Raw genomic sequence first — 72089 nt, forward strand, 5'->3', positions numbered from 1 at the left:
CTGTGCCCTTCTGCATTCCATCCACATCTTCCTCATCAAAATAGATGGAGCTTTGATGTGATGGGTGGTGCTCCTTCTTAGACCATGAGGACAGGAGGCTATCAAGGGATGGTGTAGCAGCTAGAATCAGCCTGGGTTTTGTATGCACCTGAATTGCCTATTTCCTATTTATGTGAGAGGAAAAAAATTCTATCTTCTATTTAGAGTCTTGCGGCAGCCAAACTTTATCCTTAAGAAAGCAAATTCTACCCTTGAAAAAGATAAACAAACAGAAAAGCATAAGAAGATTAATGCGCTAGGATGTTCTCTGCAGAGTTAGTCACAATTGTGAAAAGGAGAAAGAACATAAATAATGAGAATGGTTATATGAATGTAACTCCTCCATTGCACAGAATAAAATGTCTACACTACCTGTGTAAGCCATTTTGAAAGTGAATTAATATTATGGGGAAATGCTTACAACAATGTTATTAGGGGGAAAAGGGCTATAAAATCTTACACAATTTGACTCTGTTTTGGAAAAATAAATCTACATATTTAGCCATAGAAAAACAGCAAACAAATATATATCACAATTTTAGCAACAATTATCTCTGATAGGTCAGATTATGAGTAACAGGTGTCTTTTTTTCACATACCTTCTACTTTGTTGCCCAAATGCCAATTTTATGACCAGAAAAACAAATTATGAAAAAATACCGCCAAAAAAACAAGGACCATATTATATGACTCAAATTTTATGACCAAATTAATATGATAAGTATCCCTACTATGTTACTTGACAATTGTCTAGCCTGACAAATACCTGTAGTAGTCTGGGCAGAGTAATAAATGCTAAAAAGTTTGATTTTAAAAAAATATTATTTAACAAGTTATTTCAAAAATAAACAGGGATTTTTCTAACCCACTGACAACTTAATCTCCATAATAGAGAGATTCCCCTGAATAAATTGGGGATGGGAGGTGTCAGATTGCTTAGGGTTCAGTCTATAAAGCCAGATTTAAAGAGGCACAATTAAACAACTGATAGTAACTTTTTTTTTTTTTTTGAGACAGAGTCTCACTCTGTCACCCTTCATAGAGAACCTCATAGTCACAGCAACCTCAAATTCTTGGGCTCAAGCTATCCTCTTGCCTCTGCCTCTTGAGTAGATGGGACTACAGCTCAACACGACGCCCAGCTAAACAACTGATAGAATTTAGAAGGGAAGCATATTCCTAACAGGTGCACCGCAAGGAGTATCAAAGGGGACAAAAGTCATGACCCACCCCAAGTTCTCAAAATCTTCTTTTTCTCCTCATTATATTTAGGAAATATTAAGCTAAACCTTTGGCCTCAACTCTCTCTCTAGAATTTTTTCTTCATGTAGATCAACCTAATATCTTTCCCAGGTAGCATACAGTTCTGCTCTTTGGGGATTAGGAAGCGGACATAGAGAAAAAAAGGACTAATACATTAAAAGATTATCTCTAGCAAATGGGGAAGGAAGGATAGCTGGTAAGCACTCAGTGCTTCTAAATTGTATCCCCTCAAATAAAGACCAACTCCACTCCAAAATAATTAATTGGACCTCTTTGATATTTTACGGATTAAGAGTTTGAGTTGGTGGTTGTTTCTGACTACGTGGATCCAAATTGTAAAGTTGGTCAACACAAGTTGTTCCAGAACAATGCAACACAGAACACCTGCTCTTGAAACATCTTCTAGGATATCAACATTTAATAACACCCACATGTAAATCAAAGTTTCTAAGGGAAAAAGAACTAGTAACATTACTGAACTGTTATGTCATAAAGAAGTCAGTAACTTAGAATTCCCAAATCACATTATTTTTGAAGCTAAAAAGAGATCTATGCTATTAAATTATTAATAGTTTTTTTCACTGTAAAACTATACAAAGAATTATGGCTCAGATAATAAAGACATCACTTCTCTGACATTAATAACATTCTCAGGATTATAAAAAGCAATGCGTGCTTCTTGTTAAAATGAGATTTAAAGACATTGCAGGAAATATTGGTATTTTTATAACTTTCAGAAGCACTTTACAATGAATTTTGTTTGTTTGACTTTATATAATGATACTAATTATGGGTAAGTTTTTGAAAAACTACACTTTTCTACCACATGATACACAATGATAATGATACTAGGTGGGAAGAATAAACTCTTCGAAGAACACCTGGGTCTGCTTATCGTGTCCTTATGTTGCCACTGTATGTCAAAACTTGACGTTACCCTTACCAGTGACAAACTGTTTTTAATAAAATGGTCGCTACTGCCTCTGAGTGGCGAGTTATTTTCAGAGCTTAAATTTCATTAATTTCAAATCCTCTCAGCTCAACAGGAGAGAACTTTGAAACTGACGGGGTATCTATCATTTCAAGTTTATTTTTGAACATAAGATTATAGTTTAAGAGCATGAAGGGTATTATTTAATTTAGAGAAAAAGTACAAAAAGCACATAAACGTACGCAGTTGACAGACTTTGTTCATAAAACCTGTGTCCCACAAAGAAGCAGAGGGCTCCGAGTTTCTCTGCATATTTCAGCCAAGGAAGGTTTCAAGACAGGAAACTCTCTCAGCAGCGCCCTCCCCACCAGCACCGAGAAACATGCGGCCCCCGGGCTTATGAGCTCCTCAGTCACAAAATACCTCTGTGGAAAGAAAAGCATTACTTTAAATCATTGAAGTGTTCCAATTAGGATTTATTGTTTGCTCATATAATTATTTCTAATCATAGAGCGGCAGCACAATTTAATTAGTCAGAAGTAAGGTTCTGAATGATGGCCTGATGTCTGATCTAAGCAAGTGACATTGTGAGTCACTGTTCCATCAAATTGCACATACTTACTGAAAGTCATCAGCCAAGAATACAGGTGGCCCAAATCAGACCCAACTCAATGATTGTATTGCATGTTGGAGTATATGATGGGTTAAAAGTGCATCTACTTTCTTCTTCATTAAGAAATGAACCAAAAGCACAAAGAAAATAAATATAAATGGAAACTCCATTTTTGAGTAAAATAGGGAATGCTAAAAACCCAAATCGTGATAGTGCTGAGAGGGAAACTTGGGAAGAGCTGGAAAGGCACAGACGTCCACAAAGTGACGTAACATCTGAGATGTGAGTCAATGACCCTTGACTGCACGCGTGAGCTGGGGGAGGAGGGTTGTGAAGAAGCCCCTCGAGTCCCAGGGGACACCACACCACAGGAAAGAACAGTGATGAATAAATGAGACGTCCCACCTGGCTATTTAGACAAACACAACCACAATGGACCCAAAGAAATCTGAAACAAATAATGAAGAGAAAAGAAGAAATAATAAAATCAGGGGACTGAAAAATAAATCTTCATCTAATTCGATCAAAAGAGTAGAAAGTGCACATAAATAAAATAAGGATGAGGACGGAGAAATAACCTAACTCGGGGACATTTAAAAATTTTATAGAACACTTTACTCAAATCTGAGCAAATAACTTTGAGAATTTCTATGTAATTAATGATCTCAGAAAATAAGAATTACCAAAAGGGGTTGCAGGAAAGATCGGGCTTCTGAATGAATTATCATGGAAAAAAAACAAAGAATGCCGAAAGAAAAGACAGGGGTGGGGGGAGAGAGAAATAACTTAATCACCTTTTAAGGATGGGATTGTTCCAATGTTACTTAAACTGTTTGAGAGAAGAGCACAAAGAGCAAACCTTCCTATAAATTGGAGCTATATATAACACCCAAATGTGACAAAGAGAGCCCACAATAAAGGAAATTACAGTAACTTTAATTTACATTTCAATGTAATAAAATATTGGCTGGATGATCCCATCAGCACTTTAAAAGCAATAACAAATGTATGATGACCTGATGAGATTCATGTTGGGGTGGAAGTTTCACCATCAGGAAATCCAATATAATTTACCACCTTGATAAATCATAAAAAATTAATATGGTCATCTTCATTACTTCTGAAATTTAGTATCTACCTTATAATAAAGAATAGACACTTATTTTCACATGACGTTTTATGCAACTTTATAATTCTCTGCAGGATATACATACATACATTTTTACATCATTATGTTTAGTTAATTATAAATATATGTATTAAATATATGCTTTTTTTTCCTTGAAGTCACTGTGAAGAAGAGAAAGTCTTTTTCTCAGAATAGACAATTCCAAATATTTCATAGCCAAGCATACAGAGATTATTGCAGAAAGGAGTCCATGACACAAACAAAACCACGTTGAGTTCTCTCACCTGGAATTGTGAGTTACTCTTGGACAGCGGATCTCCAAGCGGTGGAGGGTCATCAGTATGGCTTTGGGTTTCTGATTGCAGATCTAACCACACCTTTGAATAGAGACTCCAGGGGAATACATTTAGAAAATTATGAGAGTTCTGGTCCTACTCAATAGGTGAGATACGAAAAGAATTCAGAATCGAGTCAAATAATTAATCATTGACTCCAAATGAGTATTGAGGATATAGGAGACTGATCCTCAAATCTGATTGCAGAATTAAATAATGTTTAATCTGAAGAGGCCTAGGAGACCATAACATTTGATAGGCATGGACCAAAAGTCCCTCATGGATTCTTGGATTACTTGGTCACTATAAAAAGGGGAAGGGGGCTCTACTGCTCCCTCTTCTCTCCGGGGAACTGACACAAAATTACTCATGTCGAGACCAATAGATAAGGTAATGGTTTATTTATTTTGTGTATGTGTGTTTATTTTATTTGGTGGTGGTGAGAAAAATACCCTTCTACTGTGTTCCACCAGATCTTATTCCCCAATCAAGATTTCTGTTGTATGTGGTCTTATTAAGAATAGAAATAAGAACAATCTTTGCACATTGGGTAAGCAATGTTAATACTGTTAATGCTTAAGGGAATTTGCTTCTTAACAGATGAGTTATTCCAATATAAAAGGGCATTTGGGTAATTGATTTAAACTTGAATTTTTAAGACAAAAGGAATAAGAGACATTGATTAAGGTCATAAAGAGTATGAGAACATTTAAGAGAAGATTCTCCATATGGACAGCTTTAATGCATCTGATTTATCAGAAAGTCTAAGATTTGGGAAGGTTTGTGCATTGATCACATGTTTGAACCACTGCAAAGAAAATTGAATATATTAAATTTAAAGGTGAAGCTGCAATATTTGTGGGAATTTTATTAGGTTATAAAAGCTCCCTTAAATTTGCTAGAAATTTGCTAGATTTACAAATGGGCGACAGGATTTGTCATCTAATTTTTAAAGCTTAAGGAAGAATTCAGTTTAAGTACAAATTTAGAAACCAAATTCTTCCTTAAGCTTTAAAAATTTATAATTTATTAAAGTTACAAATTTCAATGAAGTCAATTTTGACTTACTAAAGTCAAATTTTACTTTTGAATATGCAGGTTAAAGCTGAGTAATGTTATTTGAGCACCAACTCCCTGCTCAGTGACACTAACACACTCTGACATGGAAATCACAAGCACCCAGGACCCTTCACCTGTGGAGCCCAGGGCTGTCTCCAGCTCTGTGGACAGAAGCCTGCCTAGGAGCAAGGCCAGTACAGAAGGTGGAACCAAGAGATGAAGAAAGACAACCTTTTATAAACCTCATATCCCACCGGGCCTGAAATCTGACCTACCCTGAACTTTCCTCCAGCGATCTCTTTTTCCCTCCCAGCATTTTAGTTGACAGGTGATGCTAGGGCAACAAATATTTAAACTTATGCTTCAGTCTATACAGACATAAATCACTCACGGTCCACTTTTAACGTGATCAGAAAGGAATCAAGCAAGTTAAAGCACTTTCTATTAATGGAACTCCTACAAATCAGAAAGGAAAAAGATGCAACACCCAATAGGAAAATGGAGACTTGGGAGACTGAGGCGGGTGGACTGCCTGAGCTCACAGGTTCGAGACCAGCCTGAGCCAGAGCGAGACTGCATCTGGAAAAATAGCCGGCCATTGCGGCAGCCGCCTGTAGTCCCAGCTACTGAAGCAAGAGAATCACTTGAGCCCAAGAGTTTGAAGTTGCTGTGAGCTATGACACCACAGCACTCTGCCGAGGGTGACAGAGTGAGACTCTGTCTCAAAAAATAAAACAAACAAAATGATACGAACATGCAATTCACAGAAGAAAACTGATTCCTCACTAGAGTCAGAGGAAAGCAAATTTAAAAAACCCTGAGATACTATTTTCACCCATCAGATTGTCAGAAATTTGAAAATTTGATAAACTGATTTGTTGGTGAGGGCGTGAAAAGAACAATAATCCTCATGCGCTCTTACGCCCTTGCAGCAGGACCATGGCTTGTGTGTTCTTCTAGAGAGTGATCTGGCGGGATCTTGTGAAGCTGAGCACCCACACCCTCCTGCACAGCTTTTCTGCTCCTGAGTCTGTACGCCAGAAAAATTCTCCCAATTGCCCAAGGGGCCATGTCCTAATGGGATAAATATAGCATCGGGGTTTCCAGGGGTCAGAGACAATGAAAGTGCCCATCGCACTGGGATCAGGTGAGTGACATGTTGTGGGGTGCGGCGCGCAGGAAGGAAGGCAGGAACGAGCTGCACCCAGGGCAACAAGGACAGATCTCAAAGCCGGGGTGCTTATCACAAAGAAAGCAACGAAGGGGTCTAGTGCACAATACCCTTTCAGTACAATTTTTAAAAATCAGAAAGCAATCCTATATGTTTTCCATGGAGACTCATGTAAAGAAACTTCCTGAGAGTCACACATGGCAAATGCACAAAACGCAAGAAAGGGAATGAGACTGGGAACCAGGAGTGAAAAGAGAGGAAAAGAAAATAAAAGTTAAAAGGAAGGGTTAAGCATAGAATGGTGGTGATGCCCAGAAATTAGAAGCATGACCAGCTTAATTCTACAGGGCTAAACGATCTTCAGGATCATACTGTGGAACTGAAAGACAAATGAAAAAAAAAAAAAAAGCAACCAGGAGAAATAGCTAATGTTTCTCCCAAAGAAAATGTGGGCATGGAAGCTCAACAGAATGACTGGTAGCCACGACAATTTACCATGGATGGAAACCATGTAGCAAAATGAAAGTTTGTGAAATAATATTCTGTGGCCTGACCGTGAGGTTGTGTGTGTGTGTGTGGGGGGGGACACAGAATTACATGGCCGCAGCCACAGTAAAAAGGATAAAAAACCATGAAAACCCAGGAAAGAGAAACACTTGTGTGATGAGGGGGGTGTAATGTATAAAATTTTCTTTAACAAAAAAGCCATTAAAATGCTTTTGAAAGTAAGACTTTAACAATATATTGTATAAATTGATACAAGAACCACATCACAATTGGCCTTCCTACCAGCCAAATGTTGATTTTCACTCCCTTGCTTGTTTGCGTTTAAAATTACAGCAGCTGGGCTTCTAGCACAAGCCCCCAGACCAGCCCTCTCAAGAACTGAAGACCCAAAAGCCGAAAAGGACCTCAGAAGAGACGTGAAGGGATTTGACAGAATGTCTACATTTGCTCTCGGTAGGCACCATTACACGATTTTATAATTAAAAGTAAAACTAACTCAGCATGTGAGATGCAGAATAGTCGGATCAGAGCCTGGCGGGGAGGAGGCCCACAGAAATGTCTGGTTTCTTCCCCAGCCTTCCCAGGATCCCCCCATGATACCCTACGCCATTCCTCACCTGAAGCACCTGCCCGGGGCATCACTGCCAGACTCTCCCACCTTTGCTAACACGGTCAAGTTTTTGTTGGAAGCACTGGTCATTCTGGTTCTCGTGAGTAGACGGTGGTGCAGACTGTTTCCATCTGGGGATGAAGCTGTGGGTGGGAACAGAGCATCAGCAGCGGCAGCAGCAGCCACCTGGGCTCGAGCAGATCAATCCTGATGGAGCTGTGTGGGACCTGCTGCTATTTCCACCACAACCAGCATGCCCGACACAGGTCCCCCAGGCCTGCCCTGCCTGTTCTGGGACCCTTGGCTTCTTGATATTGGCAATTTAAGATGCACCTGACCATCACCATGTGAGGACATTCTTGTAAAGAACAAAAAACACCTGATCGTGGAAGAGAGGAATCCAGAACTTTCCCACCAGCAAAAGCCAAATGTGCCTGCCAGCAGCCTCTCCCAGTCCGCCCAGGCTAATATCAAGAAGCCAAGGGTCCCACAAGCCTCTCATCCATAAAATAGGAGGAGCATCAATCATCTCTGACAAGGCGGTGCCTGTGACTCAAAGGGGTAGGACTCCAGCCCCATATGCCAGAGGTGGTGGGTTCAAACTCAGCCCTGGCCAAAAACTGCAAAAAAAAAAAAAAAACTGGTGGCGCCTGTGGCTCAAGGAGTAGGGCGCTGGTCCCATATGCTGGGGGTGGCGGGTTCAAACTTAGCCCTGGCCAAAAACCTCAAAAAAAAAAAAAATCATCTCTGACAATTAAACACAAAGAAATTTGTAATATTTACCTCCAAAGGAATGTTTTCTTTAAAAATTGGAAGTCCCTAGGAATTATTCTAACAGGCATTTCAGTATTTTCCATACTTGGCCCCAAATCTACACTAGATGAGGCTTGTCTAAGAAGAATAAGTCTGGGCTAAAGATACTTAGAGTGGCCTAAGATTTGGGGGTGTCTTTCACCTGATTTACATTAATGCAGAACTTTTAAAAATTTAGTGCAAATTCTTTCAAATACAGGTAAAGTAACAAAACAAGAAAATGAAAGAACTCATCAAAAGCAAATGATGGAAACTTATCCACATTTAAATCAATCATTGCATAATCAACACTCAAAATAAAAGCACTTCCATTTATGGTCACAAGGTGGCAATAGTGCCCTGCTCAATACAGATGAAGCCTGCGCCCTGGGAGTCTGCATACTTGTCATTACTGTGAGAGTGTACATTGCAGATAAGTGATTTTTTACCTGTGTAAGTCAAGATATTTTCAATGAAATTGAATTAATTGAATGAATATTTACTGAATGCTACTCCACAGGGCTCGGAAGGAATCTTGGTTTTGGTATAGACCTTCCAGGTTATTGTGACACATAGTTTAGGCTTCCAGATAAGTCTCTGGCACAGTCTACAGCTGTATTGGCTTGAACTGCTCCAATAAGCCACAGTCTTGGAATTTCCCCAGATGTGTATGGTTTAAAATTGGCTTCTTTGTGACAAATTACCACACATGGTAGGTGTGGAGTGGCCTGGGCACCAGCCTTGTTCTTTTCTACTCTGTGCCTATGATGATAGGACTGCAGGTGACCTGGCTGGAACCACTGAAAGTGACCTGGCTTTGACCCAGACTTCCCACCATCACATCACCCCTCTGCGCAGTCCCTGACCCATCAGAATGGATATCACTTTCCCTCTGGCATGCAAGGGGCATGACACTCTAAGACTCGCTTTGGGACCACCAGCCCCCAGCCCCTCTGGGTGGTAGCGGCCTACCTACTCCCCTTACCTGGCCCATGCTCTTGCTCTGTCTGCTCTCAGAATGCTTGTTGGCTGGGGACACTGGCTTAGGCCACCTGCCATTTAAGCCAAGCCTAACTCTGATTGTGCTTTTAAAAGTGCGTTTTTTTTATTTACTTATTTATTTGGAGGCAGTGTCATTCTATTGCCCTGGGTAGAGTGCCATGGCATCACAGCTCACAGCAACCACAAACACATGGGCTCCAGCAATCCTCCTGCCTTAGCCTCCCAAGTAGCTGGGACTACAGGCACCTGCCAGGATGCCTGGCTAGTTTTTCTATTTTTTTAGTAGTGATGGGGTCTCCCTTTTGCTCAGGCTAGTCTGGAACTCCTGAGCTCAAGCAATCTACCCATCTCAGACCACCAGGGTGATAGGATTACAGGTGTGAGCCACCACTGTGCTGGCCAAAAACGTGCATTTCAATGTAATTTAAGTCCATTTGAATAAATACCAGAATATAGTATCATTAGGAGTATGTACTTATTTTACATTTTTTGTGTAGATGTTTTTCATTTGTCCAAACATATTCTTACATTCTTCTGTCCAGCTCAAATAATATATAATTCACTCTGCACTCACATTCTCAGCAAGCTGGGTTACTCTACTGAGACCATGTTCTTTTAACTACCTCATGCTACTTACATTAAAAACCATTATACCCCTCTTCAGCTCTTGGGAGCCACACTGTCTAGGTTGGTAATCCTAACTTAGAAATTTACCGGCACGATGCCTTCAGACATATTACCTAACCTCCTAACCTGTTTCATCTGAAATAAAAAAATTAATAAATAGTAATTGAACACTTGACTATAGGAATGAATGAATCAATAACAATTATTGAGAAGAAAAAAATAAGCTGCTTCTTTCTGTTCCAATATGGCTCATTGGAATCTGAAGGGGAATAGGATTGGGAGATAGGACTCAGCAGCAATCAGAGGGCTGTGTGCGATTCTCTGAGTCCATAGCATAGCACGTGGCACATTGCCAGACACAAAACAAGTGCTCTGTGAGTGTTCACCAGCCACGTTCTTACTGGTGTGTGTGTCTGGCAGTAGTTTTCCCATTTGCCTTAAGCATGTCTCCTTATTGTGACACTTTGACATCTGGGGCCTGAGGCTGCCCATCTCAGAGCTAGCCAGTTTCTACAGAAAGTAAAAGACTTACCTGCAAATGCATCTTTCATAAGCAAACCACCCAATCCAGAAGCCACACCCCCTCCTCTGTCCTTCTCTCAATGCACCCTCATGCTCTGGCCACTATTCCCCTGCCCTAATCACTCCAGGGCCAGGTACCATACAACTACCTATGGTCCCTACACCCCTGAGTCCACTGAAATTATTCAAATCAGTCAGTCCTGAACATGCTGGCTTTGCCTTGCCTCTTAATTCCCATGGAAACCACCATACAGGCTCTCGCTTGCATTTTCCCCTGGCTCCTCCTGCTGTCTGACCGAGCCTGGTGCATCCTAGAGAGATGACCCTCTGCTGGGGACTATGAACAGCAAACTATCATTCCAATGGCAGTTGGCAGTCCTCTTCTGATTGGCGGGCCTCGCCATACCTGAATAATAATAAAAATCTACATATTAAAACACCATTTTAACAATGTCCAACACAGCTTGAAACATCAATATTTTCAGTGTTATTGGAAAAAAATTCTACCCATTGATACTACTATACCCATTGGCTATGACCACATGCCAATTATAATGCATGGAATTATTATTTAATATCTACTATGAGCTAAACACCCTATTGTGTGATTTTGGGAACGCAATAATTTTATAAAGTAATCTGGAGTCTTCATGATTTCACTCCCCTTAGCGAAATCAAGTATGCATTCAACATAAATAACATGGATTATAGGACAAACCGTGATCATTGCCAAGAAAATCATGTGAGGGCGGGAAAAAGAGAGATTAGTTCTAGGAAGAGAGGTCCATTGTTGATGGAATCCAACATTTTTATTTTCTCTGGTGTTCTGTATTTCTTCATTCTATACAACTAGGCCTTTTCAATATTGATTTGGAGATTTTAAAGACTTTAAAATCACCTTTTTTTTTTTTTTTTTTTTGGTGCAGTTTTTTGGCCGGGGCTGGGTTTGAACCTGCCACCTCCAGCATATGGGACTGGCGCCCTACTCCTTTGAGCCACAGGCACCGCCCTAAAATCACCTTTTCAAAAAGTAGTATTTCTTGATTAATTCAAGTAAACCATTGGCAATTGACAAGTTTTCTGTGCTCCAACAGAACAAATTATGAGTCTTTACTGCACACGATTCCTCCTAAGAGAGAAACGAAACATCAGAATGTGTTTATACTTGGAAAACTCAATTATATATGTGGGTAACTTATATTTGGTTGCCAACTAACTTGGCCTAGTGACAACCTTGTAGGCTGCACATGTTTTCTTGGCATAAAGCTTAACTAGGAATGAAAATTAACAAAGTAATTTAGAAATTTTTTTTTTTTTTTTTGCCGAGGCTGGGTTTGAACCCGCCACCTCCAGCATATGGGGCCAGCGCCCTACTCCTTTGAGCCACAGGCGCTGCCCTAGAAATATTTTTATCCTGCTATTAATAATATAAAATTTGACTGCCTCTAGGATTATCACTTGTTCAGTTATGGATGACTTTTATGGTAAATAAAGTATTACACAAACAAAAATTTACGCAAGAGCCTCTCCATGCGACAAAGGAGAATCATCTGACAAAAAATTACTACAGTGATTTTTAATATAGAATTTCTAGGTGGTTCTACTAAGGCTTCTTCGTGAGAAGGCCTCTGCTGCCATGTGGCAGTTGCTACCTTCACCTCTTCCACGTCAAAACAGCCTGATTAAAGTCAGTGTTTCTTGTCCCTGGCCCCGTCCCGTCATGCATTCCTGGGCCTTTTGATATAGAATCCTTGTACAAATTAGAAAAGGGGCACCTTCCTCACAGCTCTTAACTGCTGCCTTTAGGAAATTGACAAACATGAACACAAGAATGTTCAAACAACGATGGCAGCTCCTCAAGGGCGCACACCAACTGAACAAACATATGACGAGGCCCTGGTTGCACCAATGAAACAGAAATGTACCTTCCTTGTCTGTCTCAATCAATACTGAGTGTCTGTGTCCTTGGCTGTTTGACAAAAATGCAAGTGCTTTGCAATTAATAATATAGAACCAAAGTTTACATTTTGTATTAGTAAGATTTCATGCTATTCTGATTATAATCCCACATCTTGTCACTTGCATTCTGATAATCTTTCTGAACCAGAGCAGAGAGGATGAAGTTTATGCTGGCAGAGTGGAAACATCCCTAGCTCGTGACCTCTAATTGGTAGCCTGGGCTTGGCATGCTGAATTTTGTTTTTATATCCCTTTTCCTGGTCCTTCTAACTACACATACATTTTATTTATGTACAAATAAATAAAAGAAAAGGTGAAAAAGTAGAGCACACCTACATTTTTTTGGAGTGCAGAATAATTTGAGAGCATTTCTGTGGGTGTCAGTGGAAGTTAACTCACCAAATCAAATTAATGAGGCAAATGATAATGTCTATTAATGCAAGAAATCAAATATGGTTTATGTAAGTTTATTCTTCGGTACCTCTGTACTAGTCCATTTGATGGTGTGGTATCGGAATACTTTGACACTGAGTGTTTTATAAGGAAAAGAGGTTTATTTAACTCACAGTTCTGGAGCCTGGGAAGTTCAAGATTTGGCAGCAGCCCCTGGTTTCCAGGGGGTCTTGTGCTGCGTCTAAATGTGGTAGAGAAAGAGAAGGGGAATGGACATCCAAGTAAGTGGAAAAAGGGTCAACTTCACCCATGACAACCTGCTCTCCCAGGAACTAATCCATTTATTTGGGAACTCACCTGTCTCAGGAAAAAGGCACCACTCCATCCTAATGACCTAATCCCCACTTAAGGCACTAACCCCTAACACTGCCACATTGTGAACGAGCCTCAATATAAGTTTCCATGGGGACAAACCATAGTCAAACTATAATATTCTTTGCAGAATCAAAGTAATTAGGTTTATAATAGTACATTCAATTAATATTCATATGTTTTCAAAAAATGAGTTTTGAGATATTTTATAATCCTGAATCTCATACATACAATATGTGTTTATTATGCCTTGCCCTCACCAAATACAAGCACACACACACATACGCACACATATACACACACACATACATACACTATTCACTTGATGGGAGTTGAGGGTGTCAAAATGTGGGTATCCCTGTGAACATGTTTGCCCTGGGGACATCATCTGCATTTGTTTCTGCGAAAAGAAGCGAGAATTACAGCATATGTGTTTCCCGTGCCTGCATAACAAATTACCACAACTTAGTGACTTAAAATGAATCAATGTATTATCTTATAGTTTTGGAGGCTAGAAGTCCAAACGGGTCTGACAGGAGCCAAATCAAGACGTAGGCAAGGCCAGCTCTCCCAGCGGCTCTAGGGAAGAATCTGGTTACCATAGTTTGCTCTGTATAAAGTGCTCCTGCATTTAATGTACACCCATGTTTGGGGCCCAAACTTCCAGGAAAAAAACTTCCCTTCTAATTTTTTAATTTAAAATTTTATTTGTTCATATTTAGATACTTGATTTTTGTATTATAAAGGAATTTTCATATTTTCAACACTGAGTTACACTTTTAATGCATATGCATAAATAAAAGAATTTAAAACATTTATGTAGGTATGTAATTAGTATTACCCATGTATAATGCTTATCCTTATTTTTCCCTCAAAAAGTTGGACTAAAAGTTATGCATTATACATGGCAAAATAAGGACTTGCCTTTTCTACGTCTTGGGCCGCACCTGCATTCCTTAGTTCCCGACTTCGTCCTCACATCACCTTCTTCCTCCTCTGCAGTCAAATCTCCCTCTGCCTCCCTCTAAAAGTTCACTTCCATTAGGAACCACCAGATAATCCCAAATAGTCTCCCCATCTCCAGATCCTTAACTTAATCACTTCTGCAAAATCCCTTTTGCCACATAAAGTAACATTCACAGATTCTGGGGATTTGGACCTGGATACTTCTGCGTTCCCCTATTCAGCCGGCCACATGTGGTGAGGTCCTGAAGAGTCAGGAATGCACGAATAGGACGGCCTGGACTCGACTTACTAGTTGTGCAAGTGACTTACCCACTTTTGGCCTCCGTTTCCTCATTTGTTAAATGAGGATAATAATAGTACTTTCCTTACGGGTTTGTTGTAAGAATTAAATGATTAATATATGTAAAAATCTTAGAATGTGAATTGTACACACACACACAAAAATCTTATATCCTCAGACATTTTGAGAGCTCATCTGATTATTATCTTACCAAATTATCTAAAAGATAGCATAGCCCATAGACAGACACACACAGCCCATTCTCACATTGTCCTTTCCTCACTTTCTCTTTTCTTACCTAGGGTCCAGGCCCAAGGCCAATGGGCTCTGGCCCTGCTTGGCATTTTGCAAGCCCCATGTTTAAGATACTCAGGACCCTACACTTTTCACGGTGGCAACGCCTCCCCTGAACGTCAGGAACCTTCTTGGTTCAGTTCTTACCCACTATACAAACAGTCCTGTTGCTATGGCCATTGACAACTGAGAGGGAGATCTTAAACCAGTGGTTCTCAACCTTCCTAATGCCTCCGAATGCCGCGACCCTTTAATACAGTTCCTCATGTTGTGGTGACCCTCAACCATAAAATTATTTTTGTTGCTACTTCATAACTGTAATTTTGCTACTGCTCTGAATCGTAATGTAAATATCTGATAGGCAGGATGTATTTTCATTGTTACAAAGGGGTCGCAACCCACAGGTTGAGAACCGCTGTTAAACCATTCATTTCCCCCTCTTGCGTGTCATGCTGTCCCCGTCCTTCCCCCACCCACCCCACCCTCCTCCCCTTACCCCCCGCTACAGTGGAAGTTCCCTGAAGGCCCCACTAGAAGCAGATGCTGACACTAGGTTTCTTGTACAGTCTGAAGAACTGTGAGCCAATTAAATGTCTTTTCTCCATGAATGACCTGGCCTCAAGTATTTCTTTATAGCAACGCAAAATGGAGCATGATAGCCCAAGCAGGCTCAGGCCTTCCTTCTCCCACGGCTTCTCCCTCTCTGCACCAAACAGAGACACGTTGTCCTTTTTTCCTTCAGTATCTTTCCCAGGACAGACCTCTACCTCCCAGTCACTCCCAGCTCCCGAGTTTTCTACCCTGCAGCAAGTGACCTCATGGGATCTTCATGAGACTGTGACCCAGAGGTAACTCAACTGCAACTACAGAGCTGTCGACTTAAGGAGGTACAGTTCTTACCTTTGTGTAAAAGCTGAGGTCCTAGCACTTATTTCTTAATAAATTGTAAAATATCACTCATCATTGCCTCTTTCTGGGCCCACTCCTCCTCCTAACGCCACTGGGGAACAGGAAAACCTGTCATAGCCTTGTGTAACAGCTGAGGGGACAGAGGAAGATGCTCGTTTATTTCATTATACACCTTTCTGTAGGATTCCTGTGGAAGTAACCTAGGTACAGAAACTTAAAATTTTAATTTTAGCACGGTAGAGGCTAGAGATGTGCCAGCCTGCAGCCTGGCTGAACGGTGCCCTACATATGAAATTCTGGGGGTGATAAAGGGCAGCATATTTTCAAACTTAATCAAAACTTCCCAGAATGCAATTATACTTTTTGCCTCTTTCCTAAATAACACAACAATAAAAGAAAAATATTCCTCATGAAGCAGACTTCAATTTCCTCACGAGATATCTCCACTTAAATGCAACCTGCAAATATTTATGAAGTCAAATTATGCATTAAACCACTTCAGGCTAGCCCAGACTTTCATGGGTGTGGCTGAAAGCAAACTCTGGCCCTCATCGGTGTGGTAGAAACTGGTGAGTCACCATCTTAGGAGGTGATGTGCTCACTAATTATGTATCTTGGGGATCTGATCCCAACCTGATGTTCATTCCTTAGGTTTCATTCCTGTGGCTGGGTTTTGCAGGGCAACATTTATTTAATGATGCTTATATCTTTATGCTTTTGCACTTGGGGAACATTTTTGTGGTGTCTGCAGGGCCCTTTTAGAGCTTGTTCATTCAGCATAGCAATGTGCAATGTAATTGAAACCTGGCTCTCTGGTGTACATCAACTCCTTTCTTCAAAAATGGGAGAACTGTTTTCTCATAAGAAAACTCCAGGAATCAATTCATATCTCTATGGTCACAAACCAGGCCAATATTTGCTAAGTGTCTAGCACTGCACTGCTTGATAGGAGCGGCTCCAGACATTGTCGACAGGCTGTTTGGAAATCTTCCACTACACAAGGATGGACACATATGAATTCCCAGAGCTGTGGGCCATCACTACTAAGATTTAATTATTTTTGTGGCTGCAAAATGTCTTAATAGAAATTATTCCATTAATACTTCTTCCCAGCAGGTGTTTCAGACTGATGAGACAGCTGCTCAAGAGGCAGAACATGTTAATTAGGATTCTTTTTTTAATATTAGATTAAAGGCAGTCAAAACTAAAATTTAGCTTCCAACTTTTCAATGTATTGGAACCAGTTTAGTGTCCCTGTGAAGACTTCCTTTCAAGCCTCACTTGTTCAGAACCAATTTAAGACAATAAAAATTAGGAAAGGAGATTGACTTGAAAAGGAGACTTAGAGTGAAAAAAATACTTGCAGGCTCTGGCCACATGCAGTTCAATGATTGGTGGCTTTACCTGTAATATAATATGCGAGAAAGGTTGGGAGGAGAGAGGAAAAGCAAAAATTATTTACAGCTGAATGGGCAATTTTAATAAAACCAAATCTACGCAGCATGTGGGTTGTATTTATACTTTGCCTTTATTGGTTATTAATTCCCAGGGCAGCATTTAGTAAAATATTTGCCACATAAATTTTATTGTCCTGAATTTTAGGGCATAAATGATTGTCTAGAATTATGAAAAACAGGCCTCAGGGAGTGCACATTACAGCCAGGGACAAAGATGTGTACGTACTCAACACTGACCCAACAGGCTAAGAGCAGCACCAAACGTGTGGATAATGTGGTAAGGGCCGCAGTCCAGGATCAAAGCTTTCATTCTTTTCTTCAGTCAATTAATGTTCCTTCAGAATCTACTCTGGTTCAGGGACTGTTTTAGGACGAGATGACAGATCCTAACCCTTATACAGTGAAAGAGGGAGGTGGGGGAGCACAGTGGATGGGCCAAGGGAGGATGATGGATGATGCAAATAAATAACTAAACCAGAGAAGACTAAGTACCTGCAGGGGGTTGGTTGGTGGGACCCAAAAAAGTTGGGCCCATATCCTAGCCCCCAGAACCTATGAACATGACCTTATTTTTAAAAGGGGGTCTTTTAGGATATAACCAAATTAAGGATCGTGAGATGTGTTCATCCTGGATTATCTTGGTGAGCCCTAAATCTAATGACGCATGTCCTCATAAGAGGCAGAAAGAAGGCACACAAAAAAAGAGAAGGTGATTTGATGGAGAGGCAGAGATCAGAGCTACCAGAAGCTGCAAAAGGCAAGGAAGGGTCCTCTCCTTGGAGCCTCAGAGGAAGAGCAGCCCTGATAACACCCTGATTGTGGACTTCCAGAATCCAGGACTATGAGAGAATAACTTGCTGTTGCTCTAAGCCATGAAGTTTATGGGCATTGATTGCAACAGCGCCGGGAAACTAATACCAGGTTTAAAGGAAATAAAAAAAGATGAGGGACACAGTGTGCTGGCAGGTGTCATACAGTCACAAGGAGTGTTCTTGGTAAGAAAGAGATGAGCAGAAGCCACATCCAGGGTCTCCCTCACAGGGGACATACAGGGGTTATCTGCCCTTGTTACCAGCTCCAGTTTGGGCCAGGAGCAAACTCCTATTCTGGTTGGTGGTGGCTTCTCTTCTCACTCCTTATTGATAGGAAGTCTCTTCCCTGCATGGGACCCTGCTGTGTTGTTCTCCTGGGGCCACTCCTGCGCTCCCAGCCTCCACCCCCATCCCTCCTGCACACAAATAGACACAGAGCCCAACCCTCACGAGTCAGAGAGCCTCGTCAATTCAGTGAAGTATTGGTCCAGCGATGGACACGTGACAAAGGCCAGGTGGATCAAAAGTCATGACTGAGAATTTTCTTCTGGAACTCTCAGGAAAGACTCCCTCATCCTACTAGGGGGCTGAGGCAGTGGATTGTGGTTCCCTGATGGTCTTTTTAACCAGTCACTTGCCTCTTATCCCTTTTAGTTTAAATCAGTTCTCAGTGTCTCTTGCTTGTAAATGTAACATGAAAGGGCACTAATAGTTTGTGGCCCCATCCTGTAACCTAGACCAGACCACACAGAAGCCCACAGGATTTTTTTTTTTTTTTTTTTTTTTTTTTGCCATTTTTGGCCAGGGCTGGTTCGAACCCTCCACCTCCAGTATATGGGGCTGGCACCCTACTCCTTTGAGCCACAGGTGCCGCCCCCACAGGATTTTTTTGTTTGATTAGCATGGACAAAGTCAACAGGCAGATGTATTTCTCCAAAGGGTCTCCTCTGCCCTCTTGAGGGGCCCCATCCTGCTTCCTTCCTAGCCTGCCAAAGGAGTAAGGTGGTCCTACTTACTGTTACAGCTGTGAGGGGAAGAAAGAAGCAGAGCCAAAGAAAAAGAGAAAAGAATCAAAACCAAGAGAACTTCAAAGAGACACTGAACAGTTTTTGACTTTCCTGTGTATCTCCTTGAAAATTCAGTTCCTCATCCGGTGCCCCAGTTTTGCACTTGGACTTAATTCCTATCAGTGCTGCACCTGTATCAGCCTCAATTATTTGCTGCAAGAACAAAATTAACTCCGCTGATGCACCTGTATCAGCCTCAATTATTTGCTGCAAGAACAAAACTAACTCCGGCTGATTCAAGCTGAGGATGAGTTAGCAGAAGGCTCAGAAAACACACAAGAACAAAGAAAGGATGAACTCGTAGATGTCAACCAAAATCAGGCCACGGAAACAATGGGGTCTAAAAGGCTCCACTGCCATCATGGCCAAAGACTGTACATCGCTCTGCCTGGGATCAGAGCAGTGCTGCCCACCTCTCTGGACCTTAAAGAAGTGGGCTTGTCCTGCGAGTGAGCATCAAAACTCCAGGTGAGAAGACCCGACTGGCCGAGTCTGAGTTGTGAGCCCAAGTAAGGAGTAATGGGAATGGTATGTCTTCCAGGAGAACTCTGCCTCCTATGTGGAAATGTCCTAAACACGAATTAATTTGTAAATACTTACTGTATCTTCTCTTGGGATGAATCATCGGTGAAGACAAAAAGGCTTGGCGAGTCCCCCATAGTAACTTAGATTGTGTTACAAGGGTGCCCTCTAGTGAAAGCCTTATGACAAGGTGAAAAACAGCTGTTTACTCTCCCAGTAAAAAGTCCTGCTAAAACTGAGTTCTGCTTAACTGTGAAGTAGATCATGGCACAAAGCAACAGAAAACTCGAAAATGCAACTGCAAGCCTGTGAGAGGTATGCAAAAGGACTAGGACTGACAAAGGATGTTATCTTAGATCAGTCCCAGTCGGCGCCTGCAGGAGGATGGCCCTCAACAAGACAGGAAGAGTCCTCACCAGAACCCAACATACTGGTACCTTGATCTGGGACTTCCAGCCTTCAGAACTGCAAGAAATAAATTGCTGCAGTTTAAGCCACCTACTCTCAGTATTCTGTTACAGCAGCCCAAACCACAATTTCTTACCCTTTGGTGTCGAGAAAGGAAGCCTCTTCCATGCTCCTGTCTCTTGCTGTGCATTTGTTGAACAAACCATTTGTAAAAGCACCTACTCTAGGTGTTGGAAGATGGGGTTGCTTTAATAAGGCCTCAAGTCCCCTGCAGTGGGGATTTTAACCTGAAACTTAAATGACAAGGAGTCTGGAGTCAAAGTGTGCACTAGGCAGACAGAGCAAGTGGGGCATGCTTGAAGAGCAGACATGAAGCTAGTGTGGAGCACAGTTGTTCAGGTCACAGGTGGTTTAGGACCTCATTAAAGGTTGGATCACCCTGTCGTGCACCCCATTCCAGGGGCAGGATGTTGGAGGGGTTTACAGCAAAGACTCTAGCCTCACAGAGTTCTAGTGCTAACTGTGCCACTTCCTCACTGTGCATTCCAGGATGAGGCTCTTGACCTGTCTGTGCCTAAATCTCCTCCTTTATGAAATGGGATAATCACAGCACCTACCCCAGAAAGGGCATGGAGAGGGGAAGGAAAGAAAGGAACAGACTCCAGCCCACAGCTCAGAGCCGACTCCAGGAAGGTAGAGGGTATGGAGTAATTTCAGGGATTTCTGAATACGTAACACAAAATGAAATTTAGGAGTTTTTAATTAACAGAAAATGAGGCCTGTGCTTGTGGCTCTGTTCTCTTGTTTTTTATTTCCTCTTTCTCTGGGGAAGAAGAAATGGGCCTTTCTCCCAGCACCTCTTCAGTAACTGGATTGGCCCAGCAGACTGTTGGGGGAGTTCAGAAAGACTGAGGCACCTTCCCAAGCCCCTCAGAGCTGCATGTGGGGCCTGCAGCTCAGGCAGCAGCTCAACTTGCCTTTGAAAACCAAGGTGTTTCCATCTGTCTAAGTCTTCTCCCTCCCGACCCAAATCCCACATCCTCAGCTCTACTTCTGCTTATGAACAAATATGTTTGCAAGTTCCCAAATATTACCATTTCTATTCACAGTTAGCAATGTCCAGATAACACTTGCCCAAAAGTGCAGAATATCATTAACAAGGTTATGGACAAACAACTGCAATGCAACTGACTTTAAATATACCTATATATTCATACCTTATTTTATTGCACTTTGCTTTATTATGCATCACAAATAATTGCATTTTTTACAAATGAAAGGTTTGTAGCAACTTTGCATCGAACAAGTCTATTGGCATGACTTTTCCAATACCACATGCTCATGTTGTGTCTCTGTGTTACATTCTGGCAGCTTTTGCAATATTTTGAATTTTTTTTTTTTTTTTTTTTGTAGAGACAGAGTCTCACCTTATCACCCTCGGTAGAGTGCCATGGCATCACACAGCTCACAGCAACCTCCAACTCCTGGGCTCAAGTGATTCTCCTGCCTCAGCCTCCCGAGTAGCTGGGACTACAGGCACCCGCCACAACGTCCAGCTATTTTTTGGTTTGCAGTTCAGCTGGGGCCGGGCTTGAACCCGCCACCCTCGGTATATGGGGCCGGCGCCCCACCAACCGAGCCACAGGCACCGCCCATATTTTGAAATTTTTATCATTATTATATCTGTTATGGTGATCTTTGGTGTTAACCATTGTAATTGTTTGGAAGTTCCATGGACCATGCCTATATAAGACAGGGAACCTAATAAATATGTGTGTTCTAACTACTTCACCCTCCCATTCCAACATCTCTCACCCCCCTCGTGGGCCTCCCTATTCCCTGAGGCACAACCATATTGGAATTAGACCAACTGGTAACCCTAGAATGACCTCTGGAAGTGCTCAAGAGAAAGGAAGAGGCACACATCTCTCACTTTAAATCAAAACTAGAAATGACTAAGCTTAATGAGAAAGGTATTTCAAAAGTGGAAATAGGCTAAAAGTTAGCCAAGTTGTGAATGCAAAGGAAAAGTTTTTGAAGGGAATTCAAAGTGTTACTCCAGTGAACACATAAATGTTATGAAAGCAAAATAGCATTGTTGCTTATGTGGAGAAAATTTTAGTGTTCTACAAGATCAAACCAGCCACAATACTACCTTAAGCCAAAGCCTAATCCAGAGCAAGGCCCTAACTCTTCAACTCTGCAAAGACTGAGAGAGTTGAAGAAGCTGCAGAAGAAAAGTTTAAAGCTAGTAGAGGTTGGTTCATGAGGTTTAAGAAAAGAAACCATCTCTATAACATAACAGTGAAAGGTGAAGCAGCAGGTGCTGATGTAGAAGCCACAGTCAGTTATCCAGAATACCTAGCTAAGACCATTGATGAAGGCACATATGCCACACAGCAAATTCTCCACGTAGACCAAACAGCCTTCTTTTGGAAGGAGATGCTGTCTGGGACATTCATAGCTAGAGAAAAGTCAATACCTGACTCTAAAACTTTAAAGAACAGGCTGACTTGTTTGTTATGGGATAATGCAGCTGGTGACCTTAAGTTGAAGCCAATGTTCATTTACCATCCTGAAAAACATAGGACCCTTAAGAATTATGCTAAATCTACTCTGCCCGTGTTCTATAAATGAAACAAAAAAGCCTGGAGGACAGCACATCTGGTTCACAGCATGGTTTAGTGAATATTTTAAGTCCATTGTTGAGACTTACTCTTAGGGAAAAAAAGATGGCTTTCAAAATATGAATGCTCATTAGCAATACTCCTGGGCACCCAAGAGCTCTGGTGGAAATGTACAAGGAGACGAATGTTGTTTTTATACTTGCAAACACAATATCCATTCTGCAGCCCATCAAGAAGTAATTTCAAATTTCAAATTTTTTATTTAAGAAATACATTTTGTAAGGCAATGGCTTCCATAGATAGTGATTCCTCTGATAGATCTGGACAAAGTATATTGAAAACCTTCTGGAAAGGATTCACCATTTAGATGCCATTGAGAACATTCATGATTTCTGGAAGGATGTCAAAATACATATATCAATATTCATGATGACTTCGATGAGTTCAAGACTTAAATGGAGGAAGTAACTGTAGGCTTGGTGTCAACAGCAAAAGAACTAGATTGAGAAATGGAAGCTGAAGATGAGACTTAGTTGCTGCAAGCTCATGATCACATTTAAACAAATGAGGAACTGCCTCTTATAGATGAGCAAAGAAAGTAGCTTCTTATGATGGAATCTACTCCTGGTGAAGATGCTGTGAACATTGTTGAAATAACAAGAAAGGGTATTTAAAACCTTACATAAACTTGGTTGATAGAGCTGCCAGAGTTTGAGAGAATTTATTCTAAAGAAGTTCTACTGTAGCTACAATGCATGCTAGAGAGAAATTTAATCTGTTGTGAGAGGAAGAATCAATTGATGCAGCAAACTTCACCGTTGTCTTATTTTTAAAAATTGCAGCAGCTACCACAACCTTCAGCAACCACCACCCTGCTCAGTCTGCAGCCATCAACATTGAGGCAACAACCCCTCACCAGCAAAAAGATTATGATTTGGTTAAATCTAAGATGACCATGAGTGAGCATTTTTTAGCAATAAAGTATTTGTAATTAAGACATATACTTTTTTTAGACATAATTCAATTGCACACTTAATAAAGTTCAGAATAGTATAAATGTAAGTTTTATATGCACTGAGAAACCAAAACATTTCATGTGATTTTATTTATTGAAATACTCACTTTTTTATGATGGTCTGGGACAAAATCCACAATATTTCCAAGGTATACTTGTATGTTTAAAAAAAAGTTTTCATCATCAGGAAACTCTCAATTTAAAAAATGAGACATTATGTATTTTAGGAAATAGAGTATAATTATCATTAAGTCTGATTAACTTGATAAATCGAGTTAAGCTAATTCGTAGTTTCTCCTTATTGCACATAATTTCTTGAATGTTAGGATTTATTTGATTATTTGTTGCACATAATTTTCCTTTTAGGTATAGAAACATAAAACAAATGGGACAAGGGGTACAAATCTTAGAAAGATAGATTTTTTTAACTGCTTCATTGATTTTACTAAAAATTGTTTCAAAGAAAACTTTTGTTCTCATGTATTTATACTGTGGGTCTGAAGGACCAGTTGTATTACTATATAATATCAATATAATATAAAATATACAACAATAAAATATATCACACATTTATAGTTCTCAATAATAATCAAATGCTTTCATATACATAATCTCCTAGAACCTTTTGTTTCAGTAGGTAAGGCAACAGAGGATCAAATAATCTGACTTATTCAAAGTTTCATAAATGTAAATTTAAAAGCTGAAATAAAAATCTGGGCCTCCCCCACCCAGTCCACTGGTATTTCCATCCCATCATATTGTAAATTGAATTTCTACGTTGAGGAGTTAGAGAGTAGGTGACATTTGGAGAGTACATTATTTTACAAGTCAATTTGTAAGGTACTCATTCAGATTTCTCAATATTCTTTATAATTTTAATGCACTTATATTCTCACTTATGTATTATGTTAAGGAAATTTAGATAACATTAAAAAAGTGGAACGGAAATATCAAAACTGCTCCCTACTGTGCTTTTCAAGGCAGCTCAGTAGTTTCATTTAAATAAGATTTTCATTTTTTTTAACTCTTATTATAGAAAGAAGTATCAAAATTATGTTATTCATTCCATTTTCTAAGATTAGATCTTATTCTGGGGAAGACAGAGAAAATGGGAATGACAATATATTGGCGCTTTAAAGACAAAAGAAAAATCAATTTAGAAGTCTTAATCTTTGTCCATTTCCAACTCTACATTTCTGTCCCTTTTGCCGAGCAAAACACCTCAAATCATCCGAAACTCATTCCCACAAGATTTGTCTGTAGGCCTGAATTCATCTTTCTTTCTCTCCTAAGTATTCAGGTCTTCAAAAGAGCCAGCTAAATCAGCATTTATATTCTTATATAACAACTGTCATGGAGAAGGAGGTTCATTCAAATAACCTTATTAATTAACTGAAGTACACAGACCTCAGATTTTTTCCTAAACATTTGTATAAACCTGACCCCAAAATTCAGCAAATGAGCAACTGAGAATTGGTCCATTACAACTATAATTGTAAATTATAATATGCCCAGTCTCCATCTGCCAGTTACGAATGCTTACTACATCATTACGTGCCAACTGTGGACCTCAGTTATGGAAAAAGTTCTTAGAAGAATGTCTGGACTTCAGCATCTTTTGAAGAGTTAGTAGAATGGATTTATCATAGGGGTGAAGCAATAAATACAGAATGTGTATGTACCACATATGCAATGCCTTATTCAATCATAGGTGTACGATATTTGTTGAGTAAATATATAATGAATGAATATTTCAAAGGAATTTGGGAATCCAAATACAGCCAGAAGAACCCAAGCCTTTCTCCAGTAACCTGGCCAACCAATCCAATCTTCCTGCTATATTGACTGGCAATCTCAAGTCACCCTACATTCCTTCCTGATTGCTCTGTAACAGGAACCACACCGTCTTTGAAGGAGAGAAGAAACAATCAAGAAAAAGGAGTGAGAAACCCTTAGAGCCTAGTGTTCCTTTTTAACCTGGTGTTTTGGTTTCCAGTGTTTGGGCTCATTAAATAAAAAAATAAATGTTTCCAATTGTCAAAACACTTTGCATTTTCACTTATTCCAGATGCAAACAACTTTCAAGACAAAATGGTAAGAAGGCATGTGGTGAACAGGGCCTAGTTACCAAAGGAGGTCACAGAAAAATTAAAAAGCAAGCACTAAAGATGAATAGCAGTCCATACTGTCCAGAGGGATGAGCTATGCAACCCAAGGAAAAATTAAAACCAAATTGCACACACTAATCAGCTTTGCATAACACATCTGATTCATTTGCATACAATGCAATTATCCTGATGGGTGCTGAATGCAACACATTCAGCTGGGTTACTGCATCTCCAGGGAAGCTGTGCATTGGCTGTGTTCTCTTACAACTTCGATGGTAAGTAAACAATCACTCCCAGCCCCTTTAGACTTTGAACATTTGAAATAAAATCAATGCAGATCTTTGTATGGGTAACACAGCATTTAGGCTTCCTTAGAAGGGCAAGCAACAGGCTGATCCTGAGTCAGTCCTCCACCTTTGGAACATTCATCTGATTTTTGTTTTAGAAAGCCACATTTGTTATACACTATATAAAGAATTCTTCTTCATCATTTTCTTCGCCATGGACTTCCAGATGAAGGGGACATTTTGAGATTGCCTTTTTTGTGTCAATAGCCCTTTGACCAGCAAGTGACAAAGAATAGATGCTTTCCTTAAGGTCTCTGTTGTTTTTGGAGGGATCCACTTCTAAGGAAGCAGCTGGCAGTGGCTGGCTAGTCTGCAACCCCCTTGGAAATATGGTCAGAAAAGATTGCCTGGGTTCGGAACTGATGACAGTGAAGCCAGTGTCAACATTAGTCTCTTCCTCAAGCTTCTGAAAGCTGTTTTCCCAGCTGAAGACCTTCTTGGTGGCCCCAGATTTCAGATGCAGAGAAGGCAGATGTGGCTGGGCACTGGAGGGTGAGGTGCTGGCCTGAAATGACCAGCTAGGGCTTTTCCACAAAGTGCCATTAGGGCTGACAGAGACTGGGCTCCCACTGTGGTCAGGAAGCTCCAAAGAACGCACCTGGAGCCTCCTGGCCCGGCTCCTCTGGCTCCTTGGTTGTGGGGTCTTCTTTGCCGGGACAGGAGGCAGCCTGGAGCCCTGCACAAGCATATTAGCTCCCAAGGTGCCGTTCAGGAGAGAAAGCTCTTCATTCCTAACACCAGCTCCTGAGCTCAACTGGACCTATGGAACAAAGAAAGGAAGGAAGAACAAGTGAACCATGTTTTCCATTAAGTGCCTCATTCACCCTCTGCCAGGCCGAGCTTACAGCAGACTTTCAGTAAAGGTGGTTGACATGAATAGAAGTGATAAGAACAATCCAAGTATGAGGTGTCTAATGAGCATCACTTCCCATCCCTCTTAGGCTCCCTAAATTAAGATTTGGGGGATCAAATGGCCACACTAGATTTCTGGTAGATCAGATTATTAAACAATGCAAAGATGTTAATGCAAAGATTTGAAGTTCAGTTGGTGTTGTAAGCAATATACTAACAACTATGCAAAAGGAAATCAAAGAATCACAAAATGTGGTTATAGTCAAGAGAAGAATTGAAATAAGAATTCAGTCTCCAACGCTGGGAGTCCTTCTTTTAGACCATGCTAATAACAGTATACATCTTGGGCCATTCTAAAATGTATGAGCACTCCAGGCACAATAATAATTTGCACCATTTTAAAATCAATAGTCTCGAAATTGTTGGGGCACCATTTATTTAAGGTAGAGGTCTGGTGTTGTGCGTGAAAACCAAAAAGCAGACTACTTATGAGCAAGCTCTGGTGTTTTGATACCTAGCAAGTTTACTTAGGTTCCAAATTTACAGCAGGTTAAGCAAAACTCCCGTGCAGCAGATGACTGTCCTCTCCCTGCACAGATTGGACGTCACTGAACCATTTTCCAGACTTGGGCTTTTGGAAGCCTTACATTTTATCCCATGCACAACACTCTCCCCAAAAGCATTTCTGGAAAAGACAATTGTCTCCATCTCTTTGAAATTGGTATTCAGGATCCATCCCTGCTTGGCCCAGGGATTTTGATTAATCAAATATCAAAATGAATGTTTCAAAAGAACTTTAAATATATATTACTGATTGAAAGAGGCCAATCTGAGAAAGCTACATACTAACTATATGACATTCTGGAAAGGGCAAAACTATGGCGACAGTAAAAAGATCAGTAATTGCTCTGGTTTGTAGGGAGGGAGGAATGAATAGGCAGAGCAGCAGTGGATTTACATTTGTCAAAACCCAGGAAATGCACCACATCAACACGAATTCTAATGTAATCAACAGACTCTAGGTGACAACGATGTGTCAATGTGGGTTCATCACTTATAACCAATGTACCACTCTGGTGTTGATAATTGGGGAGGCTGTGTGTGCAGGGTTGGGGGTTCCTGGGAAGTCTCTGTACTTTCTGCTTGATTTTGCTGTAAACCAAACACTGCTTTAAAAAACAGATATTTGCACCAGATTGTTCATTGCAGCTCAATTCATAATTGCCAAGTCATGGAAGAAGTCCAAGTGTCGAACCCATGAATAGATTAATAAAATTGTGGTATATGTATACCGTGGAATACTATGCAGCCTTAAAAAAGATGGAGACTTTACCTCTTTTATGTTTACATGGATAGAGCTGGAAAATATTCTCCTTAGTAAAGTATCTCAAGAATGGAAGAAAAAAATAACCAATGTACTCAATACTTTTATGAAACCAATTTATAATTACTCACACTTTCTTATGAAAAATAGATCACAACTATAGCCCAGGATGAAGGAGAGATGTAGAGGGGGATGGGAGGGGAGGGAGGAGGTTCAACAGAGGGAGGGTAAATGATGGGAACACACCTATAGAGCATATTGTAAGGGTACAAGTCAAATCTACCAAGTATAGAACATAAATGTCTTAACATAATAATTAAGTAAATGAGGTGAAAGCTATATAAATTAGTTTGGTGTAACCATTCCAAATTATATTTAAAAAAGAATCAACACATTGTACCCCACAAAAGCATAAATGTATTGATGATCTATGTGTATATGACTTAATAAAAGGAAAAAAAAAGAGGAGGGAGGGAAACCGTAGATATTTATCTTACAAGGTTAAGAAGGCATAAACCAGGACACCAGGGAAGCAGATCTAGAAATGAGTAAATCACTGCACACACTGACATGGTCTTTGTGTATGTGACGCACATGTATGCTCTTTCAATTTTCTCTCTGATGGAAATGGTGAGGTGACTATCACCAAATAGCAAAAACAAACAAATAAAAAAAAAAAAAAAGGACTTCCATTGATTCTTTTAGAATAGAAGTTGGCAGACGTTTTCTCTGAAGCACCATATAGTAAATCTGAGGCTTTGCGGGCCATGTGGTCCTTGTCCCAACTATTCTCAATTCTACAAAGCAGCCGCAGACTATACAAAAATGAATGACGTGGCTGTATTTCAATAAAACTCTATTTATGAACACTGAAATTTGAGTCTCATATAATTTTCATGTGTTGTAATTTTTTTTCAACCACTTAAAATGGAAAACTATTCTTGGCTCCCCAGCTATAGCTGGGCAAGCCCTACTCCAGGGTCAATGATTCTCATTCTCCCTCCCTCCTCCTTCCGCTCCTCCTCCCCTCTCCCTCTTTCCCCCTTCTCTCTCTCCTCTCCCCTCAAGAATAAGAAGGCTTTTTCCAAACAACAGCCTACCTGGAAGCCCAAAATATGAAACGATGCAATTGGAGCAGCTCCGGCTGAAGGTCAGGGGTAGCCCCTGTCTTCTGGGTCACTCTTAGCCCCTCACCTTCTCCCAAAGTGACTGCAGACCCCTCTTCCCAGGTCCCTTTCGCTTCTCAGAACCCAGTTTGAAATCACCACTCTAAATTCTCTAAATTCTACCTCTGGACAAAGCCATTTCACTAGAGAGCTAAGCTACCCAAACCCCCTGTCCCCATAACAGATGTGCTTCTGCTGTGCCTCACCTGAACAGCTGCCTAGCTCATGCTGAGGACCACTTCTGCCCATGTCAGAAACTCTCTCTGGAGGGGCACTGTCTTAAAGGCACCACAAGACATGCCCTTTGTGCAAATTCACAGGAGAAGTGTGTGTTCCAAACTTTGCTACATAGTGGAACCACCTGGGGACCATTAAAAAACTGCAATGCCTGGCTCCCACCCCCACATGTTAGGATTTCATTGGACCAGGATGAAATCCAGGCACTGGCAATTTTTAAATCTTCCTGTGATTCTTCAGAGAGGGGAATGTCAACTTTTTTTAAAGAGAAGGCTAAGATCCTTAGACCATATGGCAAAAGTGAGTGCAACATTATTAACATAGAAATGCATTTGTGTGCAGTTGGAATGAAGAATTTCCAGGAGAAACATAATGCTGAGTGATTGAGATAAGTCCCTTGAGGGGGAATCAAGTTGCCAAAATATAAATTGAAAAGCATTCGTAGGCCTGCTCATCATTTTGAACTCCTCTTTCTAAGAAATATTTGTAAAATGTTATAAATTGAGAGTTAGGTTTCTCCAGTTCAAGGAACATTAGCAAGTGTCATTGTTAACAGGAAGATTATCACTCATTACGACTCTAACCTCTCAACAAACAAGAGAAAATATGTCATTGAAAAATGATTAAGCTGTTAAGGGGGGGACTCACATTATGAAGGGAAAATAGTACTGTTTCTTACTAAAAGTGATTCCAAGAAGATAGCAAAAGAGGATTTCTTCAATACTGGAAAAAAAAATGATTGCCTGGAAACAGATTTTGTGGATTCTAAGAAAGCCCAAACAGTGCCAGACTCATTTAAGAATTGATACCAGTCTTTTCCAACTAACTGATCCTTTCAAAGGTACTTACTTTAATCAACTGGCCCAAACCACTGATGCCAACCTACTATTCTATGAGTAGAAACCTCCCAAGTTAATGCCTCCTTCACAGCAATGTGAGCCAAGATACTGAGTAAGAGTGTAGAAGGGGTGTGTGTGTGTGTGTGTGTGTGTGTGTGTGTGTGTGTGTGTGTGTGTGTGTGTGTCTGGCTGCCTGGGGATGTCAGGAAGGCAATGGAGAATGAGAGGGAAGGGAAATGAGGGAAAAGAAGGGAGTGAATAGAATCTCAGGCAGTGCATCTGAAAGACTCAGAAATGAGGAAAAAGAGCCCTCAAGATATGCTGGAGAGGATGAAAAAACATTACTTACCTCCAGAAAGACCGTGTTCTCTTCTTCTAAATGGCTAATAAAGAACAAAAGAATGAACATACTAAATACCTGTTGATAAAATGAGATGAAACATGTGCTTACTTGTGGCAAACTGCCTTCTGGAATATATACCTGTTTTAAAGAGATACATTTAGCTCCCGAAAACAAGTAGTCAATCAACAAATATTTCAGACGCAACTGTCTGCTCAGGACTTTACTGGAAATAAACATTTCCAATAAATCACTGAAAAGAGAGGGAGGGTCATAAAGTCCCATGTTATATGACACATGAATGAGAAAATATATGATCAGTTACTTGTTAACAAAGATGCAGGTGTTAAATGTTCCAGTTGGGGATGGAAGTGAATGTGCTCTTGAGCTTCACAGGAGGTTTCGAAAAGGACGTGCAATTTTATCACAGACTTACAGTTGGAGAATTGAAGAATAAGAGAAAGACATCCTGGGTGAAGAATATGTGGGCACATATATACCTATAGTGGAATATTACTCTGCCACAGTAATGGATGAAATTCTAACATGATAAAGGTCACAACGTGGGTGAACCTGGAACACAACGCTCGGCAGAAATAAACCACAAAAAGACAAATATTATTGTGCAGTTCCATTTACACAAGTACACATAACAGGCAAGTTCATAGAGACAGAAAGTAGAGTAGAGGGCTGGAGGGAGGGGGAGAATAGTGAGTGTGGTTTAATGAGTGCAGAGTTTTTGGATGGGACGATGAAAAGGTTCTGGAAGTCGATAATGGCCATCCTCGCTCAGGATGGTAGATATGCTTAATACCACTGAATTGTAGAAGTTGGTCACATGGTAAGTTGAATATGACGTATCTTTCACCACAATTTTAGAAAAGAAAGAAGGCTTCCTTAATTTTTTTTAAAAGATTTAAATTACAAAGTTTTGTCTCATATGTATTTTAACACAATGAAAAATTAAAACCAAAGTGCGGGAGTGAACTTGGGGTTCAGAGCGAGGTAAATGGACTAAAGCCCCTTAGTCCATTTACCTTGCTCTGAAGAAAATACCCGAGGCTGGGTAATTGTAGAGAAAAGAGGTTTATTTGGCTCGCAGTTCTGCAGACTGTACAAGCAGCATGGTGCTAGCACCTGCTTCTGGTGAGGGCCTCAGGGAGCTCCCAACCAAGGCAGGGAGGCGGAAGAAGGGACATGTCACACAGCTAGAGGGAGCAAGAGCGGGTGGTACCCACGTTCTTTTAACCAACCAGCTCTTACATGAACTAACAGAGTGAAAACTCATTCCTCAGTGGCTACCCCAGGGAGGGCACCAAGCCCTTCATGGGGGATCTGCCCCCATGACACAAACACCTCCCACCTCCAACACCAGGGACCAAATTCCAACATGTTCTCTAGAAGGCACAAACATCCAAACTGTAATTGGGCCTGATTATGAAGGACCTTGAAAGCCCAACAAGGGCGTTTTAACCTTATTTGCTCGCCTTTTGCTGTTGATCTGAGAAGGAACATGAATTTGGCAGTCATTTAAAAATGTATCCTGATAGCAACGCACAGGATGAAACAGGAGGCCCGGAGCCCCGGCCAAGAGTTAAAATGCTGAAATAATAATGCACATTTGAAGTTTTGTGGTCTTAAAGAAGGAAGGAGGGAAGAAAAAAATGACTCCAAAGGAAAACTAGAACAGCTGAGGACTGATTGGTTGTGGGGGTTCTGAAAATAAGAGGATTTAAAAATGAAACTGTGTTTCAAGACCTGGGCAAATGGGGGAAGAATGAGCAAAAATGGAGAAGTTGGAGGTGAGAAGGGCTGGCTGGAAATGACGACTTTGGTTTTGCTCAGATTGAATGTGATATGAGGCTGAGACATTGTGCTTACGGAATAGGAAATAGGCTGAACCCTCAAAAGAGAGGAGATGAAGTGCAGGATTAATTTAAACAAAAGAGATAGCCAAACTATAAAGTGAGTTTTAACTCTTAATCTTAGGGGAACCTTCAGGGTAGGGCAGTGGTTCCTCACTGGGGGCAATTCCCCCTGACACCCCCCCTGCCCAGAGAGCATTCAGCAATGTCTGGAAACATTGACTTTACTGACACAAGGCGGGCAGAAGGGACGTGTCACACAGCGAGAGGGAGCAAGGTGGGGAGCAAGTCATTGACACAGTGACTTACTGTGTCACAGCTATGGGAATGGTGTTATTGGCATCCAACAGGTGGAGACCAGCGATGCCACTGAACACCCTACAATGCACAGGACTTGTCCCCACGACAAAGAATTGTCTGGTCCAAAATGTCAATAGTGCAAGGTCAATTTAGGATGGGAAGAAACAGTTGAGTGTTTGGTGAGGAGGGAACACAAAAGGCATAGTCAGAGAGAAGGTACCCCCTCATTAACAGAATCAGGTTACGGACGTCCACAGTGGAGACTTCCCGGAAGGCAGGGTGGCCAGCATGCACCAGGGCCACCGATGCCTTGTCTTCAAGCACTGCTGGCCTCCACGAGAGCAGTCGCACCAGTCGCTGCAGGGAGTCAGACTGCAGGAGGACAGAGGAAAGCTGGCAACCCACGGGGGCGGGAATGCAGACAGCTCAGCTGAGAGGCTCCGCAAAGAAGGCAGGCAAGACACTGGCGCTGAGCGTCAAGGCAAGTTTGCCTTTGAAGGAGATGCTGACATGGGCCTCTGGCAACAGACCAAAGACTGAAAAATACCGCAAGCTTGTCAAGTAAGCAAATAAATGGGAGAGCAAGATCCTGGAAGAGGAGAAGCCCACAGAGGATCCAGCCAGTGGGCTGGGAGGTGTGCATGCATCCTGCTAAGTCAATTTGAGGAGAAGCCCCCCAAATACTTGCCAAGCTTTTCAAAAATAGAAGTTGGAAAATTGTTTCTAATTGTTTCCACTGGCCCCATATACCAAGGATGGGAGGTTCGAACCTGGCCCCAGCCAGCTAAAACAGCAGTGGCAACTGTAACAAAGATAGCCAGGTATTGTGGAGGCGCCTGTAGGCCCAGCTGCTCAGGAGGCTGAGGCAAGAGAATCGCTTAAGCCCAAAAGTTGGAGATTGCTGTGAGCTCTGACGCCATGGCTCTCTACTGAAGGCTACAGAGTGAGACTCTGTCTCGAAAAAAAAAGAAAGAACTATTTGTTGTTAATATTGCAATTAAAAAAAAATAAAAAACTCTGCTTGCAACTTTGTCCAGTAGGTTATTCTTATTAAAAATCTTGCTAAAATATGGAGGAAAAAAAGTGGCTCAAAAAAAATTGTTATTAAACTTGAAAAGAGAAAAAAAGCACCAAGTTTGGTTACAAAATTAGAGATAGAAGATTATCAAAGATGGTCTGACATCTTGTTTTGAAGGATTTGTCATTGGTACTGCATTTCTTAAAATTCTAATGAAAATCAACACTGGACATTAAAATGTTTTCTAAACAAAACAAAAATTTGTGTAAAAGCATAAACTCTGGAGGTAGAAAGACCTGAGTTTGAGCACTGACTTTGTCCCTTGCTTCCTGTGTGACCATGGGCAAGTTATTTAAACTTTCTAAGCTTCAGTTCCTGATCTATAAAATGGAGATATTTATAATGAAACAATACAAGTTGGTGCCTGACATCTAAGTGTTCACTAACTGTTGTACATATCATGTTATTACATCAACTCTCTTCTTTCCATAAGTAGAGTACAAAAAGCTATACACGGTGACTTACAAGATTAACACTGGTGTCAAATGTTTTTGGAATATTTTCAGCAATCTGACTTTCAAAGTTATAGAACAAAACCAGTCTCCATATCAGAAGGGTACAGATCTCGTACTCCTGAAAAGTAATATTTAAATTGCTTCATCCATCTGCCAGATCCACTAAAATTGATCCTAAGTATCCTTTAACTATCTCCCAAAATTGAATTGAATTCCACCTTTAAGAGATGAAGTTTTGCCACCAGCGAAGCTATACACAGTGCAGCTATAGTAGCTTTAAGTCACAAGAGACTTTAGGAATGACCTAGGTCAGTACCATCTAATACAGTAGTCACCTACCACATGAGCCTATTAATTATTAAATTATTAAATTAATAATTATTAAATTAATAATTCTGTTCTTCAGTCTCACTAGCCACATTTATAGTGCTCAATAGCCGCATGTGGCAATGGCCACCCCACTGAACCATGCAGATGTGAAATGTTTTCATCATCACAGAAGGTTCTACGGGACAGTGCTAGTCGGGAGAAATGGGTCTCAATAACAGGGAAGAAAGAAGCGTGTGTGTGTGTGTGTGTGTGTGTGTGAGAAACTGGAACAGGTGACTTTCTCCCACAAGTCTGTGTCTTGGAGAGTTGTATAGATTCTAGTTCTGGTGGTGACTGCAAAGAATTCACAAGTAAGGCTCAAACACTACAGGGAGGATAGGCAGGCCTGACTTACAGCTAATTCCAATGAAAAAATTAGGAGAAGCCACCAGAATGGGTGGCTGTCAACCAAGATCTGTTGTGAAGACTGGAAGCCCCGAACAGTACTGATGTTGGGCTTATGGGCTAATGTTACTCCTGTGTCCTGCCCAGGTATCCCAAGAGCAGGTCATCACCCCTGGGGAGTGGAGGAGATATGTCTGAACTTCCCCATTTGAGGCAACTTGGGAAGCAGCCCCTGAAAGTGGGGCCTCAGAGGGAACCGTCTTCTTTCAGTCTAAGAGTTTGGCCTGGAGCACCTCCTGTAGATGCGGATAGAGAAGGTGCAGAGGAGACCCAGGCAGGACTCAGAGGTCATGTCTTGCCTGGAGCTCTGAGAATAGCAACTTGGAAAGGTGCATGTAAGTTATTCTTCTTGTGCAGAATTCTTCAGGGTTTTCCCCTTTTTATCCTCAAATCTTCAGAGAGATCTTATTGGAAATTACAGCCTGGTCTCAGTAGTATTGTGGGAACTTTCCCATAAGCCCAGGGTGGTGACGGCAGCAGTTGCCAGGGGAGGACACAGGGCCTATGGCAGGAGGCAAGCCCTCCAGGGTCAATGTCAACACACCAGCAAACAGTGGCCTGGTGAGGAGACCACTGTGGAACCTGCGGGACCTGCTCTAGCCCACCTGAGGAGCCCCTCTGAGGGACGTTATCCCCCCAAGCAACCATGATCTTCTTCCCTGTCCAGCTTTCAGGTCCTCTCAGGGGCTTTTCTTCCCTGTCCCTCCTCCTCAAGTGTGGACACTTTTCCAGGTCCTGTCTTGACCTCTTCTCTCTCTACACTCTCTTTCTTGGTAATGTTAATCCTTCCCACAACTTCAGCTCCTTTATTCACCATTTATCACCCTGACTTATGTCACCAGCCCTCACTGCCTCCTGAGTTCCAGCCCTCAGGGACCAGGTAGTCTGTCTGGGCCTAAATGACCTGCAGACACCTTGAACCCAGTGTGTCCTGATCATTCTCACCTCCCTCCACTTCACCATCAATTCATTGCCAGATTCTATCAAATCTACCTTGGAAATTTAACTCCCCATTTCCATTGTGGTTTCCCTATTTCAAAACATTGCTGCCTTTGACTGGACAGTTTAAGTCACCTCTGAAGTGGTTTTTCAAGCCCCCATGCAATCTGTCCTTGACTTGACAGTACCAGCATCATTGTCCTAAATTGTTTATTACAGGTATGAACACATCTGCCTCTTCTCTAAAAACCTTAACAAATGGCTCTCTTTAAAGGGTGGTGCCCTTGGCTCAAAGAAGTAGGGCGCTGGCCCCATATACCACAGGTGATGGGTTCAAACCCAGCCCTGTCCAAAAACTGGAAAAAAAAAAAAAAAAACCAAATGGCTCTCTTTAAATCCCATTTTCTGTCCTCCTGCCCCATTTTCAAAAAACCAAAAATTGTTCTAAGAGCATTTGAATTCTCTAGCCCTATGCTCAGCTGATTAGGTCATCCTCTGAGTCACCCCTCCCCCATGTACCCTTCCCAGAAACCCTTGGCATCACTCCTCAGGAAAGCTTTCCCCACCATGCCCAGTGGGTCTAGCACCCCATGCACTCAGGTCCCCTGCACACACAAGCCTCGATCCCGGCCCTGTGGAAGAGCTGGCTGTGGAGAGGTTCATTGTGGTTATGGTTCTTCCTTGAACAGGCATTTATTTTCTTACTTTCGGTGGGCATCGGTTACTTTATACCACTTTGTATTTGTCAGAGAAGACACTCTAATCTTCATGGGGACCTTCAACATCCCCTGAGAGTCCCACAGAACAACAATCCAACTTCACACAGAATCTAGAATAGAGAGTGAAGACCCAGGACTAGACGATCCATACAATCCTATCCCTTGAAAGTAATAATTGATTTAGAGAAGAGAATCTGATCCAAGCTGGTCAAAGTGAAGTCAGAGATGTTATTGGGCCATTGTTGGGTGAGCCTCTCAATGCCCACATGATGGTTGTGGTCCTCAGAGTTGCTGGCAGCCAGCCAGCGTCCCCATGGGGATGGCTGTCTGAGGACAGGGCCAAAAGAAGGTCAGCAGAACTGCCCGTAGGGTCTTGAGCCTACAGTTTAAGACTTGGCCTACTTACTTACTAGAAGGTTTGGGCTGGATTTCTTATCCTGAAACATTCACTCCATTCTTAGAGTTGAGTACTTATACAGTCGCTACAACAAGTTGTCATTCATGACATCTTACAGTCAAGCCTTCGTACACTTTCCTCAGGCCCTTTTGTGATATGAAGCCAGAAGCCATATTTTCCAGAAGACAATCTCCTGTTTTGTTTGCAAAAGCTTACACTTATTGATAGAAAGGAGACTAAGGAGCGGTGACCAAAGCGTGTTTCAGAGTGAAGAAATGGAAGCCCTTGAGGCTTGGAGACTCTCAAAAGATTAGGAAGGGGTGGCATCTCCAAGGAGGCCACTGAGAATCAGGAATTAACGCTCTGCTCCCACTTGGGCGGTGGCCAGACTCATAAAACAATCCAGACAGGAAGAGGGCTATTTTCCAACCACTCCTGGGTTTTCCCTTTATCCAAAAAAACTCATCTTCTACACTTCCCCAAATGGGAATCAACTTTCCAAAGTAACTAAAACCATAAGCGGTGACTCCAAAGTACAAAGGTCAGGATGGTTAAGGAACGGCATGATTGACCTGTGACCTTGCTGCACACACATATGGTAATTTTTGTTTGACGGTGATGTTGATTTTTAGTTCTGGAGAGTCACTAAGACTGGAGGAGAAACTTTACGTGCCTTGGAAATTACGGAGTTATATCATAGGCAATATCATAGGGAGTTATATCATCTCTATCCACTATGTGACCAAGAAGGCAAATAACTTAGAAATAATTTAATATGATTCATATTTTATTAGCCAAGAAGTGAAAATGATGACAACAAAATTAACTAAGGAGAAAGACAACGGACCTTGCAGCCTGTTACTACTTTATCCAATAGGCTATAAGGGGGTTTCTGATCATTTCTCAAGGACAGAAGCCACAGAATATTTTTCTGTAAATATCATATTCACACTTGTCTGCATATTTGTATACACACACACACCCATAGTGCCCTGGAATGCTGCAGTGGTTAACCACAGGACTTTGAAGATTGATACATGCTTCCTAGCTATGCCTTGGGCAAGTAACCAAACCCCTCCACACCTCAGTTTTCCCATCTGAAAAATGGGAAAAATAGTAGATTTTTAGGTTTTTATAATTATTAAATAAAATTATCAATTTAAAATTCTTATTATAGAGCATAGTATGAACAAATAATAACTAAACTTGAGTTATGGGTGCTCACTTAACTATGTACTTTTTAACTGTTAGGATGTTTAGAAGGGACAACAATCTATACTACAGGAAGATACCAACACTGTACGACTTCCTTTGTGATAATGAAGAGACTGAGGCCCATGGCCATGCCTAGTTAAGTGGCAAAGCTCAACCGCCACACCAGACATGGTAAGAGACAACACTTGGTAGCTATTGTGATCAAACACACACACACACAATGTTTGGTTCCAATAGCATGGATACAAAAGAAGGTTTTCATTTCAAGATTGTCTTTTGGAAGGTCTCTAACTAACTTGATTTGGGATAAAATTTGACAGTGATACAAGGTATTTAAACATTAAGTCAACAGGACTCCAAACTTACCATCCCCAATATAACTACATCTTGAACTTCCTTAGGTCAGTCTGAAAGAGATTTTGATCCTCCTGAGCCCAGAGTGGGCAAGGGATTTGCACATAGTTGAACAGCACAGGAAAAGGCCAGCCTGAGAAAGGGCACTGTCAGATCCTACTACAAAGTACTTGTGTCAGCTCCAAGGTCACTGAGCCTGAACTTTCTTACCTGTCAGATGAGAAGATTTTATTAGATCAGTGACTCTCAACCCTGCTACATATGAGAATCATCTAAGGAGCTTTGAAAAAAATATCTAGCTCTGGATATTCCCCGAGATACACCTCTTGGTTGGCCTGGGGTGGGAATCTTTGAAGCTTTGAGGGTTTCTAATACACAATCCAGTCTGAAGATGTCAAATTACACAGCTCCACATACATCTACGACATCACAGGGAGGAAGCGAAATACCTGAAGCAGAATCTTGTTGCCATCGTAGTCCTGAGTCTGCCACCTGGTGCTGCTGATGGGGACGCAGGGATTGGGGAGAAGGGGCACCAGCTGGCCGATCTCCTGAACTTTAAACTGCAGCACCGAAGACTCTTTGGGGTCCACGGACATTCCCAGGGGCAGCTGCTTCAGGGCCAGCTGCACAACTAAGTTCTCGGTGGCATAGAGCACGAAGAAACAAAAATCACTCCTTTGCAAGGTGGCCTCTCTCTGCAGAATCATCTCGTAGAGTCTGACGGCATCCTCGTAGTTATCAAACCCGCAGTAGAGCGTCACCCTGAGGACCTCGGCCCCGCGGTGCGCCTGCCTCACGCCCCAGACCGGCGTCTGGCTGTCCAGGCTGTACAACTCCTGGTCGGCCAGAAGGCAGGGACGCAGCCTCGCCTGGGCGTCCCGGCCGGGGTAGCGCTGCCAGGGCGCGCGCCGGAGGGAATCCAGGGCGCGGAGTAGCCTCTCCTCCCCGAAGCTCTCCCGCAGGAAGAGCAGCACCGACACCCCGGGGCAGCGGGACCGCCTGGGCTGGGCCTTGTCGTAGGATTTCACTGGCCTGACCCTCTCAGACACCAGGAAGAGACGCACCTCTGGGCAAATGCAATCCAAGAGCTGATCCACAGTCCGCTGCAAGAGCGAGCCGTGCCCGGAGTTGGCGAGGAGATGGACGGTCATGGCCAGAGGCCCCTGTGTCTCTTCCATGGTGGGACACGCCCGAGGACCAAAGAGAAAGCGAGCGTGACAGGCCCACCCTGCAGGCCTCTGAAATGAATGCAGGAGAAAACTGTCAGCTGAGGCGGCTACGGCAGAGCTGGGCAGAGCTGGGCAGAGCAGGGCAGAGCAGGGCCCTTGCCCGGACTGGCCGTGCTCCCGGCTACTGCAGAGCAGGGCAGAGCAGGGCAGAGCAGGGCAGAGTCGGGCAGACCTGGGCAGAGCTGGGCCCTTCCCCGGACTGGCCGTGCTCCTGGCTACTGCAGAGCTGTGCAGAGCTGGGCCTTTCCCCAGACTGGCCGTGCTCCTGGCTACTGCAGAGCTGTGCAGAGCTGGGCCCTTCCCCAGACTGGCCGTGCTCCTGGCTACTGCAGAGCTGTGCAGAGCAGGGCAGAGCTGGGCCCTTCCCTGGACTGGCCGTGCTCCCGCCTGCCCGTGCACTTTTCCGGACGGAAGCTCGCTCAAGTTCAGGCTCAGCAGCCTCGGCTGCACACAGTGGCAGGGTGGCGTCATGCGGCCTGCGCATAAAGTCAACAGTTGTGTTTGGCCATTTCAGGCGTTTCCCAGGGTTCCTGTTTGACCTAAAAACCTATAATTCTGAGAAACACCCTTGTGGGTGGTTCTTACAGACACTCAGTAGAAAGGAAACGAGTCTGCTCTGTTAGGCTGATAGCGATCTGTGCCGCTGAAAAGACGTCCAGTTTACTGACCCACAATGGGCTCTGATTTCCTACTTAGGTTTTTTGGTGTTTACAGCAGCCCACCAGGCCACCTGAATACAATGACTTCTTTAAAACAATTCTCAAAACTTGTCCCCTTGCCAGGTTTTTTTACCCTTTGTTTCATTTTGTTTTTGAACATCTTATGGGAGAGCATGAAGAGAAGCTATTTTACCTAAATAATTCTGACTTCACTGTAAATTATTTGCTCTACTGAAAAGCCTGAGTGTGTTAAGGAGACCTGGAGAAAGTAAGTCGTCCTCTACTCACATGAATTCTCTAGAAAAAGCGGGGGCTTTCCAATAATGATCGTTCCTATAATTATGGATAATCGTAATTAGCAATTATAGGACTACATAATTATAATATATAATTACAATTACAATCATTTCATATCTATTTGAGGTTCTACTATGTACCAGTCAGAAACTGTTCTAAAATTTAATATAAATTCATTTAATCCCATAACAAACCTATGAAGAAGAGACGAATATCCCAAATAGCTGATGAAAAAACTGGAGCGTAGAAAAGCTGAGTCACTTGTTCAGGATCTCACAGCTGAGAAAGTAGCATATGAAAGATTTGAACCTAGGAACTTGTGGCACTCTCTCTCTGCTGTCCAGAAGTCTCAGCCCAGAATTTTCCTCCTACAAGTAGGGAAGAGTTGTGAAAACACATTCCAATTGAGGACACTTTTTCAGCCACAGACTCTTGTGGCACTGAGTCTGAAATGACCTTCAATAAGAATGTTGTCAAGCTATAAACATTACACTCAACCTAATGTGTCCTAAACATCAATTTAAAAATCATTTGCTATTCTGACAGCTGTGCTGCTAAATAGGTACAGGTAAGTCCATTTTTCTAAACATAATTCTTGTTAAAAGAAGCAATTTATTAATGCTTATAATGGAACATAGTGTGTCTTTTTCATAAATTAAAAAAAGCTCTTTTGTGATAAAAAATACAACTTACCCTTTTATTCTATATATGTGGATTCCTTGTTGTTGTTGTTGTTGTTTTTGAGACAAGAGTCTCTTTCCATCACTCCTGGTGGAGTGCTGTGGTGTCATAGCTCACAGCAACTTCAAACCCTTGAACTTGAACAATCCTCTTGCTTCAGCTTCCTGAGTAGTTGGGACTATAGACATCCTCCACTATACCTGGCTAGTTTTTCTTTCTTTTTTTTTTTGTAGAGATGGGGTCTCACTTTTGTTCAGGCTGGTCTTAAACTGTTGAGCTCAAGCAATCCACCTGCCTCGGCCTCCCAGAGTGCTAGGATTACAGACGTGAGCCACTGCACCCAGCCCATAGATTCCTTTAATAGCATAATAACAATAAATACGTTTATTCATCCCAAATGTTGAAAGCACTTTGACAGGAACAGACGATAGATAATCACCATGTCCCCACTCTAAATGAGTGGTCAGTGCCATGTGGAAGGGCACTGCAGGACGCCAGGGGGCCCCCAGGAGGAAAGTCAAATATTATTATCCAAAGAAATTGGGGCAGTGATGTGAAGCTCAGGAAATATTATTATCCAAATTATTTTTATTTGGATTTACTTTCTAAATGTAACCTACAATTCTAATCATTTGAGATTCAAAATTCCTATACTTTCTGCATTGGAAAAATATACAAACATAATTTATAACAGATGAATTGTTTTTTGATTACCACAAGCAGCTCAGTAATTAAATTCATTTTGCTTTCACATTTAAAAAATAATTAGCTTTTCTTTTAAAGGCATTACAGCTCTCAAACTTTTTTTTTTTTTAATGCTTTACTTAATTCAATTCACGCACCAGCATTGGGAGGCAATAACCTCCTCATCCCTCAGAAAGAGCCCACACTCCTCTCCCCATCCGTCCACTTTCAGCTGTGTGGAGTCAGTGCTTTGGGCAGAAATCTGGTTTTTGAAACAGACTGTGAAGTTCTGGAAATAACTATAAAGATTCAAGGAAAAAAATTATACCCCTGAGACAAAGGTGTTAACTCACAACATTTTATAGAAGGGAAATGTTTAAGCTCTTTTATAGGAAAAGGTTTTGCTTCTTGATGTTGTTTTCATCTTCCATGTAATGCTGAAAACGTGCTTTGTTCTTTTCCAAGCTGTCATTTCTGACAGTATTGAAAAGACTTCATTAATCTGCTGGCAGCCAAAGGGCCAAGAAACCCAGGCAGGGGCCAGGAGGCAGATACCTAACCATCTCACAATTCCTTCCCCAGGAATGACATGACATACTGACATGCCGGATAACCACCTGCCCTGTCACCCGCTTCCGCCACCCGCAGATGCCAGAGTCTCAGCTCTGCTCCCTGACGCTGTGTTTTTGTATAATGTAGCTGTTGAAGGCACAGACCAAAATACTAAGGGATGTCATTAGCTCTGACTCTCAGCACCTGGGCAGCTGAGGCTCCATTCTCTACCTTATTTTTGGCAACAATGCCCAAGTTTCTGTCAATCACCAGTTCCTGGAGGGTGGCCAGGCAGTCGGTGCCTCACAGCAAAGTGGGGCAGCTGGTGACAGGAAGGAGAAGGAAATCTAGGAAATCAGCTAGTGAGGAGGACTTGTTAGACACCAGGCAGATCCCCAGGGATTTGTCCTTTCTGCAAGTTTCATAAGCACTACAGGTTACATTATAACTCTGAGCTTCCCTTCACTGCCCCAAGAAAACTTTAGAAAGAGTTTCTTCCCATCTTGAATTTATGCAATATGCTTATTGACCACACACGCTGAGAGCCGGGCACTGTGCTGGGACACAGGATGAACAGTCAGCACGCCCCACCCTCAGTGCCGCAGTCAGTGCCGTGAGGGGCACTGTGGGATGTCGTGGGGACCCCCAGGAGGAGCCACCGACCTAGATGAGAGGATCCAGAAAGGCTGGAAGCATAGAAGGTAGTAGAAGTCCTGAAAAGTGAGGAAGAATGAGTCAGGCGGGTGTGGACTCCAGGGAGAGGGAGCTGGTGGGAGAGGCTGCACCCAGAGAAAAGCCTCAGGACTGCGTCCCCCTGGTCATCTGCAGCAGGTCCAGATGACTGGAGCGTGGGGACGACCAAGGGGAGGTTGGAAGACAGCCAGGGGCCAGATCAGGAAGGGCCTTGCATACCACCTGGAAAGGTTTGGGTTCCATGCTAATGTGAAGGGCATCAGAGAAGAGTCAGCACGTGAATGGAGTGACCGCCTGAGGAAACCACGCCCAGCTTGAGCCGCACCTGCCAACTCCGTGAATGGTCTTGCTAGCCAGGTGAATGACAGCAGAAAGCCACTGTGGCCAGTCCAGGAAGGCCTCCCAGGTGGCACTTACAGGTGTTTGGGTGAGGCTGCAAGTCACCAGATAAGGAGTCCGGAGACGGGGGCTGCAGGAGGGAAGAGCAGGTGTGCAGGTGTGAGCAGATGCCCAGGGGACACTGGTGTGGACACAGCCATTTCACCACAGCCTCCAGCGGAGCAGCAGACCAGAGGACAAGCGGTGGGGAACAGCTGGTTTCAGAGAGCTGGAGACTAGATGTGACAGCCCAGAGAGACGACACATGATAAGGAGCAGAGAAGGACGAGGACAGGGCCTGGGGAGAACCTGGAACAACCGGCCTTTAAGGGGCCACCCAGTGAAACATGGAGAGTGGAGAGTGCTCCCTAACCCTATGTGAAGCTGGGGACTTAGGCCGAGGATTTCAGGACATGGCATTGCTGGGCAGATGACGTCATGTGTGTTTCAGGGTAACATCTGTGACACACTCCAACTTAGTCAAGCCAACTCAAAGGAAGCAGCTGTCACCAAGCAGACATCAGGGCCTTGGTTTTCCTTGTTTCCAGATCAATCTTAACTCTTATTTTTTGTCTGATACAAAGCTGCTAACCATGGGTGAGGAACTATGGGACTTGGGGCACCCATCAGAGAAAGGAGCCAGAGGGAATCATGTCGAGCCTATATTTCAACCCCTAACAGCAACTGTAACCCTGAACTGGGCCTGTGATGGAGGAAGGAATCTGCCATCTCCTCAGGGAGAAGAATCCCAGGGAGGTCAAGGAACTTTCCAGACACCTGCTGCTCACTGGCAGAGCCTGGGTCTGTGTTTCAGACCCTGCTTCCTGCCCATCCTAAGGGGACAATACACAGAGGCTGTAGCAATCAGATAAGAGCCGTAAGCTCCGGACACTTGAAAAAGAAAGACCCAAAAGGTGGGGGTTATTCCCGGAACCTCTGCTTCCCTATCTGAGGGTTGAGTCGGTGTGCACAGCCCTGCCACACACGCACACACACACACCCCAAAGGCTCTGGGGTCACACTCCTAGCTTCAGAGGGAAGTTTTGGCAGGAGCAGCAGCAGGCTGCAATGGCACCTGAGCATGGTCACCCCTCATGGATCCTCCCAGGGCAGAGGTGGGGCGGGAGGAAGTAGCCACAGCGAGGGCTTTCTCTAAGCCCCTGTGGTTCTGAGAGCTTCTCTCCTCATTCCCCAGAGGACATCTCCGGCCCAGCCCCAAACAATGCTGTCCAGTTCCTATTAACACTGCCATCTGTTTCCCCCTCTGCCAGGACGGTGCAGCCCAGTGGCAGCCGTGAGCTAATACCCTGCGTGTTCACAGGTGCAGACAGAGAGGTGTGTTTCCTCCCGGCTCTGTGTTTCAGTCTTCTGCTGTGACTTCCTTTCCCTGCTCTGACAGTTACAGTTGTCGACTAAGTTGGAAGAGTCAAGTGGAACAAGCTGTGAGCTGGACTCCAGGTCCTTCCACCTGGCTCTGCTGCTCACCCAGCGAGGACCTGACATTCCTAATCCTTCTGGTCTGCTTTCCTCACCCACTAAAAACAAAAAGTAGCAATAGGAATAATTAAACTGACTTTCTCAAGAGACAGGATCAAATGAGTTAAATACCCCAGAGGGCCGTCCAAGCGCTCAGGTGCTTTACCAAGATAACCATCTCAGTATGAAAGATTTATATCTTATATTGTTCCAGCAAGGGCAATGGGGAATGGATAAGTAATGGACATTGGTTGGATGGAATTCTATGCAGCTATAAAAAATGAAAGAACTTTGGAGTTGTAGGGGACTGAAAAATGACTTATCTTTACCCTTACAGGTTCCTTGGCTGGGCTACAAATTATTAGTAAATTGACATAAGATAGATTAATAAGAGAAAAACCATATTTAATTATATACACACACACACAGAGGAGTCCCACAGAATATGAGACTCAAAGAAGAGTCAGGTGGCTAAAGCTTACTTAGCACCCTGAGCTGAGGCATCTGGTAGAGGTGGTGGTGTAGACACAAGTTAAGGAAAAATGAGGGCAGAAAATGTACAGTGATAAAGGTTGTCATGTTACACCTGATAGTTATCAATCATGTATTCTATATTTCAAAATAGCTAGAAGATGTGAAATGTTCTCAACACACAGAACAATGATAAATGTTTGAAGTGATGGATGTCTCAGTGACCCTGATTGAATCATTATACATTGTATGCATGTATCAAAATAGCACATGGACCTCATAAATATGTACAATTGTTACATATAAACTAAATGATAAGTAAAAGTAAATAACTTTACTTACTTCCCTCAAGTAAATAAAAGTTGTCTTGGAGTTGCCTTCATCCTGATGAGATAATTTAACGTAGCTAGATCGCCTTATAGATGTATATTTCTTTTACAGAAGGACAGCTTTTCGGAGATACTCTTGTATCTGAAGTTTCTCAGAATAACCAGCTCAAAATATACCAAAGAAGTATATTTTGGGGTGGCATATTCTGGTCTCCTATAGTTATATTTTGGAGTGATGTGCTCTGAACCCCAACAGAACTAGATTTGGCAAAATCTAATGAGGCTGAGGATATACATATCCCACACCTCAGCTCTTGCCCTCCCCAAAATAATCTGCGGAGAAATTCTCTCACATGTGCACAGGAGAAGACAGATTTGAGACTGCTTATAGCTGCATTGATGGAAATAGCAAGGAAAGGGGTGGGGGAGGTGACTATCTCCTCCTTCCTTCTATCGGATAATTAATTATATCACATTCTCACGGTAGAATACTTTGTGTTAAGGGAAATGAATGAATCTGAGATACCCTTTTCATTTTGAATGAATCCCACAAATATAATATTGACCAAAGAAAGCAAGTTGCAGAAAACAGGATTCTACCATTTATATAAAATTTGGAAATATACAAAGACTCTCCAGTGGTAATAGATATGAACCGTGATAGGCAAAGAATAAATAAGGGCATGGGCATGAAAAACATCAAATTCAAGGTGACAGTTCAGATGTCAGGGAAATGGGATCAGTATATTGATAATATTTCATTATTAAGCTTGGTGATGAGTACATGGAGGTCCTTTATACGTCTCTGAAGTATTTCCTAATCATTTTAAGGATGGAGATCTATTATGTACAGACCTAGAAAGATGTCTCCACTGTAGTGTTAAATAATAGCATATGTAGCATATGATTTTATTTTCATTGACAGACTATATATGTGCTCATGTGTATATGTGTGTTATTGGTAAACATAGTGAAAAAGTTTGAAGGTTATAAGCCCAACTTGTATTAACAGCACATCAATAGTGAATACCTCTGAGAAACAAGGTTATAGGGAACAGTTTATTTTTTTCATATATTGCTGTTTATTATAAACACCATGTATTACTTTTATAAATAAATAATAATACATGAATTAATTCAAATAATAAATGAACTGCAGCCTTCTAATGCATTCTTTCAACAAATATTTATTAAGCACCTACTGTGTAATTCAGGGACTGGGCTAGATGCTGGAGATACCATGATTTAAAACAGTTAATACTTCCCTGATTTTCCTTAGAGCTAACATTCTGGTGGGAGAATCAGTTATTTATCAAATAATTACACAATTAAATCTGAAATGGCACTTGTGCTAAATGCTGCACAAGCAGAACACGTAGAATTTAGTGTGTTCACAGAGGTCAGACAGGCCAGCTCAGCAGAAGCAGCTAGAGCTGTGATCTTTGAAAAGAAGCAGGAGTTAACTGGGAAAAGTCGTCCTTCCAGACATTCTAGAATAACGAATAGCACATGCAATGATCCTGTGGCAAGTGAGAGCATCACGGAATGGACTGGCTTACGTTACTGGTGGGACCACATGCTAAGATAGGAAGTTATAAGAAGAGCAAGTTTGGGGAGGGTGTAGGAAGGTTTCTGATGGATGGGCCTCGGGAAAAATGTCCTCTGACTCAGAATGCCCCTAGCAACCCAGAGGAGCAGCGGATCCAGACAATTACTGGACAGATGATAAAAAACATTTGTTAGTACTTATTGAACACTTACTTTGTGCCAGGCACTGTTTTAAACACTGACATGTATTAACTAATTAAATCTTTACAACCACCTTATGAGGTAGGAAATATCACTATGCCCATTTTACAGAAAGCTGAAGAACAAGTGGAAAAAATGAGAACATAGAAGTTTTAGTAAGATGACATCTAGATATCTAAAACCAAAGAACCCTTCATTATTAAATAGGGAGAAAAGAATATATACATACATATATTTTGTATTTTAAAAAACTTTGAAATTCAGTGAACTGGGGGAAATCACTGTGTGCTCCTGGAGGGCTGAGATCCCTCCCATGTGTACAACCGGCCCCTGGCACAATGCCTGGTACCGAGTGATTTTCCTAAGCCAGGCGTCCTCAAACTGCGGCCCGCAGGCCACATGAAGCGGTGTGAATTGTATTTGTTCCGATTTTGTTTTTTACTTCAAAATAAGATATGTGCAGTGTGCATAGCAATTTGTTCATAGTTTTTTCTTTTAAACTATAGACCGGCCCTCCAACGGTCTGAGAGACAGTGACTTGGCCCCCTGTGTAAAAAGTTTGAGGATGCCTGTCCTAAGCATTTGCTACATTAAGCTGTTGGCTGAATCTATATGAAGGTTTTGCTACTTGATACATGTATGTGACTTCTAGTTCCATGATAGAAAAACAGTAGCTATTTGTCAACAATCTGAGTTGTAAGTCAACTCTCATGAATAAGCAATAGCAATCTTCTCTCATGAGAAATTTAAGAAATGATCTCTCCCAAAACAAACTAAACAACAAAGATGAAAATCATGCCAGGGTGTGCAGAAGGCATCACCCATGAAAGCTCAAAGGGCATGAACACAGGTGCCTCTCCAGCATAAGTCCTCATATCCAGGAAGTGACACACACACACATTGGTAAGGATGACGCCAACTGGCTTTGAACTATAGGCGGTTTTTAAACATGTTACGTGCACCTTTAAAAACGAGCTAGAAATGGCCATAAAACACCACACCTCAAATTTCACCGAAGAGGATGCTCCATCAAAAAGTCTGGCTTTAATTACCACGTAGATTACAAATAGAGACGGATGGTCTCGTGGCAAGAAACACCGGTTCCTATGCCAACCTTAAATCATTAAAGCCTGCGCTGCAAAAGCCAGCAAGTCAATCCCTCCGAAACCAACGTGCCGGGGCAGGTCTGTCACCGGCCCATGGAGCCCCGGGCTGTGCTGTGCTACGTCAGCTACTCCCAAAGGGCCCCAACCCCCACTTTATATTTATATCCCAGCTGCTTCAAAAGGCCGTGGCTCTGTCAATCAGACAGCAAAAATAGGAGAGGGAAATAACCATACACATTAACAACTGATCCATTTTTAAAACACAAAGCAGAAATTTTGGTCTATTCAGCTTCATAAAAAGGACTTTCATAAGACACAATTTTAGGCTGTGGTTTCTATGGCTGCCTGGTATGAATATCTTGTGGCTGAATTTTTCTCCAAATAGGAATCATTCTGAAAAGCTTTCTAAATTTGTCTGTGCTATCTTTTCTGTAGGATGCCACAGGAGAAAAATGGGGACAGATCTTCAATTACGCACAGTCTAAATAGAAACAATGACATTGCTCAAATATACAATTTGAAAAGTTGAATTTGAACATTGGGAAGAAAACTGGTGTGAGTGAGAAGGCCTGAGTTGAAATCCTCAGTATGCCATGTTCAAGGTCAAGTTGCTTTATTCATTCCCCAAATGGGCTGGCCAGCTTCTGGCCGTCAGTGAGCTGATGAGCATACGTGCGCTTGGCCCAAGTTCCATGCCCAATACTACATTCCTCTTTTTTAGTGCAGGCAATGCATGTACTGAATTTCAGCTACACCCATTCAGTACTATCATAGTCTGTATTTTTAATCCCATTATAAGCAACCCTATGATGACACACATTTTAACATAAATGTATTTGAATTCACTGGTTGGACGCTGAAAACTGAATAGTCTCTACATGAGGGAAACCTAAAGCCTACAGATCTAGACAACACATTACCTTTTTTACCAAAATCATACTTGAAAATTCAGAACAGTGACCTCTTGACTCACGGCCCCCTAACCATGAGAGAGGCTTCCAACACTCACAAAGGCCAGATCCCATCAAAAGAGGTTGCTTACGGGAGGAGGAGAGGGACAAAATGGGAAAATTTGAATCGCTATTAATATGATGAAGTCATTGAGCTCAACAGCGCCATAGGACCTTAGAAATATAGTTCAATCTCCTGACTTTTTAGATTGAGAGCATAAGTCTACAGAAGATGGGTTGGTTGCTGCCTCAAGTCACCGAAGTTTAACACTCCTTAACTAGGACTAGAATGAGTCTAATGGAAGCACTTTAGTCCACAAGTGTAAGAAAGCACAACACTTATCCCATAATTAATGAGTGCCATTTTCTACGTATTTCATGTAGGAGTCATAATTTTAAGTGGTAATTTCTTTTCACCATGAACAAAGAACCCTTTCTCCCATCCCCAGTGCACGCGCACTGTAAAATATAAGTTTACTGGAGGAAACACTGGTCCTCATTAGTGTTCAGTCATGGGGGCTTTCTCTTCCACATGAGAGAAGGATTGAGAAGTAGGTTAGATAGAACTACCGGAAGGGAAATTCAGCACTCATCATTTCACTTGAAACAGTCTCCTTAGTAGGGAGACACTGTACAGAGCTGGTAGAGGACTGGATACCTTCCTAATGGTAGCCTGCATGTGAAGAGCGCTGGCTGTCTGAAAAGTGAATTGAGATAGAAGGAAATCAGGGTGGGCATGCAAAGAAACTGGGCGTCAATCAGCAAAATGCATCCTCTGACTAGGAGATTTGTGGAACCAAACCACAGGGATTCTGTCATATTCAAGTCAAGGTCACGGTTTGGTTTTGTTGTCTTTGCCTTTGAGAGTGGGTTTCAGTGAACCCCAGATCAAAATTATCCATCATAGAATAAGACACTAAGTTTTGTTAAGATGTCAAGACTATTTTGCCCGTTGTTTCTGCCTTCTTGTTTAACAATCAGTAAAATAGGCTAATTATTATAAACTAGCTGGTTAGATTTCTTTATTAAGTCAGGGAGACAGAAAGAGAAAAGGGGCTTCCCTAGGTTAGAACAGAGGTAAGAGACATAAATGTGATGTGTAAACTTCACACTGATCCTTTACATTGGATCCTGGTTCAAATAAGCTAGGGATAAGCCTGGTTCAATAAGCTTAGGAACAACAGGGTAAATTTGAGAAAAAAAAAAAAAAAGATGAGTGGTAACTGTGACTAATGCATTACTATTGATTTAGTTAGGTGTGATAATGGGTATTGGAGTTAGGTAGAAAATGCCCTTACTTTTTAGTGACGCATGGTCACTTCTTAAGAGAAAAATATGATATCTGTAATAACTTTAGGAAAACAGTAGCTTAAATAAGTTATCTAATAGTTGTTACTATGCTCTTCAGCCACCCAAAGCTAACGGACCTTGAGATTTCTTTTGGCAAAGAACAGCCCCTCTTTACCATTCCTTGAATTGGCTTATCACAATAACATCCATTTACTTCTATCACATTGGGACCACAGAAGCTCTATTTCTTAAAAAAAAAAGATGGAACCCTTTATATTTGTATTTTAGTTAGGATCCTTTGAAATTGAAGATTACTAACTTTAGAAAAGTGTAATTTTATAATATTGCATCTAATTTTTTTTAAATGTCATTAACAGCCCTTGGTTTTAGAGGTTTCCTAACTGTGTGAGTTTTAGGCAAGAGAAACAGTAAAAATGAACACAGTGAGGAAAAGGGTAGAGGAAAAATACTGCAGTTGAGTTCCCAATAAATCAGAAAATACGTTTCTCAAAGCATTAAAGACATGAACCAGAAAACCCTCTGTTAGGCTACTTTCCTCCACGTTCAGGGTGGGCCAGCCACAGGTTCTACTCTGGGTGGGCTGGAAGGTGGTGGGACGATCAGATGCGGTTTTGAAAGGACAGGCATCATTGATGCAGATCTCATCAATGAAGAGCTACCAATGCTTGTGCTGTGGTGACAGTCATGTCCAGAGCACGCCACGGACTACTGGACAAGAGATGTGTTTGCAACTGGCAGGGCCAGGGCTTCTGCAGGTGCTTGGAACGCTGTGCCCTTCTTCCCGCCCATGAGCACAGACAGTGCGCTCGTTGTGCTGTCCTCAAGTGTCAGCTTTGACAGTGGCACATGGCATCAGCAAGGTAAAGCTGGGGTTAATTCACGAGGAGTATTTTCAATTATCTGTTCACTAAAAAGAAAGTCATCATATTTAAGGTTGGGGATGATGGCAACTCTTTGCCAGGAGCAGAGCCACAGGCAAAAGTAGATTTGGGCTAAACCCTTTCCTTGCCCTTGATATCAGCTCTTTTTATAACAAATAGCCTTAAGTTTTGAGACAACTGGTGAAGGTGGGGGGAATTATCTATTTGGAATCAATGAAATTATTCTCCTGGTCTTAAGGGATCAAGCCCCCATCAGCATCACATTTCTTATCAAAAGAGCTAAGGTTACCACTCTCCACTCTACCATCTGTACTAATGTGTATTAATTTTGTCTCTGTTTGCTTAGAAAACTGTTTTAAAATATTTCTATAAATAGACTAAAATAGTATCAGCAAACATGCTTTAAAAAAAATCTTGGAACGAATACTCCTTTTGCCTAGTAATTAGTTAACACCCAACCATGCCTTCAAAGGAAACTATGACACAAACACTGGTGATTTCCATCTCTGAGTAATGAGAGCTCCTGAACAACAGGAAATACAGGGTTAGAGAATTTAACTCTACTGCAACTGTGCCTTTGAAGATAGGAATATCCACACCAAGCTTTATTGTTCTGAAGTTACTAGGACTTGTTACCAGTCTTCACAGGGGCTCTTAGAAAGTCTAAGAAGAAACTTCCAGGCTGCATGAATATATTGCATTCCATGGTTGCAGAAGATACAATTCTACATTAGTTCTCTCTGCCTGTGTACACACTACACACACACACACACAAAGCCTGACATTGCTTACTTCTTATAAATTTGCTGTATTTCACCACAATCAAATCTGTGCAAAATTCCTGTTCTCAGTCAAAACACTTGAGAAGTTAAATACCTTAAGACAAAGATGGAAGAGCCAACAATATTCACTTGATTCAGAGTAGTCATCTCCTACCTCATTAAGAATACAAATGACTACTTTCCAAAAAGCTTATTAGCCCTTTCATCATGTAAGCATGATGTAAGTATCATGTAAGTGATTTCAATTATTCACGTGCACTCAGGTTAAAAATACATGTATGTTTTAAATGTCAGTGGTATCTCCCAAAGATGCTTATCCATGGCCTAAATCTGACAGGATGTGCGGTTGGGAATATGGGATTCACAAAGCTTGAAACCCTGTTTTCAGACTTAGCACACTAGATTTCCAGGTCTTTTGATACAGTTTCCTTTCAACTCTTTTAATCATGCCCTAAATTTCTCAGGCACCATGGGACCAGCTGAAATACAGCGATCTATTCAAAAAATTGCGGCTTTTCACTGATGCAAAGGAATGCTCTGGGAATTTAAGCTAACACCCCTTCTCCACTTTTCTCTCCAATTTAAAGCTCAGGAAACCAGATTCAAATACTAACATTTTTCTCTATAAAATTGAGGAAATAAATGTGCAGAAGACTTGGGCAAACAGTGTCTTTGGATATCCAAGCTTTGAGGTCATTTTTTACGCAAGACCGTCCCAGAGTGAGGCTACTTTTATACCTCTGTAAACGCATCCCTTGGAAGGAATCTGATTCATATTGACTTTAGTCTAGAATGAAGTGGAATGCCTAAGTATCTCTGAAATACAGTAGTGGACAAAGAATGCGACTTTTCTAAAAAACATTTTGGCCACATGTTATTAAGAGATTTAAACATGTTAATATGTGGGTGGCGCCTGTGGCTCAAAGGAGTGGGGTGCCGGCCCCATATGCCGGAGGTGGTGGGTTCAAACCTAGCCCCAGCCAGAAACTGCAAGAAAAGAAAAAAAGAAACATGTTGATATCTTTTGAGTCAGTAATTTTTCTGGGAAGCTTTTCTAAGCAAATGTTAAAAACTCTGACAAACACTTGCACACAGAGATATTTATCACATTGCAAATTCGTAAAGGTAGAAAAATAGCCTAGATTTCTAGTAGAATGATCATAAATTGGTATGCATCTACACAATAGAAGAATAGTGAGATAAATCATTGTACTATCATTTTAAAAGCTGCTTTCAGATAATACCTACAGATGTAAAACTGCTTATGTTATTGTTAAATTTTAAAAGTGAGGATATAATATTTATATATAGTATGTTTCCAGTTTTGGTAAAGAAATATTTATAGAAAGAACAGTAAAAAATACAAATGTGAATCTCTGAGTACTATCATATTTCTTTTTGCTGCTATCTTTTCATATTTCCCAAATTCTCTGAAACATTCATTTAGAACTTGAATAAGAATAGAACAATAAATATCCTTATATTAAAAAAAAAAGTAGGCAGCCTAAACTAAGTACAATGGCATGTGCCTATAGTCTCAGCTACTTAGGAGGCTGAGGCAGGAGGATCACTTGAGCCTAGGAGTTTGAGGCCAGCTTGGGCAATATGTCAAGACCCCATCCCTAAAAAAATAAAAAATTAAAAAATAAAGTAATCTAAATGCAACACCTTTCTCCTTTGTCCTGCATAAAGGTAGTAAAATGAGTTCAAATAAATTAAAAGGTTATTGATAAACACAAAATATTTAAACTTAAAATATTTAAGTAGGCCTGCATTCGTTTTATAATAGATTGCAAAATTTCAAAGCTGATAAAACATAAAGTAAAATTGTATACATCCATGATATACATTTATATTTCAATGACAGAATCTTAACTGTGCATACACCCCCCCAAACACATTTTACCAAACTAGATATCTTTTATTAATTCAAATTTTAACAAGCATTTGCAAGAAACCTTCTTAAACTTCCTTTCAACTCTGACATTTCCATTTTCCAGAACCCTAAAATGTATTTTTTATTTGTTCTTTTTCTCCATAAATATTTGCTGAACACTGATGGAAGGCTAAGCACTATACTAAATGACAAAGATACATTAGTGAATACAGCAGATATGGTGGGTTCATTTTCTCTCACTCTCATTGGGACATAAGTACCAAGGAACACTAGGAAAATACTCCTTACAGATCACAAACAGTATACAGGAGGAAAGACTTCTCTGAAGGATGAGGAAAAGTCAGTCATAGAAATAGCATTCTTGGCAGATAGGGCAGCATGTGTAAATGTCCTGGGGCAGAAAGGCATTTGCTGTGTTGAGGGGCTTCCAGGAATCCAAAGTAGCTGAGGAAGCATGAGTGATAGGAGAACGACATTGTGTAGGATTGGGAAATATGGTACGTATGCCCAATAGAATACCATTCAGCCATTAAAAAGAATGAAATCCTGTCATTTGTGGAAACATGGATAAGCCTAGAGGACATTGTGTTAAATGAAATAAGTTAGATAAATACTGCATGTTCTCACTCATCTTGAGCTCACAGAAGTAGAGAGTAAGCTGAGCTTTGTAATCAGACCTGTAATCCCAGCACTCTGGGAGGCTGAGATGGGAGGATCACCTGAGGTCAGGAGTTCAAGACCAATATGAGCAAGAGTGAGATTCCTGTCTCTACCAAAAAATATAAAAATTATCTGAGGGTAGTGCTGTGCTCCTGTAGTCCCAGCCACTCAGGAGGCTGAGGCAGGAGGATAGTGTGAGCCCAGAGGGTTGAGGTTGCTATGAGCTATGATGATGTCATTGCACTTTAGCCTGGGTGACAGAGAGAGATTCTGTAATAATAATAATAATAATAATAATAAGAAGAAGAAGAAGAAGAAGAAGAAGAAAGTAGAATTGTGTCCATTAGTACCTGGGAAGGTTAGGAGGAAGGAGAGAATAAAGAGAGACTGGTTAATGATGTGAGGAGTCAGCCTCAGTGCTCCGTAGCACTGTGGGGTAAATGTGATTAACAATAATCCAGGGTGTACTTTTCCACAGCTACTGGGGGGTGGAATGGTCACAACACAAATGATAAATATGTGAGGTACCACATCTGCTAATTCCCCTATTCGATCGTTACACATTATGTACCTGCATTGAAATACCATTCCGTATTCTATAAACATGCACAATTATTGTGTCAACTAAAAATAAAAGGAAAAAACAAAAATGAAAATAATGAGTTAAAGTTACTTCTCCCTCATAAAAAACATATGTTTTAATGAAAGAGAAGTTACAATTTTCAGAGTAATATATTAATACTTCATTTATTGTCTCATATTTGATAACAATGTTTGCTAAATATATAGAAAAAAATTTTTTGAGACAGAGTCTCACTCTGTCACCCTTGGTAGATTGCTGTGGCATCATAGCTCACAGGGACTATAAGATAACAGGCTTTTGTGGCTATCCTCTAATCTCTAACTGATGATGGAAGGACAGCTTATCATTAATTGAATATTTCCAATGCTATAGAAACAATTGCTAGTATTTGGATTCCAAATATCACCATGGTGAGAAATCATTTACTGTATCAAAACATCTTCGCTTCTACAGAACACCCTTTGACTCTCCCATCTGACGTCATGGGCTTTGGGCCTGGCTGAAGACTTAGCTTAAAACTAAATATAAGCAAAAGAGCACCAGGGGTGTCAATGCTCTTTGTTATGAAACCACACTGGCTAGCCTCCAACATTGACACCCTTGGAAAATTCAGATTTTTGTCCCTTTATAAAATACCTATAATTGCATTTGTTGTTTTGGTTTTTTTTTTAACTTTGTGCTGTGGGCAATTGGGGTCAGGTGAGCTCTCAGGGTGGCTCTGATTTGCATTTCTGTAGTGATTAAGGACAATGAGCATTTTATTTTTATTTTCACATATACATGTGTTCATTAGGCTTCCACTTTTTGCCTTCACAAAATTAAAAAGGCTTAAAATTTAACAACAACAACATTTAAGATAGGGACCAGAAACAAAAACCTTGCAAAGAATGAAGACAAATACATTCAGAAAAGAAATCAGACGATTGCTGCAATGAAGTACTAATTAAGGAGGATGAGCATTTTTCGTGTGTTTGTTGTCCAAACCAAGTGCCCATCAACCTACGAATGGATAAACGGTGGCATATGTATACTGTGGAACACTGTTCAGCCATAAAGAAAGATGGAGACTTTACATCTTTTGTATTTATCAGAAAGGAGTTAGAGACCAGCCTCCTAAGTAAACTACCATGAGAATGGAAAAGCAAGGATCCAATGCACTCAATACGAATATGAAGCCAGTAGCTGAACTAATAATACATGCCCACCCGAGAGAAAAACTCAATTTAATTCAAGTTGGGAGGAGGGGAGAGAGGGGAAGAGGAAGGAGATTGGTGTGCCCCCACCTAATGGGCACAATGTAAGGGTATCCAGCACACCTCCAGGGTGCAGGACACAACTACAACAGGGACTCTACCTAACAAATGCAAACATAGCACCCTAATTGTTGTGTGTTTTTTCTTTTAACTACAGGAAAGATTCTAACTTTTATAACGGCAGAACATTTTTAGTTACACACATCCTGACTATACATGTAAGTTGGAACACGTGTGGGATTTTTCTTCTGTAAACCACACTTGATTAGAAAAACAATGTCCCTAGATTGGGAACGTTTTCTTTTCAAAACAAAAGTTGTCAAATAGAAATTCTTCTAAGTTACACTTTATCCAAATTCAAATATCACCTAGCCCTAGAACTACATTTATGGTTGTGTACCCAAATCTTATCTTTCGGAGGGGATCAAAAGTCTAACAAGGAACTGTGTAACTAAAATGAAAGTCCAAAAAAGAATGTGTCTGGACAGATTCCCACTCATTATAATAACAGCCCAATAAAAGTGCACCTCCCCTATTGTTCAGGACCTTCCTCTTAGGAAGAACTGGGATTCCGTGCTGATACAGACCAATCCCACATTAATCACTTACTTCCTCCTAAAGAGTCAGATAACAACTGTAAAATTCTCCATCAGTATAATTACAAAGTAGTTTCCCTTCGTTTGGTTGAAAGAATTTGTTTAAGTTTATAGTAAAATCTCCATGTAGGTAGTAGCACTTTCTAAAAAGATAGGCTGCCCTTAATATTATCAGAAAGAGGAAAGTTATACTAAACTGCTCAACTTTGTCAACCAAGTCGCTTCCTGAGAACTATACCTTCAGCTCAGGCACCCGGTCCTGCTACAGCTACCTCAGAAAATAATACTCATAAAGCTGATGCTGAGCTGAGAGACAACTCACTTGTGAAGCATAATTCAAATATGTCTCACAAGCTGGGAGTGGTGGCTCACACCTGTAATCCCGGCACTTTCGGAGACCTATAGGAGGATCTCTTGAGGCCAGGAGTTCAAGAACAGCCTGGGCAATAGCAGTGCTCTCTCTATATAAAAATGGGAAAAGCTAGCCAGGCATGGTGGCATGTGCCTGTAGTCCCAGCCACTCAGGAGGCTTTGACAGGAGGATCACTTGAGCCCAGGAGTCTGAAGGAGTTGCAGGGACCCATGATGGCTCCACTGCCCTCCAGCCCAGGCAACACAGAGACACCCTGACTCAGCAAACAACAACTACAAAATATATTTTATATACTATAGTTACAAGGGGAAGAAATTAAATTAGCATGTGTTCTAAAATTTTCCAACAAGAGCTGAGATGGCAAGCACTAGATATGCAGTTTACCAGGAAAATCCAGCACTGTGCTGGCCCAAGTTTCCCAGAGTGTTTCTCCAGACACTTGTATAGTCTACGAAAATGAGAAAGGTGTCACTCAACAAAATTTCTTTCCTGGATAGTTCATCCACCGAATCCAGGCAGAAGATGGTAAATAGTTACAAAGAGTCATGTTCAAGAAATAAGAGGGGAAAGAATCATGTGGAACTCTGAGCATCACCACCTGTGTGATATAATCTCTACAGAGAGAGTTTGCCATTGGCTTTGTTTCTGTCGCGTTTTCTTCTGTACTATACCATCACACCGCCACCCCAGGGCACACGCATTTTGAGCAGAAAAGCTTATATGTATGTGTGTATAGATCATTCACAAGACGTGTCCACCTATACCAAAGAGTGCTCATTTCATCCCACTGGTGAGAAGCAGTGAGTACATGGGAGTCTCTGAGCCGGGGAAGTGCTTAGCACTGAATGAGGCTGAATGTTGTAAAGGGTGAGCTGTGGGTGGAATGTCCCTTCCAAACCTTGTGTTGAAATTTAACCCCCAGTGTGGCAATATTAACGGGTGGGACATTTATGAGAGACTGGATTATGAAGGCTCTGCCCTCATAAATAGATGAATCCTTTCATGGATTAATGAAATTAATGGATGAATGCATCAAGGCATTATCGTGGGAGTGGAACTGGTGGCTGTATCAGAAGAGAAGGAGAGAGCTCAGTTAGTACATTAGCAAGCTCAGCCCTCTCGCCACGTGGTGCCCTGGGTCACCTACAGACTCTACAGAGTCCTCACCCACAATAAGGCTGTACCCTGCCAACCTTGGATTTCCCAGACGTCGTATTGTAGGAAAAAATTTCCTCTCTATAAATTACCCAGTTTCAGGTGTGTGTGTGTGTTTTCTGAGAAACAGAAATCAGACTAAGACAGGGTTTTTTTCTTTAAGGTGAAGAATTTTCCTCATACTCTCTGAGGCCCTTTCCTATCCACACATTCAGTGGGTACCGAGAGGAAAGGAAATTGAACAAGCTTCCTGGTCCTTTGTGCTCCTGATCTGTGCTCATCTGTAGCGTAGAAAACAGTACATTTTCTGGGGAAGTCTCAGCCCCTGCTCTGGAGGCCCCTCCTACAGGCCTCATCAGTCTTCCAGAGTGACACCCTTCCCCTGCCCCTGTGAGGAGTCGAAAGTCTATTCTTACCTCATGGAGACTAAATTGAGTCAATGGGTATTCTTCCTAGGAAGACGCAAATGGGGAACAAAGGAATAGTTGATATTAGAGACCCCAGAAGGAGGACGGGTAACAGAGAACTTGGTGCCTTAGGCAGCAGTGGCAAAGGGGACAGAGTAGAGACCCCAAGTCATCCTGATGGAGGATGACAACGGACGCCTATAGCAACCTGGTTCCTGATTCCTGCATTCTGTGCCTCCAAACTTGATTCTTTTACAGTGTCTGGTAAGGCCTCTGGGGCTCCCATGGGAATAATCTAGGGCCATCATTGGTCTAATATCTTCACAATAAAACTCCATCTTTTGCCTTTATTGTAAGGTTAATTTTCTATCTCAACTTGACTGGGCCACATACTGCCCAGATATCTGGTGGAGTATTATTTCTGGGTGTGTCTGTCAGGGTGCTCCTGGAAGAGATTAGCATTTGAATCTGTGGCCTGAATAAAGCAGACGCCCCCCACCATGGTGGTTAGGCATCACCCAACCCACTGAGAGCCTGCGTAGAACATAAAGGTGGACAAAGGTTCAATTCTCTACCTGTCTGGCTGCTTGAGCTGAGATTTGGTCTTCTCCTGTCCTTGGACAGAGACTTACATCATCGCTGCTCTTGGTTCTCAAGCCTTCGGACTTGGACTGCAATTTACACCAGCAGCTTTCCTGTGTCTCCAGCTTCCAGAGAGCAGATCGTTACTGCTTCTCAGCCTCTGTTATTGCATGAGCCAATTCCTGCTAATAAATATAATTGTATATGAATGTTATATACATACATATTCTATTGATTCTATTTTTCTGGGAAACCTTAATACAGTTCTTTCTTCTTCTTCCCTCCTATTTCCTTCTTCCCATCCTCCCTCTTTCCTCCTCCCTCCTCCCTCTTCTTACTCATAAAATTTAAGGGATCTCAATAATATAAGAGGCAGCTCCTTAATCTACAGTCAGCCATTCCATATGAATAAGAAAGCAAAGTAAAATCAGTATGTTTGCCCTGCAGGTGAATTGCCCATAAGGAGGTGCCTGCCCCAAATCATCTGCCACGTGGGACATTCTGGAGATACCATGGAAGAGACAACTGACTTTCTTTTGAATCTCATCATTCCTTTTCTCCTGTGTCCATTTGCATCATGTTAAAATTCCTGTTCAGGACTTTAAGACTCATCCGTAGCCTCCCATTCCTTTTCCCCCCTACCCTCTTCAGCATAGCTAAGCTCTCTGGCCTCTTTGGACTTATAAGCTAATTCCTATTTCTAGCATAAATTCTTCTACCTCCAAACTCCACACCATCACTGGGATGGCCCCAGTGATACGTAAATCACTATTCTCTTGACCACTGTACACTTCTCTCAACTTCCACAACTTCTGTGGCAACCTCTTGTCCACATATCCCACCCAGCTGTGCCTGCCCTCACCACCACTGCGCCCTCCCACCTACCCAGGCCTTGGATATTCTCTCCACATGGCATTAATATCACTGTTCACACAGTTTTATGTAGATCTGGGATCCTTTATAATAACATTCAATGAGTCAAGGCAAGTCTTTGCACACAAGTCTTTGCCTAAGACAATTCAGTTATAAAATGCTTAAAGGCCTCTTTGTAATGTAAACCCAACTTTGTCATATCATATGGCCCTGAAGAATGAAAGCAAAATTAGTTTACTTGTTATTTATTATTTTTATTCTCCTTCTTCCTCATCGTACCTAAGAAGCAAATTCCAGGAATGGAAAGAACAGTTTCCGCTTTTATCTGACATTCCAAAGCAACTTTGCACCCCAGGAAGGCCAGATATTAACCTTAAAAATGACGAGAAAAGACAAAAAAAACACTGAAATCAAAACGATCTTGAAGGACAAGGTGCTTCTGTGAGCACTCCTGACTATGGACCTCTTTCTAATTCTTTCACTTTACTCAATCTTAAGTTTGACTACAAATTTGTTATAGCGGCATGTAAACTTTCCTATTATTCTTAAATAAAAGCAATCCTAACTAAGAAAGCATTAATATTTCAGTTTGTGTCATATAGTCAGCCCTTCAGCCTTTCCTATCTGTGGGTTCCTTATTCACAGATTTAGTCGACTGGATTGATAATATTTTGGGGAAAAATATATGGTTGTATCTGTACTGAACACGGGAGGGCTTTTTCCTTATTAGTCTCTAAACAATACACCTATGTACATACCATTTACATTGCATTAGGTACTATAAGTAATCTAGTGAGGATTTAAGTTACATGGGAGGATGTGTTTAGGTTATATGCAAATACTACACCATTTTATATCAGGGACTTGAGTACCATTGGATTTGTATATCCAAGGAGGTTCCTGGAACCACCCCAACCCTGCCCAGGTTACTATCTTCTGGATGAATCAGGAAGTATGTGACTATATCACATAGATAGTATTATTGATGAATTAGGGTCATTTGTTTATTTTAAAAATATATGTATTTTTTAAAAAGGTACTTGCTTTGTTGCCCAGGCAGGGGTGTAGTGGCATAATCACAGCTTACTCTAACATTAAACACCTAGGCTCAAGGGGCCCTCTTGCCCCAGCCTCTCTAGTAGCTAGGGCTCTAGGTACACGCCACCATGACCAGCTAAAATGTTTTGAAGAGGCAGAGTCTCACTACGTCACTCCAGGTAGTCTCAAACACCTAGCTTTGATTCATTCTCCTGCCTCCTTTCAAAGTGATGGGATGACAGGTGTGACCCACCATGACCAGCCTAAAAACATTTATTGAGTGCTTATTAAAGCTGTGCCATAATTTCTACAAAATAATTTATTATTATAAATGCTAGTCTTAAAAATGTCAGTTATATTTGTTAACAAAAGCTCCCAGGTACACGCAAGCACGTTAGGTCACTTAAATCTCACTGCCATCCTATTTAGCAGATGGAGCAGCGCAGACTCTGGGAAGTCATTAACTTGCCTGCCCCCGCATCCCCACTCCAGGTCATTCAGCTTGGGAAGGCTTGAAGCAGGATTTGAACTGATTTCCTTAGACCCCACCTTCCACGTCCTCCTACAAAGTCATATTCCAAAGAAGAGAGAGATGGGATGAAATTTCGTCAGTCTACAAATACGTTCTATAGCTCATATTAACCCCACACACTTTTCCTATCTTTAGCTGTACCCATTGTCCAATCCATGAAAATGATACTTCTTGAATAGGTTTACTCAAAATTGTCTTCTTTCATTTTGTTAAACTTGATGCTTTAACACCCGCCCCCCCAAGTTTTTCTTTTTCTTTTGCTTAATATGCTTCAGCTTAGAGCTGCGAAGTAATGACTCTCTGTACTGCTGTTGCATTCCTTGTTGGGGGCATGCTCCAGAGTGCCACCTTCCCCAGCTACTGACCCTACTCACTTGGACTCAATCCCTGTTCAGCACTGTTGAGATTCCAAGCTCTTTCCCATTCCTACAGTTTCCTTCCTCCTCCCCAGTTGTTGAGGTTATTAGGGGCAAGTTCCCCCCTCCAAGTTGAACCATTACACTCCAAGGGAGTGTTATTTATTTTAGTATACATACCAGACTAACATACATAACTATGTAATTTCTTACTTGACTCTATAATTATCTCAAAATAAAAAGTTCCTAAAAATTAGACAGTTTACAGTAGCACTTCATAGAGAAGCTGATAAGCTACGTAGACTTGTAATTCGTAAAAGAGAGACGTGGTTGTTGGTGCCCAATGGTCCTCACCTCCTGTCCATGTAGGGAACTCCTGCACAGAATCAGGGTTGCCAAGCATCACAGAGAGAAGACATTGGGTGTGACTTCCTAGCCAGGTCAAAATATGCATTAAAGCTTCTACTTTGGCCTCTTGGATTATATGTAAAATTGATTTGAATTTTCTAGTATTTTAATTAGGATTTTTGCATTTATATCAAACATGTAATTTTCCTATGACTTTTTCTCTTTTTGCTCTGTCCTTGTCCTATCTTGGTACCAAGATTATATGAGCCTTGTCAAATTAGCTGGGTAACCCACCCTCTTTCTTCTGTGTTTTTAATTTTTCTCCCCTCTCTAAAATGGTTTTAGATATGACAACAGAAAAGAGCCCAAACTCTGTAAAATAAATTAAAGAGGTTTATTCTGAGCTGAATATGTGCTACCATAGCTCCAAGAACCACAAACAAGAAGCCTTGAGCAAGTGGTCTTGCTGTGGTTGGGTCACAGTTTGGTTGTATACATTTTAGGGAGACAGGAATTACATGTAAGTCAAGTCATAACTCAATACATAGAAGGAGAACACTGACATGACCCATAAAGGCAGAGCATTTCAAAACAGGGGATAACAGGTTATAGGTGGGTTTAAAGATTCTTTGATTTGTAATTGGTTAAAGAAATGAAGCTTCGCCTAGACCTAGACTCTAGAGCAGTGATTTTCAACAGGTGTGCCATGGGACGTTGGTGTGCTGTGAGAGGATTTTAGGTGTCCTGTGAACATTTTCAAAAACCATTAATTAAATTATCTTCAAAAAAGTTCAAGGCACAATAAGTATCTTCATTTTTTATTCTATTTTTTAATTTTTTTTATTATTAAATCATAGCTGTGTACATTAATGTGATCATGGGGCACCATACCCTGGTTTCACAGACCGTTTGACACATTTTCATCACACTGGTTAACATAGCCTTCCTGGCATGATCAATGTAATTCAAGTGTGGTGTGGAAGTTTAATTATAGGTTTGAGTGTGCCGTGAGATAAAAAATGTTGAAAAACAATGCTCTCGAGGCTTGGGATATTTTAAGTTAAGATAAGGAAGTCTGTTAATCAGATTATTAAACCACTAGACATATACTGAGACTCAAGTGATCTATTAAGTAAATTGATGAACTGCAGGTGTGATTTTACCTTTGTCTTAAGAGAGTGTCAGGCTTCTTAATGATTTTGTATCTTATTATTACAAAGAATAACTTCAAAAGAACAGTGCATAACTAGGCATATCTGACCTCCCTTATCTTCATAGCTGGCAACTCAGCTTTAATTGGATTTTGGGGGATCCCCTAGGTTAAGAGTGGGGGTCCATTCAGGCAGCTGGGGAGCTTAAGGTTCTATTTTAGTTCACAGACAGGACAAATGTTACTAGAAGGTTTGTAAGACCCTCCCTATAAAATCTCTGGTCTGGTTTTGGAAGGGATGGGGGAGAATGCTGGGAGAACCTTTTGGTTACTAATTTAATTTCTGTCATAGGTATTGGTTTATTCAGAATTTCCTTATCTTTTTGTAAGTTTCTGGAGTTACTATTTTTTTTAAGTAAATATTGTATCAGAGTATCTAATGTTAATGTGCAGTTTGTAAAGTCCCCATTAGATCTACAGATTTAGTCTCTCTTTTATCCCTAATATTGTCTCTGAGTGCCCTGTGCCTTTACTCTTACACTGTTTTCTATTTTCTTATTTTAGCCAAAAAAAGCAACTAGCTTTTGTTATCTCCAATTTTTTTCTTTACACGCCTTTATTTTCTGCTCCTGTTCTTTCAAATTCCTTCCCTTTTTCTTTATACTAATTCTTCACTAACTTCTTTCAGTGATTTACTTATTTGTTTTTGACATTTCTTCTTTAAAACTTACATTCAAGCCTACAAAATATAATTCTAATAATTCTAAGAACTGTTTTTGTGGCATCCCCTACATTTTGACATGTAGCAAATTTATTATCATTTTGGTCTTAAATCTGCTGTAATTTCCATGGTGATCTCCTTTTTAATTAATCCACAAATTATTCATAAATGCATCTTAGAGTTTCTGAGGGTGCGTATGTTACTAATTAGCACTTACATTTATTTATTTGTCTTGCTATTTTGTATTGTTGAATTCTCATTTCATTTCAGGGTGGCCAGAGGATGAATGTGGTCTGTGTTACATTTTGGTTTTTGGTTTTGGGGTGTTTTAGATCTTCTTTACTACCCATTATGTGGTTGATTTTTGAAAGTGCTTTTGAACAGAGAGAGGGAAGGAGGGAGAGGGGTGGGGCCTTGGTGTGTGCCACACCTTCTAGATTTCCCAGCTATTTTTTAGATGCATATAAGTTCGTGAGTACTACATATTTCTTTTACTATTCAGTTATTTTTTCTTCATTCATGTAATGTTTTTTCCATAAATTATATTTTGTCTGAAATTGATATTGCCGTTCTAATTTTTAGATTTATTGTTTGATGATTATTTTCAGGGGAAAAGTTTTTTCACCTTTTTAGTTTCTATTTATCTTGTTCATTTTATGTGTATTTTCTATAAGAAGACTTTGTGTTATGGTTTGAATGTTGTCTCCCCGAATTTTATATGTTGAAATCTAATCACCAATGTGATGGTATTAGGGGATAGGTCCCCTGAAAAGTGACTAGATCATAAAAGTAAAATTAGTAAATGAAACCCCAGGCAGCAGCTGTGAGAATGCAGCTAAAAGGCACTGTCTGTGAACCAAAAAGTGAGCTCCACCAGAAATCGAATCTGCTGGTACCTCCATCTCGGACATCCTAACCTTCACCACTGTGAGAAATCAATTTCTGTTGTTGACACTTGTTTATGGTTTTATCATAGCAGCTTGAATGGCAAAGACACTATGCCTGGAATTTTTTTAAATTTTAATTATATAGTTCCTTTATTTTTTGTAATGAGCTTATTCTATTTTCAAAAGTTATAGTATTAATGAACTTGAAATTATTTCTACCCTCTAAATTTTGATTCTCTATTCACCTTCATTTGTCTTGTTCCTTTCCTTCTCCCTGTTCCATAGTCTATAAAATTAGTGAAACTCTATATTTTGGGTTTTGAAACTATTGATTTTGTTCTCATTGTTTGACTGTTTACCTTTAGTTACTTAACATACCTGTTATACTATATATTTTTCTAAATAATCCAAAATGCTCAGTAATATTTTTGTCCTGAACAAAAGCAAAAAAAAGCCCTTTGCACACTTTAACTCTCTACACCTTTCCTCTGAAATTTGCTGTTATCGAGAGTTTTAGTTTTGTACTTCAGGAAACAAACTAAAAATTGAAAATTTTTTTGTAGTCAGTAGTTAACAAACATTTGTTCACACGTTATCAAATTTCATGCTTCTCCCCAGTTTTCATATTTCATACCTTTCCTCTAGGTTCCTTTTTCTTCTTACAAAGTATATTTGCTTAATAATTATTTTTGTGAAGGTCTTTCTGTGGCTTTAGCTCTGTGGATAGCATTGCATTTCTGATTAATTTCTGGTCTGTGAAATAATTTATTTTGTTTTACATCCAAACACTACCTGTTTTCTTTTTTTATAGGCTATCTGTCTTTGCTATGGGTTTTGTGCAAGAGAGATGAGTCAAAATACTACCTAGAATTAATGGCTACCAAGTTCCTGGTCCTCAGAGAGAAGGACCAAAGTAGTGCAGGGTGAAAGAAAGTCAACTTGCCTGAAAGGAAAAAAATATTTTCTTTTAATTAGGGACATATGCAAATTTCAAAGGTTATTCTGAGCTTTTCTAAATTTTTTTTTCTTGGTTCAATTCATCTTGGTATTGGGGTGATAATGCTTGGTGTCCTGACCCCTGGTGGATTCATCAAGTACATATTTATGACAACTTTTGTAATTGGAATAGATCTGATTCTAGGAGTCCCAGACTCAACTGCCTTCAGAGGCCCGGCAGGTTATGTAAATGTATTAGTAAACCAGTATATGACAAAAGATCATGGTGCCAAGTGTGGTAAAACTGACAGCTCCACCAAACGTAGGAAAAACCAAGATTAAAAAAGATGTTGGCCAAACACATACCTATAGGTAAAACCCAGAGTGAGAGTTAGCTTGGGCCAGTCAGGTTGGGCCAAAGTGCCTTATTTATTTATTTATTATTAAATCATAGCTGTGTACATTCATGCAATCATGAGGTACAATGTGCTGGTTTGATATACAATTTGAAATATTTTCATCACACTGGTTAACATAGCCTTCACAGCTTTTTCTTATTGTGTTAAGACATTTATAGTCTACATTTAGTAAATTTCACGCGTACCCTTGTAAGATGCACCATAGGTGTGGTCCCACCCATTACCCTCCCTCCACCCATCCTCCCCCTCCCCTCTCCTCCCTCTCCCTTTTCCCCCAAGTACCATATTTAAATTACACATGGGAAGATTATGCTTTCGGCCTGAGGTCACACTCGAAGCTTGGTTTGTAAATGAATAGCTAATGATCTTTCCATGACCCACTCTTTTCAAAAATGTAGCAAAAACTCATCAGTGATATCGTGAAATACTTTTTATAAAATAAGGCTAAACATTCTGCTGGTAAGACCCCATGGTGGAAAAATATTATTCTTCGAGTGAATTAATGCATTATTTCTGTTTTTAGTAAAAAAATAAAAAACAAAAATAGAGAATAAACATAAAATGTTATACTAATTAAAATTTTTTTCTCTACTTTTTTTACACAGTCAACTTATTGTTTAAACTGAAATAAGTAGAGAAAATAAGATTGAATCATATTTCTTGTGTATTTCTACACAAGTACACAAGTAGAGAAAATACGATTGAATCATGTAAAAGTGGCAAGAACAGTGGCTTTCTAGAGTTAAAAATTTTATTTTGTCGAGGTTTGGAAAATCTAATTTACATTTCTACTAAGGATATTTTAATTAATTTTAATTGTAATGGTTAAAGGACATTTAATTCTTTCATTCTTTCCCAGTTGGTTTAAAGTTACTTATCCAACTCTTTTCTAGGATCTGATGTTTCACTTGGAAACCTCAGTGGCTTCTTGTTATTTACCAGGTTCAGTCCCACATTTTTTGGCCACTAGTTCTCATGATCATTCCCTTTCTTATAACCACTGTATTTCTTTTCTTTTGAGACAAAGTCTTGTTTCATTGCCCAGGCTAGAGTGCAGTGGCATCATCATAGCTCACAGCAACCTCTGGGCTCAAGCAATCCTCCTGTCTCAGACTTCTGAGTTGCTGGTACTACAGGTGCATCACTACACCCAGTTAGTTAGCTTTTCTTTCTTTTTTTTTTTTTTTTTTTTTTGTGTGTGTGTGTGTGTGTGAATGGGGTCTTTTGCTATGTTGCTCAGGCTGATCTCAAACTTGAGTTCAAGCCACCCTCCCACATCAGCCTCTCAAAGTGCTGGGATTACAGGTACAAACCACCATGCTCAGGTATTACCACTGTATTTCTGGTCTTCACCGTGCCGTAGAAGAAAATCTGCCTGCTCCTCTCCTGTGAAGGGTGTCCTATTCTCAGCCCTTGGCCTTGACCGTGTTTCATGAAAATGTAACTGGTGAGTGGCATCCCGAGGCAAATCTCCAGTTCAGTTTCAGTCCCAAAGCAGGAAGGCTCTTGGTTTTGGTCCTCCCTTGATTTGCCAGTCTCCTTTAGTATATGGTCCCTCTGACAGCAACTCAAGTTCCTGACAACACTTTGTGGTAGCATAAGAAACCAGAGGAATAGTTTCTCTGCGTGTGCTTATCTGTATGTACACACATACACAACACACACGCACACATAAATACATGCACATATATTTAATGACTTGAAATCATTGTCTAAGAGAAATTATAAAATTTATTATAAAGTTACTTCTTATACAGTAACTCAATACTTTTTCCATTTAAAAAATGACATGTAGAAACAAACTCTAATACGTACAAACACCAGCCAGCCATGACATTTACACACAAACTTTAACAGCTAAGACAGCGTTTCCAATTTAGCATGCAATAGAAAGCTTTGTGGGTGTTGTTAAATCTGAATATTCCCAGTGCACCCTTTAGAAATTCTAATTCAGTGATACGGAGAGAAGTCTAGAGATTTTTTTGTAAGCATCTCAGATAATTCCGAGAAAAGTAGCTCACAGGTGACACTTAAAGAAAAATACCATTAGAAAGAACTTTTCTTCAAAAAACAACTCCTTTCCTGTTCTGTATTTATGAATGATGTGCTTATTCTATAACTAAAATTCTAAAAATATAAAATGTAAATTTCAAGATCTTCAGTCTTACCAATTTTTTGATTCTTAATATAATGTTTGTACTTGTACTTTGTTTATTTTAAATGTCAACTACAGTTGTCTCATTTGCAGTTGTCTTGTCACTAATTAAAATACCTAGAAGATTTCATTTCTTCCATTAAACATATTTACTTAATTCTCAGAAATATTTTAGTCTGCATATTAGAATCCCTTTTAAAAATATGCCAGTAAGGAACACTTCTGAACTTATAAGAAAAAGGTTTACCACAGCATTTTATTTTCTTGGTCTATTTCCCCTACATTGAGAACAGACAATGAAAGATAGTAATTGACCTGATTCTGGAATTTTAATTAGATACGCCTCATTATTTTGAAGAGATTAATTAATATCATAGGGACTTCAGGGGATTCCTAGGGAAAACTACCTCTTTTCCTCAAAAAATGGATGTCAGAATTTTGACACAAACTTTTCTTTCTTGGAACATCTCCTAATCACAGGAAGCTGAGCAGGTGACTTTCTACTGGAGGGGGGGGCTGGTCTCCGCTGTACCACTTAGGACCCAACTGACAAAGACTATTATAAACACGGTTTCTTGAAGCTATAGTAATGCAAAACTTTGGTTTCAGAGTTTGCAAAACATACTTTAGCTATTGAAAACTATAACATGTAGGGCTGTTGAGACACTGTAAAAACCACCTAAGTGATCTAAGGCCAATGCCCACATTTTACAGACTGAGTAAGTGAAGCCCAAATTTGCAGGAACTCCAAAATCTCATTGAGGGCAAGACTGAGTCTCCTTTATCGTCACAAGTCTGTGCGTAATTTGTGGAACATAAGTATTAAATAAATAAATCAGGTTTGTTGGATGAATAGTGAATGCACCAAATAACTGCTGAATTTTTCTAGCTCCCAAGACCAATAGCAAAGCCGTAACAATTTGACACCCAGAATGACCTTTGGTACTTCTTGCAGGTGGTGTGGACCCTGGTATAGTTTAGTCATTTCAAACAACTGAACACTACATCTGTGTTCCTACATCTTTACCAACACTGAGCAATATCAATGTTTTTTATTTCTAAAATTTTTATAGGCTTTGTTGTTCTAATTTTTCTTTTTTTATTAATGATATTGAGAAGCTTTCCTCATGTTTCTTGGTAAATTGTCCTGTGAATTTAGAATGCACTTTATTATATTCTCACTTCCAACATTGCTGTCAACAAAAACAACTCATTCTGGTATTTGATCTTTGTATTCTGATATTTGATCTTTCTCTCTTTGTCTGGAAACTTGTAGGCTCTTTTTTTGTTGTTCCTCGTGTTCTGAATGTCATACAATGATGATACACTTTGGATTGAATCTATTTCGAGCACTTGGTAGGTCTATTTTATCTGAAAACTCACACGGCTTAATTCTGGAAGATGTTTTTTGAACTATTTCTTTGGTAATAGCCTTTCTTCTATCCCTCTCCCCTTCCCCAATTCTTCCTTTCCAGATATCCATCCTTCTAGGCCGGTCTTCAATCCTTTCTCTCCTATTATCTTCCAGTCCTTCCGAGTCTTTCACTTCTGTGATGACATTTTTCATTTCTAAGAGCTCTCCTGTAAAGATCCTTGCTTTGGAACATCCTGTTCTTGCTTCATTTACACCCTACCTTCTCTTAGCCCTCTGAAGATGTTAATAGGTGTTTTGAAATTTCCTTCTCCGTAAAGAGTGTCTCTGTGCCTTCTGAGTCACTTTTCCTTATTTGTCTTGGTTTGTCACATTTCACACGTTCATCTTTGGCCGTTATTTAATAGAATAGGGAACCAAAAACCAAACTGGAAGGTCTGAATGTGTGTGTGAGGTTTGTGAACTGTGGTCTTCAATTGGCAAGGCTCTGGCTGCGCCATTTCTTTAGGACACTCCTGATGTCAACATCTCTATGTCTCTTGTTCTAAGCCCCTGCCTGGAGGACCCTGCCGGCT

General features: G+C 40.9%; 1 protein-coding gene across 1 annotated transcript; it reads right to left on the reverse strand.

The window, feature by feature from the left end:
* Window positions 1-23794: 23794 nt before the first annotated feature.
* FAM124B (family with sequence similarity 124 member B) lies at window positions 23795-40488 on the reverse strand. Its single transcript, XM_053597589.1, has 3 exons — window positions 40395-40488; window positions 39440-40290; window positions 23795-26896 (listed from the first exon to the last, which is right to left on the reverse strand). Exons 2-3 carry the CDS (start codon window positions 40169-40171, stop codon window positions 26255-26257), a joined length of 1374 nt encoding a protein of 457 aa, XP_053453564.1. The 5' UTR covers window positions 40172-40290; window positions 40395-40488; the 3' UTR covers window positions 23795-26254.
* Window positions 40489-72089: the final 31601 nt, after the last annotated feature.

Source organism: Nycticebus coucang, chromosome 7 (genome assembly GCF_027406575.1).
Source record: "Nycticebus coucang isolate mNycCou1 chromosome 7, mNycCou1.pri, whole genome shotgun sequence".
Taxonomy (NCBI): domain Eukaryota; kingdom Metazoa; phylum Chordata; class Mammalia; order Primates; family Lorisidae; genus Nycticebus; species Nycticebus coucang.

What these genes read in the sequence shown, in the direction of transcription:
- FAM124B (XM_053597589.1), bottom strand. Translation starts at nt 40,171, where the DNA reads ATGGAAGAGACACAGGGGCCTCTGGCCATGACCGTCCATCTCCTCGCC. An exon ending in GCAACAAGATTCTGCTTCAG is followed by an intron (nt 26,897 to 39,439) that starts GTATTTCGCTTC and finishes TTTGTTCCATAG; the next exon opens with GTCCAGTTGAGCTCAGGAGC.